The sequence below is a fragment of the Anser brachyrhynchus genome, assembly GCF_964034855.1.
Source record: "Anser brachyrhynchus genome assembly, chromosome: 2".
NCBI classification, from domain to species: domain Eukaryota; kingdom Metazoa; phylum Chordata; class Aves; order Anseriformes; family Anatidae; genus Anser; species Anser brachyrhynchus.
In genome coordinates this window covers 121,523,836-121,590,027 of record NC_137695.1, presented here as the reverse complement: position 1 = coordinate 121,590,027, position 66,192 = coordinate 121,523,836, and the positions used below count along the sequence as shown (strand labels likewise).

Here is a 66,192-nt window from a genome sequence, read left to right as displayed (position 1 = left end):
AGACTGCATACAGCTGATTTCAAGGAGAAAAATAAACAAATATTCTTCCCTATTAAAGTTTCTGACTTTTATTTATTATATGCCTTAATATGTTGTACTCTACCTTACTTAGTTTTACCAAACTGTTCTTAATATGTTTTATTCATAAAAGAAAGTGACAAAACTGTGTTGCTGAAACCTTCTGACTCAATCATAAATCATTACTTGTTTGCTGTTCTACAATATGTATTTTCAATAATGCAGAAGCAAACTTGAGTACCTAGGTAATAAAAGTCTCCACGTAAAAAGGGGGCAAAAGGAATCCTGAGTCTTTGTAAAGTCCCTAGCACTTCGATAACTTTTGGGGACTCCACGTGTGGGCTCTGTTGGTCCCCCCATGCTAGGCATGGCTGTGCAGGGCCCTCGTGCCACCAAGGGACAGCTTGGGTTTGCACGGTCCAAGCGAAGGACGTGGGGAACGATGTGCTCTGTCCTTTGCCTCTTCAATACATTGGAGGCTGATTTATAGCAACATCTACTTTGTTTCACTAGAATGGCTTTAAGTATACTGGGCAGGAAACATTGGTGCAACCGTTGAGTGCATCCCGTTTATTCCCCAGTGGGATTCTGAGAAGCGTAAAGCATATAGTATGGGATTGGTTAATAAGCAGGCGCCAAACATTTGTTGGTGCTTTAATTATTCCCTTTCTTGAGCAAAAAGGAATTAACATTCTGCTCTTACTGTGTTTTGTGCCTTGACTTGATACCCTACTAAAAGAAAATGAAACAAAATAGTTTTGTCAAGATAGGGGTCCGAGTTACAAAGTGCTGGTCCAAGGCCCCACGACAAATCAAACACAGTTTGTGGTTATAAACACCAGCCTCTTGCCAGTTAGAAGAGGGAGCAGAAGCTGTAAGTCATAAATGTTTCTGTGAACAAGATTATTGCCCAATAACTTTTTTTTTTGTTACAGTAAAAATCTCCCTTTCTGATATTTTAAAGTATTGCCATATTTATTGAACTGATCTCCCTTTTGATTATAAGTAATGAAAACTACATATTTTTAGTATTTCCCCATGCTCATGCAGCCCAGAGCAAGGTGCTGTAAGCAGAGCGGTGTCTTCCAGCTGGTCAGAGGGAAGTTCATGAAGCTGTTAAAGACTAATGGGACTTCTATTGTCTTCACCCTTTTTTATGTGTCCTCTGTTCTGGGGACACTGGATTTTGGTTGGTTCAGTCAAACCGCAGGCAGACATCTCAAGAATGAAGGAGTTTACAAGCATCAAATATATTTTTGCTTTCCTGATAAGAGGGAGTCCAGTCCATGAGGAATTTCTTGCCATAGTGTGACCCTGCCATGGTGCCATCCCAGTGGATGGCGCATCACAGGGTGTGGTTTGTCCTATTGCTGTGGCACTGGTTAAGAAGAATGAAAACATCAAAATTGGCCATTGACTTCAGCACAGTAGCTGATATATTTCCTTCTGTTTCGTGACACCTTGTCCCATTTTTTCTTCTCTTTGAGTGCATTCACTGGAATAAAACAATCTTAATAATGTTTTTTATTTTTTTTTAAGTTATGACAAAAAAAACTTTCTTTTTCTGTTATTATATTGTAGATTTAGGGTGTATTTAACTCGAAGTTTACTTTTGCTAATGATACAGGATATTCAAAATGCAGCTAGTCCAGAGTTTGAACCTTTTTTTTTTTTTTCTGAATCACTGTCCCACATCCTACAGATTGCTGCCGTTCATAACAAATTGCATATTATAAACAGCTATCCTCTTAGGCCTCGTGTGGCTTTATAGGAAAGCATCTATTCCCTCCGTGTATTCTCTCAACCTTCTTGCCAGATGGCAAACTTGACATTTTGAAGGGTTTCCTTTTTTTTAAACTTCAAAGAATTTTGCACCATTGGCCGTGCAAGAAGGTTTGCTGACTTTATATAATCTGTATTTCTAATATTAAGTCTTTTCCATTATACGTGCCAGTCAAAGGAAGAATGACGGAAACTGTGTCCACCTGAGTTAAGTCCGGTCATAAAAAGGCACTAAATGCAAATCTGCTTGAAACACTGTGTTTTCAAAGAAAACAAAATGTCATTTAATTTTTACACAGGTTCGTACTACTTTTGTGTTACTTTTTTCTGCCCAGTCTCATTTCACCAGAATGGGCTATGGAGTGCATTTGACTGCACAAGGAATGCAGGGCTACCTTCGGACATCATACAAGTTTTTGTTTCTTGAAGGAAAAAACAGAAAACAATCTCTGAGGACACAGTTAATCAGATATAAACCAGCTCTGCCTTCAAGGGAGTCATGTTCAGTAATTACCAGCACAATTTCTAGCAATGAAAAGACTTCACAGGCCAGACTGTTGGCCTCCTGTATTTTACCCACAGCAGCATCTGAGTGTCACAGTATGGATATAACAGTTCCTACCTCTACAGCCCCGTCCTCTAGAAACCCTGTTGATACTTTGCTTTCCTCTTTGTTTTCTCTCTCTTCACAAAGTCCCCAGAAGAACTAGAGCAACCCCATTTCCCTTCTCAAAAATTGTAGCTGTAGCATGGCAGGGAAATCAGGAAATGGAGAAGGTGCTCATTTCTGTATCTTTTAATCACAAGATTGTAAGTAATGCTTTATACAACAGCAGTTAATATACTCACCTTTATTGTCTTTCAAAGCTTGAAGAAACTTGTTTTTTTTTTTTCCAGAAACTGCCATGTGAGCCCAAGACTCGTTGACTCGTAGGTGTATAAGCTGCTTGTGTAAGTGAGGTGCACGGTAGGTTTCCTACTTGGAAATTAAAAAAAAAATATATTAAAAGGTATGAGTCCAAGTAAAATGACAAATTCTGAAAATTTTACTATGAAACAAAACAGAGGTATTTATGAGATTAATGCAGTTCTCATAGCATACCATAATTCTGCTGGGAAATTATAAGAAATCTCAATTCTATAAAGTTGTAAACAACAGAAACTGCAATTGTTATACAGCGAAACAAATTCTTCACATATAAATTTATTTCCAACATAATATACAGTATATCTGGTTTGTAAGTAAACAAAAGTGATGCATGTGCATACTATGAGTCATATATGCAGCTAGATTAAAAAATAATAAATGGAATATGCAAATAATTTGTAAAATGTTCACTAACAAGGTTTTTTTTTCATTTATAGTGTGACTATATTATATAGATCATCATTAAACATTCACTGTTCAATAATGTGAAGAAAGAAAAATCAGCAGATCAAAATGAAACCATACTTGCATGCTTCATTGAAAGCTCCTGTTTCAATAAACTAGCTCTGAGAGTTAATGAATATACTTTCTTCTTATCTGAAACATTAATCTGATACTTGTTTTAGAAGTATTTGGGGGGAAATAACTCCATAATAATAAAGCTGTTGCTAGGAGGCCTGGAGAAACCTAAACCAATTTGGCTTGAAGAAATAGATAATCAGTATCTTAGCGCTTTCTTTCTAATGTGCTCCTCATGCTTTTCAACGACAGCAGAAAATCAGTGAGTTGGGAATAAATCTACATTCTGATTGTTTACAGAGCATAATGAGGGCCTCAAGCAAAGAAATGCACCATTTGCTTTGTACCTGTGGCTGAACTGCAACACATCCCATTAAATACACGCTGAATACCACGCAGGATGTGGAGCAAAAAGCCATAATTTTAGATGAACACCTCCTTGTCCTACAGCAGGTATTATTGTTTGGAGGAAAGTTTAAAACTGTCCACCTTGCAAAGGGTTTCTCGTCATTTCATATTGTATCGCAGTGTCCTCAGATTTCAGTTCATTGCTCGTCTTCTTCATACTTCTGTGTGACTCATTCTGGTCTGGATCTAGTTGGTGCCTTTATTTCTCTCGGCTCCTGCATTCCCCAAGTCCTACTTCTCTACCTTCTTCTCCACTCTCGGCCTCCCTCTGGAGGGGAAGTACTGCAGCTTTGATAGCATCCCTCCGTCAAAAATGCGATCACTTTGCTCGTTCAATAGCTACATGTTCTTAGAAGCACTCGTTCTGGGGGCTTTGGTGGCTCCCTTGGCATCTCCGGATTCACACCCCACATTGCTGTGACCTGGTGCATTCTCCTTCTCCTTCTCCTTCACCTTGGTGCTTCTGACCCTCCAATCCAAAACCATTTTTCTCCCTCTGAGCATAATCTCTCTACAACTGTTTCTCCACACCTTTCTCTTGGATGTCCTATTGCTTCCCAAAATAGAGCAGGTCTACAATGGAGCTTCTCATATTTCCTCCTAAAATGACTTCCCTCCCCCATTTCTCTATCACCAGTTTTCTCCGCAACATCGAAGCTCAGTGTTAGCTTTGATCGTTCTCACTTTATTCTGCTTCTCACATTGCAACTTTCACTAAGTCATTTTACTTATCCTGGAATGTTTAAAATAAAAAAAAAAAAACAAAAACTTTTTTGTAGGTATGTGATAAAAAAAAAAATCTAATACTGATCATCTCATAACTGGTATTAACCACTTCCTATTGCTCTTCCTAACTGTCCTGTTCTCTTTCTTTAGCCGATATACTGTACACCTTCTCAAATAAACTATGCCTGACACTTGGGTTCACTCACCAGAGTCCCTATATATCTTCCTTATAAAGTTCACACTTCCTTATCCTCATTTTTAAGACTCTTTTCAGCTTCTTCCTGACAATATCTCAGCTGTAGTTTCTCTCTACTCCCCTCATCTCTCTCCAGATATTGCTAAGATTTCAGTTTGTCCCTCTTTTTCCTGTGAATCTTCGTCCCTCTCCAAACAAATTTATTTTTCCTTCCTTTTTTTATTGTCTTTCTCTTTTCACCTTGAGCCTCTAAAATATAAACATTTACCTTACATTGGACTCAACTATTAAGAGAAAAACAAACAAACAAACATAAGAATGGTCAAATTTATGTCTGTGGCTGGTATTTACAGTGCAAAAAGAGGAGGAGGGAGTTATTCATCAAATTTCAAAACACGAAGGAAAGACATTGCTCTTTGCCTATTGTTGTACAAGCATTGTAGAAAGCATTTCTGTCAGCAATATAACTTATGCTAAATTCACTACAGTAGGGCTCTGTCACTGAGACTTCCATTTCTCTGATGCAACAGTAATTTTCTTAAAATCTTGATTCAGTAAAGTACTTAAACAGATGTTTTTGGTCAGACTTGTGAGTGACCTCACAGATAATACCCAAATTGTATACTTCATATACTTGCAGTTAAGCACATAACTATTTTTTCTACTGAATTTAAGTTACCTTAGTGGTTTATTACATTCACTGTGCATTCAGGATATAAAAGAAATCATGTAAAGAAACATATATTTTGCAAGATGCTGGATTTAATAGGATTTTTCATTTTTTAAAAACATTTTTAACTGAGATATTTACTTTCTTTTCCAAACTAAGACATTAGTCTGCTGTTTTTTATGGAAACTCTCAGACAAAATAGTTTGTTAAAAAAATAAAAATAAAAAAGCAGTGATATCTCCTTATACTAACACCTGAAGATGAAAGTGATCGCAATTTCAATTCTTCCGCACAGAAAGAATGCTGTACCATAATGACACGTTTTAAAATAATTTCTGTTAGTGAATACTGGCTTCTTCGGAAGTAATGATAAAGATAAATGGGTATGTAAATGTAAAAATATTATTTATTGAAGGAAGAAAAAAAAAGGTTCTGTGTTCTTTCTCAGGTACTACTCCAAGTTATTGTAGCATTAATAACGGTGGAAATACTGCAGACTCTAATTGTTTTGTGTCTGGAGCCTAACCAAAAAAAGGCTAAACGCATATAGAAAAGGAGCTAAAAAAGACATAATATTTATCTGGTACTAAAAATTGATATATCCTTAAAATATCATGCAGCACAGGAGGAGTACTTGGAAAACTGAGTAGAATTTATATACACATAATAAATTTTCAGCTTACAAAGGAGAGAAACTTTTCTTTGTAGATAAAAGCAACTCCTTTTCACTCTTCTAAACACTTACAAGTAAGGATTTCCAATATTAATGAATAAAGCTTTGCAGCATGGCTGTGATGTGAAATACCTACCACTTGCTCAGGGAAGGGAAGTTTCATGACTTGATCACACAGTAACTGTTCATCAGGCTCACAAAGGAGCCACGAATACTGCTAAAACAGCTTGGCGCAGACTCTTGGATTTTGACCAGATTTTTCCTCCCAGAAATTCCCCTTTTTGGATCTGTGCCTCCAACAAATGCCACCTTTACATATCTTAACTGCTCCTTCCAGATAGCATTTTTCAGAAGCTGCTGCGTTAAAATCTCAGAAACTCCATGTCTTTCAAAATATGTATGCCACCGAGAGGACAGCTCTCAAGGTTGCTTCTGCTTCCCAGAATATTTTCTATTGATCTGCATTAAAAATAGATTCCCGTGAGACGTCTGTCTGGGTGAATACCTTTTAGACTATTGCTAGCAGCTCCTGAGGATTTAAGCTGTTTTATAGAACAGCACATGTATAAACGTAGGTCTTTTTCCTCCAAGTAACCCATAGCTGCATTTAAATATTAGATAACATATGGGCTGGGGGGAAAGCTGGGGATTTTCTCACGCAGTGCACTGTTGAATAGGAGCACAAAAAACTGAGCTCTGCAATGCCCTGAGCATGCTGGCCAGGGTTCAGCACAGTTCCACACAGCTGAGATGGTCCCTTTGATCTGTGGGATCAGAGGTTCAGCCTCATCCCCACCAGACTGTTGTTAGGCTTTTAGCGGGGAATTTTAGATTTAAGTTCTCATTTTTACTCATCCCGGTCTGCTCTTGCTGTCAGGTCAGGAGCAGTTTTGGGCACCAGTGGGGTCTAGTGTGAAGGAATTGTGTTGACTCTCCACCCATACAGGGAATGGTGCTGGTGTGAGTCTTTGCCCTGTGCAGGAGGAGATGCTGTGGGGCAATGCTTTGAGATCAAACTCCTCTGAGTGGGCTCCCTGGCCAAATCCCATCTGCCTAGAGATGCCGTTATCCCAAAAGAGCTATGAAACAATTTGCCACCTTGCTGTGGTGACGGACGCATCACTATGTGCTGCTTGATGTTTCTGTAGTTTAGTTGGGACGAAACACTTCTGTGGTGTCCCTTTATTCAGACTTTGGAGATGATGACATTTCCAGATAGGAGCTGTGTGGAATTCCAAAGATCTTATCTCTTTGTATTAAACAAGAAAAAATCTGCTTTGAGTTTGATTTCCATTACAAGGGTTAAAATCTGTGGACCTCATTTTCTAAGCTGGGACACCATTTCCATTCCATACGCATGCAAGTGACACTCGTGCCTGCACATCTCACTTAATTGAGGACTGAGTCATTCCCTCCTACATTCAAACCCGTGTTCCCAACAGCTGCCTCACACTGTCTTCTGTAGCTCTTCTTTTTATTTACTGAAATTTTCTTGCATATACTATATATTTCTTCCTAAATCACAGTCACAGTCCTCCAAAATTCTGACATTCTCAGTTGCTACTGGTAGGGCATTCAAGGCTGTTCTTCCTGTTGCCAGTTCTGCTGCTGTTGCTCTCACAAAAATATTTCTGAGACTTTTGAGAGGTTTGATTCCTTTAGGCAAAGATACCAGCATTAGCCTGGTTCCCATGGCTACCAACTCCTCAGTCACTCTTCAATACTGCTTCTCTCATCCAAAAAAAATAATTAAAAAAAAAAATAAATCCTTATCTATGGACACTGCAAGTTGAATTTCAGCTTCCTCTTCTTATTCACATTGGCAATAAGAAACCCTGAAGAGAAAAGTAAAAGAAATACAGGAGTGTGAAGCCCCACTTTGACGGTTCTGTGAAAGGTCACTGCTGTCACAAGCACATCATAAAATCCCAAGCATAAATCTGTCCAGGTCCATCACAATTCATTGTTTGGTTTACTTGATTAAGTTTGGCTAAATTTTTGGCACTATCGAGTCAAATAAATTGAAAGAATATTTTGAAGCAAAATGAGTGAATTTTGTTACCTGCTTTCACAATGAAGAACAAGAAACACCAAAATTATTAACTTTTCATTTCCAATCAGGACATCTTTAAAAAATTAAAGGAATAGAATATTCAGATAGCTGTGAGCATCATTCACAGAGTAAAGCAAAAAATTACATTTTTGTTCCTTCTTCAGGCAAGGGAAAGCCCAATTTCTTGATTGAACAAGAATTTTTTGCCTTAATACAGCATGTCTTTAAGGACCACATAAAACCTAATTTTGTTGGCTTTCACTCTTTCTTCACACACTCCATTGTATACTTCAGTGGAATGGTTAAAGCACTCTCCTGAAGTGCTCTTATAGCAGGAAAAAACACCCAGTTCAGTTTTTCCAGGTTCCAAAAGAGTGTCCCAAGCCACAAGCCGGTCAATGAGGTTTTCTTCACCTCTCACTCATAAACCTAGCCATATAGAGTTATTTCCACTAGACACACTGACAAAATCCACATAGATGCATGACTGGCTTTGAGATGAACAAGATTGCATTCCTTTAATTAACTAAACTGGTTTTAAAGTTTTAGCCTTTTGGTAGTTGACCAAACCAGAACATAGAATCTCAGATGAGAGCTTATTGATGTTATACAGTCATACATTAGTATATCATAAAACACTTGATAGCCCAAAATACTTGACATGTGTATAATTTAAACAGTCTAGAGTGTCAGGGAGCCTCATGCTGATTTACCACTGTATACATCTCCTGAACTGCACAAAACTGCAGAAAACAGAACATTTTCTGGTGACATATTATCAGCGGCAGCTGGTCAAAAGATGGGGAGAAACTGTCATCTAGAAAAAGATAATAATAATAAAAAAGGCTTATTTTCTTCTTTTTAACTATAAAGTTAAAATAGTAGCACTATATATAATGTTTAATGCTTTGGATTTTTTTTTTTCTCGGAACTGATGCAAAATATTTGTATAACTGAGGAAAAGCAGCCAGATTTAGAACACTAAAAATTGATTAGCTGACAGAAAAGTTATTTAAATTCAATGATAATGGCAGAACTTTTTAAAAACATTATTCTTTTGGGACAAATATGAGATGAAATTTCACTCTTGAACAGGATTTCTACATGACTTTCTAGCATGCCCTTTGTTAAGACCCTGGATTAAATCAATCCTCAAAGCATTTTTCCTGCAATAACACAGCCTTCTGCAGCTCTGCTACACCAAGCGTCTGCTGTCATGGTAGTTTAGCTCTCTGATCCCTCTGAAGTATTGCTGTCCTAATAACAGTAATGGTAGGGCTATCTAGTGTCTCGATTTCCCTACATATGCCCTGTTGGATCTCTGGAAGAGCCGTATGGTGGAATTTGAGGAGTGTACATTTGCCCAGGATTTAAGGATAGCAAAAAACAAGCTGGAATAGTTTCTTCATCACAGGTTTCATGCTTCGTTTGGATCAACTTTTCAGCATGTGTGAGATGAGTCTGATGTTTCTGGAAGGCATCAAAACTCCTGCATATGTACGGTACAAGTGGTCTCTTTGTGCACAGTGGATGTGACACAATCAGGGTTACTGTGGACCATCTGTGCAGCACACGCAGTGAATCTGACGCTTTCTGTCATCATCAAACATAATACTCATGCACTACTCAGCAGAGGCTTAAATAATGGTCAAAGCCACTAAAACAAATAACCAACCCACAGCCATCCACACTTTTTCCACAATGGGCTTCTCTTTAGGAATCTCTTCTTCCCAAAGCTGAGAGGAAAGGTAGGTTTCATTTCACCAAAGTACAAATTCTTCTGACAAGGAATATGCACTTCTGGACAATTCACCCCCTTCTCAGCAATCCATTAAAATAGGCCAGATGAACTGCCATCATCTAAGAGTGCCTATTTCTCTCTATTCATAACAGAGACAGCCTAAAATGAAAACCTCAGCAGTAAATGTATGCCTGTTAAAGGCCATTACAACTGGGTGATGAGCATTGTACTAAGCACCCTCCAAAAAGCTGTCAGCTAAATCTAGGTTGTTCTAAAATGCTTTCTGCTTGTCCAGAGCTATGTGCCATCGCATTCATCCTCCCTTCAATCCGCTCACCATTCACAGAAGGGCCTTTGGGTGAGTCAGAGGTCAAAAATGAGAGCTAACTTCACTTCTGTAGTATTGAATGTCTGCCTCTTGGACGTCCTTGGGAACTTTCTGGGACAGGGCAACCTTGGATATATGTACAGACTGCGGGACGAGAGGCTGGAGAGCTGCCCTGCAAAAAAGGGACTGCGGAGGTTCTGTTTGATGGCAAGTTGAACATGAGCCAGCAGTGTGCCCTGGCAGCCAAAAGGGCCAACCATACCCCGGGGTGCATCAGGCACAGCACTGCCAGCCTGTCGAGGGAAGGGATTGTCCTGCTCTGCTCTGCGCTGGTGTGGCCTCACCTTGAGTACTGTGTGCAGTTCTGGGCACCGCAGTATAAAAAGGACATAAAACTTTTAGAGTGTCCAAAAGAGGGCTACAAAGATCATGAAGGGCCTAGAGGGCAAGATGTATGAGGAGCAGCTGGGGCCCCTTGTTTTGTTCAGCCCCGAGCAGAGCAGGCTGAGGGGAGGCCTCATGGCGGCCTGCAGCTCCCTCACAGGGGAGCGGAGGGGCAGGCGCTGAGCTCTGCTCTCTGGGGACAGCGACAGGACCCGAGGGAACGGCATGGAGCTGGGACAGGGGAGGGTCAGGCTGGGGGTTAGGGAAAGGTTCTGCACCCAGGGGGTGGTCGGGCACTGGGACAGGCTCCTCAGGGAAGTGGTCACAGCACTGAGCTGCTGGAGTTCAAGGAGCATTTGGACAACGCTCTCAGATACATGGTCTGATTTTGGGGTGGTCCTGCATGGAGCCAGGAGTTGGACTCAGTGGTCCTTGTGGGTCTCTTCCTACTTGGGATATTCTGTGATTCTATGAAATTTCTCTCATAAACCAAGCATGCATTAATACTCAACTAAAAACTTAATTGCTCTCTCGAAATGAACATGTACATATTTCCAGTCATTAACATCCCCTTTGATACCAATTGCAGTAAACGTTTCAAATATGACAGCTTTTCTTAGAATTTTCATTACTATAACATGCAACTCAAAGGAAAACTGCATATAATTTGAAGCATATTAATGAACTCCAGTTTATGCCAGTTTATCCAAGAAGGTAACTTCATTGAGTGCATTTGAAAAACAGTGCCTAATTCTTAGGGGATTAGACCTTTCACAATGTTCTGGGTGCTGCAAGTTAAATTTTGTTAGTGATGGTGAAAAGACCTGCTCCCTGCTGTAGTTGTGAAATTACACCAAATCCTCTTATGCTGCAAGTGTGTAACTGAAGTTTGTTAGGACTATTATGTGCAGCCTAATCTCTGCTCAACACAACAAGAAATTTTCAGTATTCTTTGTGGCACAAGAAGTACTAAGAAATAATTCAGCAGAACTGCTCACTACATTTTTAAGCATGTTGTGTTATCAAATGTATGTTTAACATAGTCTTTTAAATCTGGTAACAACTTACCTTCCTTTTAATTGCTCCCTCAAGAATCATTGTTCTCTCATATGATCTGTTAATAAAAATAATATACCAATAAAGGAATGAATATGTATAATATAATGTTTATTTATAAGATACTCTCTCTTCAGTAAGCTGTTCTGACATACTCCCCTCCCTGAAGACCTCATGAATTTGTAATTAATGAGGCCTGATTTTAAGAATTTCTTCTGCACTGATAATTTTTCCACATCTCATGAACTTAACTATGAGGAAGCTGTGCCTTATACTTAAATAGGAAGAAAAAAAAAAAGAAAAAAAAAAGAAAAAAGAAAAAAAGGGAAAAAAAAAAGAAAAAAGAAAAAAAGAAAAAAAGAAAAAAAAGAAAAAGAAAAAAAAAAGCAAAAAAAAAAGCCCAAGAAGCTGTTTCACTCCAAGGGGAGTGAAATCTCTCCTTTCAATATTTTTAGGGTCACTGACAAGCAGGGTATCAAGGCTGTCCCCCTGCCAAGCAGAATGTCTGTGCATGAGGAGCAAAGAGCACCATCCCAGAGGGATGGGGGCAGTGTCTCTGGATGCCCCAGGAGGCAATTTGCCTTTTCCAGCAGCTCTTCTCTTCCCTTGGGGGTGAGTAGTCCTTGCTCATTCATGAAATCCTATTCAGCCTCTGACTGTCATGTTGCTCTGGCTGGTGTGGACACTTTCCCAGTCTGAAGGCCTTGGGTGGAAGTTGCATGGCTCAGAAACACTTGTTTGTTGCTCTGATATTATTCTAGTCCTGATCTATTCCCTTGTATAACATCAACATTACAGATAAATATTCAGAAACCATTTATCATGCCTGAACCTTTAATCTTCCGTGACCAATTGAGCTATATTATTGAGTTTAATGGTAGCTTTGATGAACCCATTTTTTTCCCCAATTTTTACTTTATAAAGCTGGCATGGATGACACTTATCAATATCAACTCCATATTTTGTACATTTACTGTGTCACATGTTAATTCAAGATCAGCACCCTACCTTGGTATTTTGCTGTAGAAGAGGACTGACAAAAAAGCACTGAGCCTCCCTAGTGCCTGGTTTGCAAATACCAGAACTCATGGACCTTATCTGGTATAGTGTACCCCTCTCTCTTTCTCCACTGTAGTGGAGTAAGTAGATAGTACATGCACATTTATGCTTTGACTAACTTCCTTATCCTTAGTGTGAGTTTAGGAGGAAGTAGAAATTGTCAAGAGATTAGTAGATGGCACATAACACCTTCAGAATATGCTCACACTGCTTGCCACCACATCTGTACAACTATAGCATTGCTCTGCAGGCATTCACATATTTTTTCTCCTTTTCTCTGTCCACTATGCCTCCATTCTGATGGTTACCGGCATATTGTTTTATTTATTCAGTGAAAAACATATTTCAAAAATGAAAGCTTCTGTGAGAGCACTTGTGCTCAAAGTTTCCCTAACTCCGAATGAGAGGTGATGGATATCATTAAGGGGCAGGGGAAAGGTATTTGAATCTCTGATGTTTTGAAAATCAGGATCATTGTTACTTTTAATTAGAACAGAAGTGTTATAAAAATGCTTGTTGAAGAAGCTCTCTTGGTTTCTACTTTTTTGCTCTGATGTTGCCTTCTGCTGTACAAAATTGTATTATATACACTGAAAGACATAAATGGTGCATAAACTAATATAGTAATGCCGAAACAGTTGTGTTTGCCTGAGACATCCAATCACATATGCCCTTCTTGATTTACTGACACAGTTACAGGAAGGTGATGTGCTGATGTTTGACCTCCATTTCATAGGAGAGAGGGAACTGCTGACAGATGTTGAACGTACAGGCTTGCAAGTCTGCAACGCTTCCCTGTCCTTTGCCAATAATAGCTTTGATTAGCTCATTTTCAGAACGTGCTTCAGTACCCATTAGTTTTGCCTGTTCTTGACAAAACATAGCACTAGGCAATGATTTTTATTTTTTTTTTAATATTCAGTTTTCTGTTGTCGTCCTTTTTTTTTTTTTTGCACAGTTACGTGTATAACAGAATAAGCAAAACAAACACATTACTCTTCATCAAAATATGATACATTTCTTATTAAACAATGTTACTTTAACTATGTTCTGCATTTCTAATCATCTTTGACACCGAGGCTCCCTCTTTTTTTTTCTATGATAGCAATAATTTGGATTCATTTTTGTCCTAGTAATGAATGAAAGTGGTGTGTAAATTCTATTCCCAGACTAGCCAGATTAACAACTGTAAAACCCTTCAATCCTCTAGTTGGCAAGTGATTTATTGACATGACATTCAAATGTGTTTTGCTTCAGCATTAATGACAGGAGTTCCAGAACTTCTGTCACTGAGGTGATAAATGGATCCTTATACATACAGCCTTGAAAAACTGGGACTGGTGCCATTTTTTCCCTTCACTTTATTGAAAAACACATCCCTTTACATTTATAGGAAGTAGCAACTTCTTTTTCTTTCTGTGATTATAATACATCACCATTTTGTTTATGCATGGTTAATCACTTTATTTGACTTGTTGTTATTGGGAGGGTATAGGTTAGCATGCAGGAAAGTACACTGAAAACAGCTGTTGCAGGACTGATTTTTGACCTTGAAAAGGATAACTGGAATGAATAAACCAGCCTAATCAAATGCAATAGTAGTAAAACTGCTATAGTCATGAAACACATTGGCAATGCATTTTCTACTGTGTCTGTTTTAAGTATATCTATACAAGCTTATAAAAAGGATTCCCAAGGACACACTGTCCTAAACTGATGTAAAACCATTGAAACTACAGCAGTTGCTAAAATATTTATGCAAATGAAAAATAGCAGATTTAATCATAATGATATAAAAGCTCTCTAATATTTTCAAAACTATATTCAAGATGTGACAAACAGTGAGTTTCAATCAAAGAGAAAAGTGAAATCTGCTTTTTTTTTCTTTTTTTTTTTTTAAACCAAAATCTTTTACTCAGAAAAGTCAGACTTGTCTGTGGAAAAAGACTGATTTTAATACATTTCTTCTTTTGGGATTGGGTTTTCATAGAATCATAGAATGGCTCAGGTTGGAATGGACCCTAAAGATCATCTAACTCCTACTCCCCTGCCATAGGCAGGGATGCCACCCACTAGAAGAGTTTGGTCAAAGCCCCATCCAGCCTGGCCTTGGACACCTTCAGGGATGGGGCATCCACAGCTTCTCTGGGCAACCTGTGCCAGTGCCTCACTGCCCTTACAATGAAGAATTTCCTCCTAATGTCTAATCTAAATCTGTCCACTTTTAATTTAAGACCATTCTGCCTTGTCCTATCATTATCTACCCTAGTAAAGGGTCCTTCTCTATCCTTTTTTATAAGACCTCTTTAAGTATTGAAAGGCTGCAATGAGGTCTCCCTGGAGCCTTCTCTTCTCCAGGCTGAACATCCCCAGCTCTCTCAGCCTTTCTTCAGAGGAGAGGTGCTCCAGCACTCTGAGCATCTTTTAGCCCTCTCTGGGTTCGCTCCAAATCCCAGACCTGGATGCAGCACTCCAGGTGGGGCCTCACAAGGGCAGAGCAGAGGGGCACAATCACCTCCCTCACCCTGCTGGCCTCTCCTCTGTTGATGCAGCCCAGGATGCAGTTGGCCTTCTGGGCTGCAAGCACACACTGCTGGCTCGTGTCGAGCTTTTCATCCACCAGATCCCCCAAGTCCTTCTCTGCAGGGCTGCTTCTCAGTGAGTTCTTCTCCCAGTCTGTGCTCATGTCTGGGATTGCCCCAACCCAGGTGTAGCACCTTGCACTTGCACTTGAACATCATGCGGTTCATATGGGCCCAGTTTTGTAAAAATATTCTGTATTCATTGAAGTGAACTCTGTTTTCAAACAACAACAAAAAATCAAACAGTTCATGCTGCAGTTGCTTTTATTTAGGCAAATTTATTGAAATTGAAGGAAAGAAAAAAGAATTATACAATGATCAAACAAAAATGAACCACTTCTATGCTCAAATATTTCAGTGAACCCCGTTCTTTCTTATTATTAATGGTTACCACGTTGACAAAATTTTCTGTGTTGACTGTTTGACCTGGCTTGGGAATGAACACTAAATTTAAAAAACTCAGCAGTTTCCCAGAACAAGAAAACTATTATCTGTTCTTCTGTCTTAATAAAATATTGTAGTAAACCCAATCGGCTAGCATGGGTCATATGGTATTTTGAAAAGGTTCCATGTTCAGATGTTCCAGATAGGCTTATATCCTTTTCTGGCATTGCTTACACCAAGTGTTTCACAACTCAGTCACAGCACTGCTCTTGATGCATGCTGAAAGGACCCTCGTGCCAGCTTGCAAAGGCAGGAGAAGGCAGGTGAAAGAATCAGTGTTGGCTGCCCCAAAATCACCGCTTACAGCAAGGGCCATGCCAGCCTCCTTAAGACACTGTTTTAAGGTGCCCAGACTGAACAGTTGTTACTCAGATTAAAATTAAGGTTGCTTTGCTAAAGAAAGCAGGCATAAACTCAGTGTGATTCAGTCACTTGCTCTGATCTGAAGCTCGGTAGAAAGCACTGCCTGGACCAGCAACAACTGCTGCATCAGCAACGCAGACAATCCATTACAAGCCCAAACAGCCCAGTGGTTAAAAAGCCAGTGCCAATATTTTTTGAATATCTCTGGAGTTTATCACAATTCTAATGTGAAAAATTGGGATGAAATTCCTGGAACAACCAACTTTCCTTCCTCCAGTGAATCTGCAGCTATTCTGCACAGCTCTTCTCCAGCATATTCATGCATCTGGAAGAGGGATGGGGGAAAGTAGAAAGTGCCCTTGTATGGAAAAAGCTTGAAAGCAACAAAAAGTGAACTTAACTTTGATGTATCCCAAAAAGGTTTAATAAGTGTTTGTCTGTTGGGTGAAATATATTGATGCTTTATTTATTTATTTATTTGTTTGTTTGTTTGTTTGTTTGTTTGTTTGTTTATTCATCCTTCATAATAATAATAACATAATTTTGTTAGTGATTTTTGTATCTTTAGCTTGGACAAACTTAATCAAAATCATTTCTGTTATATTTCTGAATGCCTATTTGTTCAGGAGGATCAGGGTAGTTGCTCATGCAATTAGGTTTCCATGTAAAACTGTCTGCTATGATTCCCGAGAGCTTTATTATATGTGAAAGATTAAATGTAGTTTTCCCAAGTCTATGCAGGTTTTCCAAGTCTTATAGGAAACACTCCTACTGTTCAATAGTGCAGAATGCAGTTTAAGTGTAAGGTCAGCATTAGGCAAGAGGGAAATACGAGCTGTTTTATACTTGAACACAAACCACAGGCTTTCGAAAATACTGGTAAAGTTTCAGTACTGTGAGAAAAATTATGATACATTTTTACGGCTCTGAAAAGCCTGATAAAGACTGGAATATAGTCATAGATATTTAAACAAAGTTTCTATTACACTGCCTCCTGACATTTTGTCAAATCAGATGGGTTCAGGCAACGTAATATTATCAACTTCAGTCCCATGTTAAAACCCTTGAAAGGATCTGAATGTATCTGTAGGAGCGCATGGATTTGTTTTGCTAATTTTGCTATTTTTTTGCTAACTTGTCAATACCTACAGTGTAAACTGAAGACACAATGATGCTGCAAAGTAGCATATTTTGATAACAAGTAGCACCTTACCTTACTTGCAGCCTGTTTTGCTCATCACTGGCTGCCTTTCTCAGAGGTGACTGTGAAGGGCTGGTGGCTTTGTGTTGTCCTCATCAAAGCTGCTGCTTTGCAGTCTCTTGTAGCCTCCTGTGCCCTGTTTTCAGGGAGAAGAGCAGGTGGAGAAGCCATCACGAAAACAGTGGTTAAGATTAGGATATGATACACCAGCTTGTTTAGTATTTGTTAATACATTGTTAATGCAATGTTTATTATATATACATATACTTGGAAAGTGATCACTGGGAAAAAGATGAGGCAAGTGACTTGGGGGAACCAAAGGGCTGAGGAGGAATTCTGACCTCAGTTATTCAGATGAATGATGGCAAGTGAATTACAGTGTTAAGCAACGTAAAATCATGGCTGTTGAAAAGCATGAACTACCCAGACATTAGAGCATTCTCAATTAACCTTATCAGCCCAGCAAAGAGGCCAGGTTCTCACTGCAGCTCCATTAAGGCTCTGCTGACTGCAGTCAATAAAAGACAGGATATGCCACAGAGATAAGAATGGGGTGATAAAGGCTGCAGATGTTATAATGCCGTAACCAAGTGTGCAGCCCTGTCTCTAATACAATCAATGGTACTAGGGAGAGGAACAGAAAGTTCAGAAAAGAGTGTTGGAACCAGCAGCCTGTGAGGTGGAATTCACAGCAGCAGAAAGACAAAGAAATCAGGAATTTAAAAAGATTTTCAAATGATTATAAGGACTGACAACCTAAAAACCTGACTGAAATACCTAGAAAAAATTCATGCATAGGCTAATCTTTATTGGATCAGGAGGAGGTATAATGATGAGGGACACCCACCCCACCTGCACTTGCTGAGAATTTCTTAAATCTTACATTGAAACTGCTGCTGCTGGATAGTGGTTGATAGTACTGCACAGCATCTCTAGCATAACAATTCCCACATTTCTATATCAGCTGAAAATTAAAGAGGAAGGAATGGGATAGAGTCAGTAATGCAGCTGTTCATAGCTTTACCACCTAAACCTCTCCAAAATTATTTTTAAGAGCTCCCTTAAATTTCAGTGGAAAGTTACTGTGCACATGCTTTCTTTGTGCCTGTTCAGCCATAAATCAAAAAAGAGTCTTTCTGTCAAAAGACCAGCATGAGACCAACCTCTGAACGCTAACCTCAGAAAAGTGGTCTTGTGCTGCTACAAAATTAGACACTTCTGTGTCTCTGTTCTGAATAAACTGTTAACCCTCACCATTTTCCCAGCACTAATAGAAATAATTATTGCTATTTACCATTGTTGCTCAATCTTTTGAAAGTATGCGGTTAGGTGGTGTCCTACCTTGAGAAGCTTTTGCACAGATTGCATATGCACAATTAAAATTAAAGTGGCACAAATACATTGTAGTTAATAAGCCATAAAGATCTACTTGAAATAGGACTTTTAAGATGTGATTTGAACACAATGATAGAAAGCACCTGATGTGTGAAAAGTCCTAGATTCCAGAAATAAAAAAGAAAAAGTAATGATAAAAATAATGATAACGCACTGGAAAGGGAAGCACTGATGTATTTGCTCTCTATATGTACTTTAAAAGCTAAATTGTCTAATTATACATCCAGTGGAATCAAAACCCAAACTTTATCTATTTCTAATTAATTGCTTTTTCACGGTCCAACGAGACTTTTGACACCGTGTATTTGGTGCAAGATTTGGAAAGTGCTGACATTCACAAAGTTATCTATTGTCTAAACCAGCCTGGGTTTGAACCCATGCTCCGGGATCTGAAGAAGAGCTGTGTTTGGCTGAGTGCCCTCTGATAGGGAACTGCTGCTGCTGAGCAGAGCTGTCAGCTCCTTCGTTTTAAAATGCCAGGGGGAGCCTGGCTCGATTTTGAAATTAGACACCTTGCTGTCTAATTCAAGAGCACGTTTGGAGCTATAAGTCCAGAGGTAGCATCACTTGCATCAAAAAATTAATCCAAACCCAGGTAGAATTAAAGAAACATCTCTCTGTGTTTCCTCTGAGCTAGCTGAGTTTTCTCGCTGCTCAGTGAGCTGCTGGTCCTGAATCCCACTGGTGGCACCCAGCACTCCTCATGCCCTGCAGGGAGAGCCACAAAGTCTTACTGAATAGTGAATAAGACTTCGTAAATAAGACTTTGTGGCAGCAGACTCCTATTTGGGAGGCAGGGGACACAGGGCTTTGCAACACCCTCTTGGAGGCACAGCTATACTGCCCCTTCCAACAGAGCTGGGGAAAACCTGAGCAGAGCCTGGCACTCGAGAACCCTCTTAATAAACAATAACAGAAGCAGAGCAGAAAAATCAACATAGCATCGCATGCATTTTTTTTACCAAACTGGGATATGAAGATCATATGGTCCATAAACAGACTGATGGTGCAGAACAAAATGTGAAGATCATGTGGTCTGGCATTCAGGGCGATGCACGTCAGAAAACAAAACAAAACAAAACAACTCTCTGAGTTCTGCATAAAGACCAGAACTTCTGTTTGGATAGAGGAGAATAGATCCAGTCTTGATTTAAGGACTTAATGTCTCCACACTCAGGGGCAAACTGTTCCAGTGAGTAATTATCCACCCTTGCTGCTAGGAATGTGCTATTTCTGGTTTGATTTTGTTTAGCTTCTGCTTCTATTTCATCTGCTTTCCTTCTTCCTTTTTTTCCCCCCTTTCTTCTGTTTTCTTCTCTCTTTGAGAAATTTAAGAGCCAGCCACAGTCACTAATCTTTTTCGCTATGTTGGCACTATTAGACTGTGACTGAATTACTGCTTAGCCGAATTAAGGCTGAGCACCTCAGATTTTGGTATCTAAGTCAGACTTCCCAAAGCACAGATTATTCTTGTTGCTCTTTCTAAAGCTCATTCTATTCTGTAGGGGCGTTTTATTAATCTATTAACCCAAGGATCCCACTTATTGGGATGAAGAGTTTCTTTTTACCTTATGTTGAGTTTGGTGGATTGGGGCCACCTCTTACAGGGAGGGAAGGGGTGGAAGTTTGTTCAGAGAGAAATTTGGCAGACAGCTGCTGCTTCTTCTAGAAAGGGGCTGGGGACAGCATCCTGTTGGCATGGCAAGGCAATTTATTGCCTGTGGGGTCTGGGAGCTGACAAAACTGTGCTGTGGGATCTGCTGCCTGTGAAAGCCTGGGGAAGGAGACTGGGACACCAGGGCACGTTTTGGCCGTGTGAGCTCTACGGATGAGGTGTATGTGGTGCTGGACCCTGGGAGTGCCTCTAGCTGGCCCAGGCCACCAGGCTCTCCTGGAGGACCAGGCTGTACCTGGAAGGGAGCCTCCTCCTCAGAAACATTTCATATTAATGATCCTACGTTATCCCTTACTTGCTCTCTCATTTCCCCAGTTCCGTTCTGCCCAAATACGCCCATGCAAGGCATGGTTGTCATTCCTCTGACTGCTGCAGCTATCCTCTCCTTGGACCTGCAAGCCAAACTCGCTGCACAGCTGCTGGAGAAAGCCAGCTTCCCACTGGACAAATGTCTCTGAACTTTGTCAACTCTATTGCACTGTGAATTTCAGTGTTGCAAAACTCCTATCTGACGTGCAGTGATAAGGTATGTGAATGCCTCATGTTTTTTAAGAAAAAAAGGGATAAAGTTATAAGTACTTACCAGTTACTACCTTTAACTGCTCTCTGTCTTTTATGAATAGAGTCCTTTATGCACATTACCTCTGTTTTCTTAAACAAAATAATTCAAATTTTTTCAACAGATATTTTCTTCACGTGTATTTCAACCTACTGCTTATCTAAAAGAGAATTAAAGAAATGAGATGTGCTGTCACTTATCCTCAGGTATGAGGGTAATGGGTTACCTAAGTCACCTGTTATTACTTCTATTCCAGGATTGGATGAATCACATTTTTATAAACATAAGAAAATATATCCAAGAGATTTCCAGATAGCCTTTGGGGTCATTAGGACTAAGTAGCTGGTCGCATTAGTAGTTTCACTGTGTTATCTGCATCTTTAGGCTTTGAATCATCTCTCAGTTTGGCTGTATGTGCCTAAGCCAATTTTGAAAAAGGAAATTAGGTTCCTAATTTTGAAAGCTGAATGACATCAGAGTGAATTAGGCTCTAAAATCTGGCTTGGCTCTGTTCTTTATTTATGCCATGACTGCAAGGCAATCAAAGGCAGCCTTGCCTCTGCAAGAAGTTGCAACTTCTTTTACACTGGAGAAGTTCTCCTAAATATGCAATATATCCAGCCATGAAATTTAGTAATGTATTTATGTGCTGTTATAACTAATATAGGCATTCTTAATTAAGAAGTCACAATGTCTTATTAGGTCCCTTCTCACAAAGTGGCATGCAGCTCTGTTAAAAGGAAATCGTCAGGCAAAGCTCTAGTGAGTGCTTTAGAAATACTGTAATGGCTGCACTGCAATTAATGAAGTGTTAGAGATAATCCATTGCCATCTGTCTTTATTTTGCTAAGCCACTCAAGTAGAGACCATATTCGAGGGAAGAAAAGAAAATCCAGGGCTAGAAGAATACTGAAAATGAGTATTCAGCAACATTTGTTCCCCTTCTGACCAGCTGTTCAGCGCGATCGTGTTCGTACCACCTTTTATTCGCCATTCACGGTCGTTCTCACAAACAGGGTTACTCCTCAGACAAATACCTAATTGTGAAGAAACAAGTTCCTATTCTCCTATTCACCGTGCTTTTGCCTCCCAGGCAGGGGCCCAAATCGGACCGTATGACTTCCCTGGTGGACGGTGCGCTCGCAGCGACCTGTGAGCAGATCGGAGGTGAGGCTTGCACAAAGGGCTCTGGTGCAGGAGTCCCTGGGACTTGCTGTGCCTGATCCTCGAGTGAAAGAGAGAATAATGGCAGAAGGGACTGAGACTGGCAGGCAGACGGCTCACTAAACCAGCCAGCTGTAGGGTTTCCTCAGCTCGCAGAGGGGCTGCAGCCTGTGAGCGTGTAAAGGCTGGTCTGAAGGTGGGAAGCTGTTCCCGTTGTCTTGTTTTTTACCAGTGAAATGCAATGAGGGCAGCAAGACATATCTGTACATATATCCGTACTGCATGGGGTTATAGATGGAGTTCCCCTGTATCTGGGCATCTCAGAAGTCTTAGTTACTTTTTTTTCTTCCTTTTTTTTTTTTTTTTTTCCCAGTTCTGCTTTCTATCCTTCACAGAGAGGGGAATCACCTCTGTGTTCTACTTACCCAGCTTGTGTTCATCAAATGCAGGTATAATTCAATCATAAGTATACTCAAACCACTCTGATGTGATCCAGGACCTTTTTTTTTTTTTTTTTTCAAAAGATTCCTTAGTCTTTAGTTTCTGGGAAACTGACCTACAGAGTCCTACTAATCCAAACAGAAGATACAGGCTAATATTCGATAAGTCTGCAGCTGTTTTCAAAACAATGATTTTTATGACAAAGATGCCAGAAACTGTGGTAAAAGCAGAGAATGGGTGGTGAGCATCTAAAAAAGTGTGGAAAACACTGACCTTTATGAGTATTTACTCCACTCTGTACAATTGTCTAAATGTAACACTGACAGTTTTATTACCTAGTGTATTGTAATAAACCAAAATTCAATATTCTTGTTTCACTACAACTATTATTTTGGAGCATCTTGAAACATGATGCTCTTCATGTCCAGAAACATAAAATACAGCAATTCAAGATACACCACACTGTTTGCCAAATAGATTTTGACAAAGGTGCTTCATCAATATTTTACTGAGAATGAAAAATGAACGTCCCCATTTTATATATTCTCTCAGGAGCCTACCAACCTCTCACTATGCTCCAAGGGAAAACTCAGTGCTTCTGAAATGATAAAGTCTTTCATGCAACCTTTCAAGGCGGCTTCAATGCCACATGTCCATAATTTTTAATTTATTTTTTTTAACAGGAACTTTTCCACGAACTCATATCTGGCATATTTTTGAGTAGTAATCATAGCAAAGCAGCACCTTGGCTGCATACGTATTCATTCCTGCAGAGATTTGCATTTTGATTTTACCTGTATGCGTAATGAATTTTGACAGCTCGGCCTGTCAGTAAAAATAAAGGCTGTTTTCAAAGAATAGGTCTGCTGATGCACTACCCAGCTGAACATGCTACAAAAGTCTAACAGTTTCATTAGGGAGAGGAAGGTTTTGAATCTGTTTATCCCCATTTCTTAACTCTGGTTTATTATAATGTTTTGTAGGGTGAAGTAATTCCACGTGCTGAACAAACTCTGAGGAATGAAGTCCACCCTTAACTTGTTGATGGTAAAATGTTCCCACCTTTACAATTCATAAGCTTTTTCTCCATGGTTAGTTCCTTCAGGGGAAATACGTGCATGTGGCAGAGGGGCAGACACATTACCTGTTACAGGCTGTTCCAGAAATGTAATGAAAATGCTCTGAATGGCTCCCTGGAGGCTTCTATCTCCTTTCACTGACAAGTTTGAGGAGAGAAGACATCTAATTTTTTCTTAGAATTGCAGGTATCTAAAGGAGACGGGGTGGAAAACATCCTTGGAAACTGCGAAATGTGCCATTCATTGGAAACCTGGCAAACATGCCTGCCTACAGAGGCAACACCATGGCAGCTGAAGTCCTCCTTTGGAGAGGGTGCCAATGGAGACAGATAACCACTCTTTCTTAGCTGTCACTCAGCCCTTGGCTATCAAGTCATCTACCATGGGCGTCAGCTAACGCCGGTTGTAATATTTGGGTCTCTGTGATGGAAGGAAGTAGTTGGACTGAAACCGTTCCTTTCTGAAGACCAGAAATATCTTTTGACTGGCCTCAATCAAATGTCTGTGAGCGATGTGGATTCTAACGATACCTCTATTATTTGCATAGAAAAAGTGCTATGTGCCTTAAACCTCTGGAAAGAGTGAACAAAGCCATGGCTCGTCACTGGTCAAAAGCAGATTTTGGTGCATCATTCTGGAATGGAGCTCTGCCCGCATCCTCTTTATGTGTAGTATTTCTCTTTAAACGTTTTTTCAGAGTCAGCATGTTGGTCACTCCAGCATGGAAAAGAATCCTCATTTGTAAAGTGTAAGTGATATAAAAGCTGCAAGCACACATAAAACATCTTAGATCATGGAGATTTTCTCAGAAGTGACTGCTAATCAGGGAGATGAGCTGACAGACAGGGAGATAGTTAATGTGGTAGTAAGGCCATGACATAAATCTTTTAGAGGAAAGGGAATAGTTGGTTACCCAAAATGAAAGAGAATGTCAGATATTCAGCAAGTTGGATAAAAGCCTAGTTTGCAGTGAACTTGCACATACAGAATATCTACTCACGGAGGACAGTACGAGTAAATCAGAGCATCTGTTTTCCCAGCCTTCGTGTTCAGTAGTGTTCTGGTCTATCTTAACTGGTTTGAAGAGGTCAGCAGTTCATTGCATCTGAGCGCATGTTTGTCTCCTTAAATGATCTTTAGGATCATGTTTACTTGTTTATTTCAGATATGTTTATTTCTGTGTACCCAGTGAAAACTGGCTGCTGTGCATTTTGATTCTGTAAGATGCAGAGTACTGCACATCCCTCTATCTGAGGGCACAGTTAAGCCCTTAGAACAGCTGAATTGTGTCTTTGTACAACAGGGGATTTGATAATTGGGCAGATGAAGCATGAAGGAATGAAGCTAGAGAGCTGGTGGCACAAATTCCAGTCTGAATCCAACGAATCACATCATAAGATTTTTTTTTTTCTTTAAAACTTCCTACAGCAGGACTGTAATGGAGATAAAGAAAATGTTATTCAATGCTATGGTATCATTCAAGCGTCATTCTTTTAGCAGCATGCTGTACTGCTCGTAAGCAGGCTCAGGGCAGCAGCCAGAGGAGTCTTTAGGCTATCTGCCTTTATAATTGTTTCTGCTGAGCAAAAAACTACAGCCACGCAGTGTCTGCATGACATGTAGCAGGGGTATGTCAAAAACACAGCCTGTTATGCTTGGGGTGCAGTTAGAGATAATCATTGGTTGGCTTATAGTTTTAATCAGCAATGATTAAATGTGTCTCTGCCAGATATGTAGAAAAAACAGCTGTAACATTCATGTCGGTGCTGCATCCAGATTCCATAGTCAGTCATACATGGGAAAAGAGTAGGGAAGTATTTTGAGACAGCGCCAGCACATGGATATTAGGTTATTACTTGAACTGACTACATCAGCAAATGCACAGAAGTATCACTTACCAGACAAGTTTCTTTTGGTAAGTCTCTGATAGTGGATTTCAGTTCACATAAATGGAGTTTCTAGAGCTTCCTAAGGAAAGAAATATTAGGAACAGACATCCCATTTATCATCCTTAGGCCAGTGGGGACACTGAATATTTTAACTAAGTTTTGACAAATTGTGTGCAAGTCGGTGATCTAGGAATGAAGTTCTGGAAACCATTGGCTATACATTTGTAAAAACAAGTAGGAAATTTAATATGTTAGAAGCCAGATGGAAGGAGTATGCCAGCGTCATGCAGAGAGAAACTTACACCAGAGACAGGGAATAAACTGCAGTTATAATTACGGAAAGAAATTTTGGCTGCACTGAAGGATGTTTTGCCATTGATTTTGGAGAGAGTAGGGTTTCATCCAGACTATGTAGGAGTGAACAATGTTAACGGTATGTTAGGATCATATCTCTAAGACAGATGCAGGTATAAACTAAAGGACAGATGCCCCAGAGAGAGCAATAACAGTTAGGAGCCATAAAGTTTCCCTGAAAAATGAAGTTTGTACATGTTTTGGTAAAGGCATTTTTATGCTCCACAGTGTAATTTGTGAAAATATGTTTCCAAGAAGTGTTTTGCTTCTTCATTGTTTTAGATTTGGTGGGTTCAAGCTGGTTTACATAAAAGGAAGGAAGAGTCCAATACTTAGATAAGTACTTGTTTGCTGTAGGAAAAAAGGATTCAGCAATTGACTTATGCTGAATGTAATTGCACCAAGTGCCGATCCCTGCAAAGAAGTTTCACATCAGCATAAAAGCTGACAGCACTGTGTATGTTGATGCTAGCTTTGTGCAGGGCTGTTATATATCACTGACTCTGTAGAAGACCAGCCAGGCTGCCCCTTCTTTCCAAACATGCCAGCAAGTCCTGAGGACTGTTAGCTGAGTGTTCCCACAACAGACCTCTAAAAAAGAAATTATTTTCCTGGTCTGAGGTATCTGTAGTGCAGTACAAAATGCTTTTCGCAATGCTTCTGTTTTAAAACCTGTAGTAAGCGTTCTCATTTTACTTTTTGTGCAGAGTTATGTCGCATGATGTAAAGCAGCAAGAGGAACTGTGTGGACACAGACCACAGAGGAACTATGTGTGACATTATGAAGTTAACAAACATAAACTGAACTTTGTTTTTAACCATATGAAAAGCACTAAGGGTACATCCTGCTCACTCCAGACCACTGAATGAGTAGCTGGTCCCTGAGCTCCACAGAGGTGCAAGGATAATGACCGTGATACCAGTGCTTGAGTGGCCATCTTCGTCCAGGGCAGCACCTCATGAAGAGTACATTATCTTAAAAGGACTTAATCCATTGCTCTTTTGTCTTCCTGGTGGCTCTATGGGCATGTGCTGTTACACTGCTTTGCATGTGAAGGTGTCCTTACATCCCTTCGGTAATACAGGTACATATCATCCTGAAATGACAACTATCAGCACGGGCTTTACAGTTAAAGGGCAGAGGAATGATAAGTGTTTTGAGAAGCAGGTTGACTCACTGAAGAGCCCTGGAAGAACTTCCCTCTGTAGAGAAGACTTTCGCATTCACTGATTCTGAGCAGATGAAATGACTATCACATAGCATTAATGTAGCCAGACATTTCCCCTACATTAGCTCCCTTAGGTTTATGCAGGACCAAGAGAGCAACCAGAAGAGCTCATGGGGCTCACAGGTCTCAGCAGGACTCCATTAAGCCAGTGAGGTGCCAGTGCAAGACCTCTTAGACCAAAGGGTTCAGACCTTTGTCTCCATCTGCAGTCCTCATGAGTCTCGTGAATGCAGTATCAGCTCCTGTATAGGATCAGGACTTGAAAACGGCCCTCTTCTAAGTGCTGGCATCTCTTGAGACACTTTTTGCAAGTTTGCAAAGCTTTTAGCTTCCCATTTCCATGCTGGAAAATGAAAAGGGGAAAAAAATATTTTACATGATATTATGGGGTTTTCAATACATAAATTCAAGGAACATGGAAAATAAGTGCATGATGAAAGAACAGATGTGGCTCTGCCAGAACCTCAGCCAAGATTCAGTGCAGCTGTGGCTCAACGATGGGAAAAAGGTCAGGCAGTCTCTCTATATCAGCCCTATCAGTCTGGCTGTTCAGAATATCAATTCTGTCCACTGGTGTCAGATTAGACAGTGAGGAGGAGAGGAAAATCAGCTTGCTCCCTGGAATGCACGAAGAGGAATAGTTTTGCTGCCCAGCCTCACATTTTTGAACCATGATTCTGCTGATATCAGCAGCAGAGTGCTGATTCATCTTCTGTTTTGCTGCTGCCTTGGTCCTATGAAAAGATAAAAAAGTCACTACTGTGATAGGCTAAAATAAAAATGAGCTTTAAAGAAACTACCATTTTTGCACTAGGGAATGAAGATCCCTTAAAAGACACAATAAACCGACACACTGATGATATGTTCATGTTACAGGGGATGGTGATGATTTTAACCATTGACTGGGAGTGCTGTGGTTCCATACACTGGAGTGGGACCTGTTCACACAGGAAAGCCCAGAAAGGCGGGCTTTGTAGGCTTTGACTTCCATCCAAATTTTCAGGTGATATGTGACTCTATTAAAATCAGTGGCGACATTGAGACTGAGCACAGCAGAGTCACAGCTCGAATCTGAATATGGACATGCCACACTTCAGTTGCTGGAGAAGTTTGGAAATGGTTTGAATGAAATTTAAATGAATGTCCCGTAGCTGGTGACATCCTCCCTACAAAGACCTGACTCAGAGCAACGCTGATGTGGAAGTCACAGCCGCTCTGCGCTGGTAATTCCCATGTTTGGATCAGGAAAATGATTGCAAATGAGATTCTTGTCCACCCACCATGTGCAATGACCATAAACAGCTTCTGTTTCTCTGTCATGTGAGTTTCAATTGGTTTCATACAAATAATCCAACACACACACTCAGACACACAAATACCTGCAAGCTTTCTGTTACAGTGCCAGACCTCAGTAGAAGGAGGTTGTTAGGCCAGTTACTCAAAGATTTTGGCCCAATTTTTATCTCTTTCCTGACAGAATAATTCCACAGACTTCAAGAGATATGGTTCTCGCTTATCCAAGCAAGGTACCGCATAGGCCTGAAAAGTCCACAGAAGTTAAGCAGGCAATTTTATTTCCAGATGCTTTTCTGACTTCGATGAAAACCTAAGGTTTTAGTCTTATATGTCTAAATATAACTGTAAAGATTTGCTTGCCTTCACAAATGAATAATGTTCTGGGTTAATACCTGTGGGTTTCAATAGCTATTTCTGCATATAAATATATATTTTTGTTTTATCTTTATTTTTTTTGTTTCAACAGATAGGATCATACAATAAATATAACTGACTGCATTTATTAAAGGTTACAAAAGGGTTGAGTCCATATCCTGTTTTTAAGGCAATTTTTCTTTTTAGCGGTGTATTGGGTTTACATGGCAAAGTTTTGGTATAGCAAAGGGACTGAAGGGGTGGTCTCTGTGAGGAAAGGAGTATGTCTAGTTCCTAATCCCCCTGCCCTTGCTCCAGCTTCACCCCAGCCCCGTCACTGCCTGCTGTGCTGGTGCTTGAATCACCCCAGGGTGATCACGTGCAGCTCACTAAGCCAGCAAAACCCTTTTTTTTTTTTTTTTTTCCCCTCCAGTTTAATGAGTTGAATCAGGTCCCTGGGAGGTCAGAGTGAGGTGAGAATGGAGAGGAGGAAGAGGAGGAGGAAGCAGGAAGGCTGTCTCCTTCAGCAATACCAAACTCTCCAACTAGGCTCAGCCCAAGTCAGCTAATCGCTTTTTGACTAGGTTCACACAAAACTGAGATAAACCTGAGATGAAACTGTTTAACACACTCAACACCTACTTACCACCTTCATATGTCAGAGAAGAACAGATTATGCATGCACATTTTCCAATCACTTCACATGTATTTCAATACTAATATACATGTCCATATCTTGGTTTTTGTACCATTCAACAAGAAACAAATTCTCAGTCCCTATCAGGTGTGTGATTTTTCTGGGTCAGTGCCCTATTCAGTGGGGTCCATTCAGCGGGAACTAGTTCATTTCTTTGGGAGTTAATCCTGAAAAGCTCTGGGGCAGCCTAAGACAAAGAAGGATTGATCAAAAAACAGACACAGCAGTCATTTATTTGGTGATGTGGTCTGAATAAGAGACGAACTGTAATGGGTTATTTAAACAAGCCTGCTTTATTGTCTTTGTGCTAACAAGATTCTATGACATTACAGAAGGAGATCATCAAAAGGTCCAGTAAAGTTCCCTGCCCTTTAGTGTAAAATTTCACCAATTTCCTCCAGGCAAAAATCTGCTGACTAGCAGCATCTGTCCTGTGCTGCACAGGCACTTTTACTACAAGTGAGATTGTGCTTCCTTCCACATTTAACAAAGGCAAATGCAGGAAGAATTGCTTGCTGGGTATATACGTGTGTGCTTATATATAACACCGTGTACACATAAATATATTGGGATATGTGTGTATGTGTTTGTGTTCATATATATAATATATATACCTGTATATACATGCATATATGAGCAGGAATGCATATCAGAATTAAACTAGACATAAAAGAAAATTACTTAGAATAGGCCAAAGCTGTGAGGAAGGAAGGAAGCTTGTACGTTTCTGCTACTGTAATCTCTCTTTGGGTCAACTATATTGTCAGCAGGAAAAACATTGCTTTGTTAGCCTGCGTCTACAAGAAAAAAATACATTCTGCTTAGTGCCATCTGTCCCACTTCTGTGACTTAGGCGAGTAGGGTGGTTAACACCAGGAAGTTTTAGCAGGACTGTCATTGTATCTAAGTAAGTGAAAATGTTCGGCATTTGATATGTGGAATGAGCAGAGATAGTGCAGAGAAAACCAACCGAAATGAGCGATCAGAAAACATGACCTGTGAGCATTAAAGGACTTGGACTTGTTTATCCTAGAAGAGAAAGATTAAGGAGAAGACAAAATAATAGCTTTAAAATAAAAATGAAAAAATGACTTAACTGTCTCCATAACCCCTGTGAATCAGACAGATAAGGGAAACTTAGGTTATAGATTACAAAAAAATTCTTCTGGGAGCAAGTACCTATGTTCTGACATATCCAGGGAGGGAGTGGATTGCCAGCACCGAGCTCTTCAAGAATAAAGCAGAAGACAAACTATCAGGAAGGGCCTGGATTTATCCTTTTGTGCAGAGGGATAGAACTCTTAAGGCTCCTGTCAGGATCATTTTCAGACTTTATGGTAATTTTCAAACTACTTTATCCATTCCAATGCTTCTTGACTAGAAAACTGAATCACCATGTTGCAAGTACTATTAGAATACACTAGGGAAAGAAGCTGATGCATCTGCTACAGAGGTCTGATTCTCCAGACAAGAAGAAAACAGTTCAGGAGTGAATCTTCAGTTTATGCTTTACGATCGCTAAAGACACTAAAGTTGCTTTTGTATGCATGCAATGGAGACAAATGCTCCTTTATTTCCCAAAACACACAGAAATGCATTTAAAAAAATATTCTGGGTTAAGCTTAAGCTTGTCAAATCCAGGAAACTGAGAGTTAAACTTCTCATTCTTTCCCACAAATGAAAGCTGTTGTGCTTGGTCCTTGATGCATAGCTTGAATTTTTGCAAACTTCAGGTAATTTAGAGGATTTAGGAAGGTGTGCTATAAATATTACATAACACTAACATTCTGTGATATGAAGAATGAATACTGGTGACTTTGTCAGTGGCAGGAGGTGAATTTTGAAACATGGCAAAGGGGCATGCAGAAGAAGATGTACAAATTGATATAGAATCAGCTCAAGCATACTAAAATATGCTAATTTTTTATCTTCAGCCAGGCCTTCTCTCTGCCGACCCCCATTTCGAAAAGACCAAACTATGTTGCAAAACCAGAAAGCCAAGTACTGCAAAATGCTTCTTGGACCATCTTGGATGTGTTAACTCGAAGACTGCTGATGACTTCAGTAGATTTGAATCTTATGAATGCGTGATTGCAGTGCCTGGGGATAATGTAACCAGCAACGTGATTTATGTTCATACTTTTGGACCAGAGGGAGGTACCATAGGGTAGAATATGTGTCTTTGAATAACAATGCATTATTTTATCACTGCATTTCAACATGTTTTGAACAACTCGGATAATGCAGAGTAGGGGAGGAGGCTTAGAAACACAAATGACAAATCTCATCAACTGTTTTCCCCCAGTATTCCCACAGATTTCTTCTGAAGTTGGTCTATTATCCCTGGAGCTTTCCAGTCAGAGACTTTGCAGAAAAAAATCATTAGAAATAAAATCAGGTACAGAAGAATATGAACATCTTAGACAGAAAAGGAACAAGGGAGAAAGCAAGTTTTAAAGAGCAAGACCACTAGCAGCAGGAAAGGTAGAAGGCATTAGATGTGCTCTCCACGCGTACAGCAGTTTGAACTACATTTCTTGGGTGTGTGACCCAGGTTTTAGGTGTAATGAAGATGGTTGTTAACTATCTACAGAGATAGATAACCATCACTGGAGGTACGAGTCAGGTGCTGAGTGTGACCCTTGTGCATACAAGGGTCCCACAAGTGATAATCCAGGCCCAGGATGCATTCAGGGAAGTCAGCCAGGAACGGCAGGAAAAGAGATCAAAAGCAGTACTGGAAACGAGGCAACCACACAGGTACAAAGTCCATCCAGGACACTGGGCTGGAGGCAAGACTAGGCCTGAGCTGAAATGGGGCTCCTGGACCAGTGGATGTGGGTTGGGTGTAGATGTCAGGTGAGGCCATTAATGCCTCCTGGTACACTTGCGTCCTGACAGAAACATAAGCATGCTTAGGCTGTGTGGTCATTACATGGCACTGTGAAATGGTGACCAATATTTGGAGAGTTTTATGCAACACTGTTCTGCACAGCCAGAGGGATTTATAGCCTAGTCTCAAGGAGTCTAAACAAAACAATGATTGGCTTGTTGGGGATAACATGATCTCCAGGTGGGCTGTGTTAGTTCTTTGATTGTCTGTCTTTTCAAAATGCTCCCTTTCGTAAGGAGGACTCTTTCAACAGTCATATTAGGTGATGTCACTTATTAGATGCTCATCCTCCTTCTAGAACTCAAGTCTTGCCCAATTACCAAAACAGACAGTTAGTATCAGCAGAAACCCATTAGTGTGCAATGTAAAAAGAGAGAGCATGGGGTGCTGGAAAGGTTAATATGTAAGTAAGAAGCAGTCCCTGCTGCTTCTAATTGCATGCCCCAGTTCTGACCTCAGAGAATGGCAAAGAAAGGAAAATATCATTAGAAAACTACAGGTAGTGAATTTTGAGTTGCAGCTGGACTAAACATATTCAGACTGTTTTCTTAGTCCTTTCCATTTGTTTGAACCAAGCTGTGCTCCTGTGAACATTTTTGAACGTTAAATGTCAAGCCAAAGCCAAAATTATTAATTGATATGCAGTATCCCTTAACTTGACAGAGCAAAATTAGGTTTGGATTGGCTACTTAACACTGTGGATCAAGCTAAAACATGCATTGCTTTGTTGGCTAATCACAGAAGTCAAAAGTTAGAACACACTCTTGCACAGAGAGTCAAGAGAGGGCTATGCACCACCTAAGCTTTCTACCTAAAGTCCTCTCCTTGGGCTTATGGTGCCAGCTGACCCCATGCAGACACCAACCTTTTGCCTCGCAAAATTCAGATATCAGTGAAAAGTCACAAGACATTCCAAGATTGATGGTCACAAGAATCACAAAAGAACCCCCCAAAATGAGTAAGTTGGTAGATAAGCTTTTTCAATGCTAAAACACCAATGGGGTGGGTTGAATGATGACTGTGACCAGTGCTGAGAATCCAGCAGTCTACTGAGCGCGTCACTGGTACACGGGCTCAGAAGCTGGACACTTTAAAGACTTCTATATGTTATAGTACTGGCTGATTTAAATCTTTCATCTCATGTGAACTGTGGCTAACAGCACAAAATTAGGAAATCGGATGTCATCTGCATCCCATAGGAAAGGCTTAGCAGGGCTGTAGCTCCTAGCTCTGCAATCTCGTCAGGTCTCTGGTACTGTGGCAGAAACTTTCTACTGCCACATTGCAGAATCTAACTGTGGTCATCACAGTCTTGAGGAGAAGTGAGGACAGCTGTGGGGGAGTTGCTGAGGAGCAAACACGCCCAGAGATTCCCTTTTGCTATATGTCTCCAAAGGGCCAAATGGGCGCAGCGTATCACCTGGTCACTATATCTTCAAGTCCACGTTTTTCTCTACACAAGTCAACATCAGGAACTACACAGCCCAGTCGTGGCATGGAAATGATATTGCATGAATAGCAGACCTCTTTTTATTCAAAAGGGTAGATCTGTAGGGATGAAAGTTTCTTTTCATACAGAGGACGGAATGTTGCCATTCTGGCTTTCTCCATATGGAGGCATATTTCTGATTCATCTAAAAATGTCTAGTGCATATTTCATATGAATTGTGCCTCAAATAAATTGTAAGAAAAAAACCCACCCTCTATAGAAAAAACATAAACTGTCAGCAGATATTTTCTCTGACAGTAAGACACTATGTGGCACGCACTTGCCTATCCATAGTAGACTGAAGATATAAGGAGAAGACATTTGGAGTGGTTTCAGAAGCATGCCTTACAAAAAAAAAAAAAAAAAAGGTGTCTGTGAGATCACAGGGATCTTGTTTATTTACACTGAAGGAGATGGAAGCAACACTTCTATCTAAGGAGGCAAGAAATGTGTTTCGCACCAGTGGCAAAAAGCTGTCACCTTCCCAAATAGCTGAGAGCACCTAGAAATGTTGCAGGACAACAGCTTGTTCACACCTCTTGGGTTGGAGCTCCATGCTAGTGGCAGAGTGCTTGCTGGAAAATTCAGCTGTTCCCGCGGTCTGTTTTCATGCTGGTTTTCATTACTGCTTATTCCTTGAATTTTGGGCAATCTCCATGGGCATCAGATCATGTGCTTGCCTAGCACTAACCAACAGTGTATGCAAACAGGGTGTTGACTTGTGTATTGGGTTTATGTGGCAAGGTTTTAGTAGCAGGGGGGCTGCAGGGATGGCCTCTGTGAGCAGAGCCCAGCAGCTGCCCCATGTTAGATAAGGGCCAGTTTCAGCCGGCTCCAAAGGCCACTGACCAGAGCCAAGACAATGTTGTTTGCACCTGTGTGAGACCATATTAAAGAAAAGGGAAAGAAAAACCTGCTGCACAGCAGCAGCTGGGAGAGTGAGGAGTGAGAACCAGCCCTGCAGACCCCCAGGTCAGCGCAGAAGGAGGGCAGGAGGTGCTCCAGGCACGCAGCAGCAGTTCCCCTGCGGCCTGTGGAGAGGCCCCTGGTGGAGCAGGCTGTCCCCCTGCAGCCCACGGGTCCCACACGGAGCAGATCTCCACGCTGCAGCCCGTGGAGGAGCCTCCGGTGGAGCAGGTGGATGTGGCCTGGAGGAGGCTGCGGCCCATGGAGAGCCCCCGCAGGAGCAGGCCCCCGCAGGAGCTGCAGCCCGTGGAGAGGAGCCCACGCAGGAGCAGGGGGTCTGGGGGGAGCTGCCACCCGTGGGGGACCCGTGCTGGGGCAGTTTGCTCCTGGGGGATGGACCCCGTGGTACGGAGCCGTGTGGGAGCAGTTCTTGAAGAGCTGCTGCCTGTGGGCAGCCCCCGCAGGCTCAGTTCGGGAAGGACGGCATCCCGTGGGAGGGACCCCATGGGGAGCAGGGGCAGAGTGACCATGAAGGAGCGGCGGAGGAAAGCTGGTAGATTGCAAGCTGGGTCCTGGACTCTACAGCCACCGGCATTAGGCTTCAAGCTTTCAAACCCCTGATCACCTGGCTGGGATTACTCACAGTGTTCACAGTATGTCATGTTTTGCTTTCTGTGGGTTGTGTCTCCTGCTCTTCTGATAGTGGCTGAAGAAGCTACTGACAGCAGTAAGATGCCAGTCTAGTCCAATGAAAAGGGGCTGGCAGAAGGGACAGGGAGAACTGATGGTGATTTCCAGTGTCCTAAGCCATTCTTCTCTTTCTTCCTTAACATTTAGAAGAATTCAGTTGGGAGGGTCCTAAACTCTTCAAGGCTAACTAAAAGTTAAAGCAGCATTTAGGGCATTATACAAATGTCTCTTAAACACTGACATACATGGGGCATCAACCATGTCTCTAGGAAGTCTGTTCCACTGTTTGTTCACCCTCATGGTAAAGAAATTTTTCCTTATGTCCTATTTGAACCTCCCCTGGTGCAGCTTTGTGCCATTCCCACACATCCTGCCTTCAGTTCCCAGGGAGCAGAGGCCATCACCTCCCTCTCCAATTCCCCTCACCTGGAAGCTGCAGGGAGCAGTGAAGTTGCTTCTTGGCCTCCTTTTCTCCAGACTAGACAACCCAAGAGTCCTCAGCCCTTTTTCATTGGACACGCGTACATCTTGTAGCTAAGGGTGACAGTCTTACATTATCTTCATTGTTATTTCAGGGTGTGCTGGGCTGAGGTCACCTTCTCCCCAGCAATTTCCTCCTCCCGCCTCTCTGTAATGGCTCTGATTACAGCACCTATTGCTGTTACCACCATCAGATATCCTGGGGAAGAATTTCAAGCCCTAGAAGCCCTGGGGCAAGCACGATTACCTTATAATAAGAAAAGAGTAAGTGGTGCAGTCCAGTGAATAAAAGCACTGACAGAGACTCCAACTCAAGGCTTAAATTTGAAGCTCACTTGGATGACCTGAAGCAAGTCTCTGGCCTCATTTTTTTCACCTCATGTGATGAGACAGTAAACTTAATAATCTCTTACAGTGTGTTTGCCCAGACTCTACCAGTGGATCGCTTTTGCTCTTCAGGGAGGCATCTAAGTACTATTGTAGCACCATAACAAATCATTTTATAAAGCCAAAAAAGACCACAGCAATCATCAGGTTTGGTATCTTGCCATATACAGTAATAAAGAAAACCAAAAGTACTTGAAGAAGGTGAAAATGTAAGTTTAATTGGCCCCTGTTCATACTTCTGCCTTTGAACTGTGTGATATGAGAGTCTAGTTCTTCATATACAGTGAAAGAATGCTTCAGGCAGTTTGAATGAAAAAAAAAAAAAAAGATTTACTGTACCACACTTTAAACTTCACCTCAGAATTTGACTCTGGGCAGCCACTAGTAGCTACAGCTGGAAAATTTCACAGCATGGCTGTCTTGACATGTAGTTATTCCTTAACATTTGAAAGTTGGATGAATCAAAACATTTGAAAATATTAATGTGCCTGTTTGCTATGGATCCCTCTCTCTTGTGGCCTGAAGGCAAGATAAGAACAAATAAGTACATATGTTAATATTCCTCTTTTGAATTTAATTTTACCAAAGTCCATTAAAGAGGTTAACCATTTCCATGAAGGTCTGAAATGGAAAACAGGGCAGAAATCAAAATGACAGTGAGATTTTAGAAAATTCCTCTTTAAGTTTCTATTTTTTAACTTGTTTTTCATAGCTGTTTTTGCAGTTCTTTGTAAGCCTTATGATACCTTGCTGACCTCTCCATCAATGGATAATTAGAAGGCCATCAAGTTCTCAGTGGCAATGATATCCAGATGTCCTTTTAAACACATGGTTGCTGGGTAACAGGACCTTGCACTGCATTCCTTCTTTGAAATATTTGTCCTATTTTTCATGTATTCCTGCCAGTAAGTATGTCAGCATTCAGCTAATGTGCTGGAGGGCAAAATGCTAGCTGGAGATTTTTGATATCATGTGCTACTTCCCAAAAGGAAAATAATCAGAACAACCAAAGAGCTCTGACGCATTGTGCTGCAAAGGGCTGCATCAACTTGACTTCCACTTTCATACCAGATTTCTCTGGCTGAATTGGTCTTGGAATAGGAATGCATGAGGATTTGCCTTCTTGTTACTGTTTAGTAGTTCTTACTCTTGAAAAACACTGGAATTTAAAGCACAACTGAGGATACAAGAATTTGGCCTGACAGATCTGAATGAACTTTTGGATTGTAACAACAGATTTTTAAAAGTTCCACTTTCTTGTGACAGTGACCAATGTATTTGGGGAAAAATAAAAATAAAAAGTGAAGTCAAATGACGTGTAGTTTAGCAAGGATTCTGCAGGGCTGTGTTTAAACTTTCTTAGTCATGCTCCAAAAGCCCTTGAGAAACCCAAAGTCCTTGCAGCCTGCCTTGGTGTTCTTTTGCCTGTGTACCTTATGATAACCTCTATTTGTATGACTTTTAAGGAGCCATTGTTCCACTTACTTAAAAAACAAACGAACAATAACAAACAAACAAAAATAAAGAACAACAAAAAAAGCAAAGAGCACAGAGAAAAACAAGAAAACCCAGAGAGTGAAAGTCATTTTGGGACAAATTCTGAACTTGTATAAATAATAGGGAGTTTTTTTAAAAAGGTAGAGCTTTGTCATGATATGTTAGACGTACAAGGATTAAGTAGGTGACTGTACATCTGACTACCAGTGAAGAAAAGAAAGAATCAGTATCTGTTCCAGTAATTCCCCCAGGACTTTTCAAAGATGTTTTCCTCTCCAGGATTGTTTTTCTGTTTTTGGCCCTCCTTAGCTAGTGAACTAGTGAGAACAAAATAAACAGTGCAAAAGGCTGAACAAAATCAAAGTGCATAAAGACTGAATAGTGAATCTGTTAAAGTATCCAGAAGAGGAGTGCATAGGGTAGGTATTCCTGTGTCAAAATTATGTGTGATCACATTGTTAAAGACTGTGTCAACATGGAAACCATAAAGGAGCAAACTGGCAGCTTATTTCTGGAGTTTTTTTTTTTTTCTCTTTTTTTCCCCGTTTTAGAGGAGCACAGCTTTGTAACTTTGATGCTAACAGTCTATTCGATTTAAATAATAATATGCAAATAAACATCATATAAGAGAGAGAGCAGATGTATTTGCATATAAAGTATATATAGTATACTCATTGTCATCTAATATATATGAACTAAATTCTCCTCTCAGATACAATGGTATAAATCCAGATTAAAGCTATTGGCTTTGGCAGAATTAATCTAGATTCACCATAAGAAATGGAGGGAGGGAGATTTTTTTCTAAAAAATAGCTTTTTATGAAAACTACCTCTTAGTGTGTGATGTCTCATCTAGATCTTGTGTGAAGGAATAAATTGAGCCATTCCTCCCCAAAGCCTTTAAAAGACATGTTGCTTGTTTGTTTGTAACCAAATAATTCAGCAGGAAACCAGCAGACAATGGGAAAGCCTACTGCAAGAGGAAAAAAAAAAAAGTTTGACAGCGCTAATGAATAGCTTTGGGCAATATATCTTATTGATGACTGCTTCCTTGCTCCTCTCACAAAGACTCCTTCCCATAGCCCTCAGGGTCAGCTGCTGTAGATGTGAGTATAACGCAGCACTTGAAAGAATGCTTTCTTCCTCCATATCTAAGGTATTTTTATGCTCTCCCTCTCCATGGAACTGGTCTCAGATAGCATTTAAGATGCTTCAAGTGCTGCAAACACAGCTCAGGCTTTTCGCTGACATTGCAGGGAGGGCTGCTCCGGCATATGGGAACGATTTGAGATCCAGATGTTAGCAGGACCAGAGGAACCAGTGGGCAGCTCTCGCCTGGTTCCAGCTGATAACTGTTTTTAGGTGGGCAGCTGCATGGCTTATTCATAGCAGATAACAGTCTTGACAGCTGCTCCGTAGATCCAGGATGAGGAAAATGATGTATGAACAGGGTATGATGAGGTGAAGAGGGGAGCTGAGACCAACCTCTGCTCAGCATCTCTCAGTCACCGGGAGAAAGGTTGTACAGTTTATGCCTGAAAATGCAAAGTTTATGAGAACGTACAAAGGACATGAGATTGCTAAATGAACTCTGGATGTGCTTATTTAATTATCTCATGAACATGAACTAAAAGACTATGTTTAGAAAACAGTATTTAGGAAGAGAGTTTTGGGTGTGTGGGCAAATGATGTAATTAATTCCATATGTAGTTTTCCCAGTGAAAACTTCAGTATTTGCGAATTCCCCTTCAGTTTTCCTGTGTAGATTTAGTGAGGAAAAGACTGGATGAGGGAGAAACTATCTTTACAACCATCAAGTCTGTGCTGATTTCACCACCTGCTGCACTAATCTCTAAGAATAGGTGGGTATACATACCTGGGTGCACAAGACCCAGCTCAAATACTTTCTCAGCTTTAAGGGAAGTAATCCCTGCATTATTGGTGTTTTGCTAAGCGATTACTCACTGTCACCTTTCTGTCCTTGATGCTGCTTAATGAACGTGTGAATGGGTCCTAGCTTTGTACCCTGCAAAACCAGAAGAGCTAGAGGCAAGGATGCAGTGTAAAATTAGATGATGGCAGGTTACTGGTGCAGTGCTTTTGTTGATAGATCTTTTCCAAAATGTAGTGGTAATCTTGTGCAAACTAGAGAATTTCGTCTAATTAAAAAAGCCAGTCCTTATTTTATTTTTATTTTTTTTACTGTAAGCAACCAAGACAGAGGTTGTCTAAAGTACCCATAATGTTCACTGTTTATATATTCAGGTTTTGCTAAGAATTAAAAAATGTCTCTTTTAACCTGAAGAAATGCTGATTGTTTCGCAAGTTTTGGATCCAGTCTTTATTTGTTCACTATGAGAAATGTCCCTTCTAAGAAAGAGAGTTTCGGTTCTATTGTTCTTGGATTTACTTTGCCAAGTAACTGGACAAAAGATTCTAAAATCACCAGGACATGTTAGCCAAAATCTCCTCTCTAGTAACTCTTTTGTTGGCAATGGTGTCCAAATTTTTTTCCTTGTTTCTCTTGATCTTGCCCAGACTTGCTGTTTTTCTCTCTCACTTTTAGTTCTTGTTCCTCACTTCAGCTCTGTTATTTGAGAGTTATTCTCCCCGTATTTTCCCTGCTCCGTAAGCATCTTCATGCTTCTTGGGTTGCCAACAGCAAAGAGGTCATAGCAGCTCAGCAGAGCCTCAGGAGAGCAGAACAAAGATGTTACAACTGCAAGGATGCAGCATGCAACAAACTTTGGCCAGCTTCACCGTGTCAGGCATGTGAGCAGGAATGAAAGGAAGACCAGTTATTTCCCACAGACCACCCAGGGTTGAATTTGCACCTGAGTGAGTACACAGTTATTGTAATAGTAAAAAGTTTTGGACTTGTATAATTTCCATTTTTTGTTTTCTTTGTTTTCTTTTTTTCTTTTTCTGTTTTATCCCCTTATAGATTCTTCTTCCAATTACTGCTTTAGAAGATTTTCTCATGTTGTACCTCTCAAGCCAGTGGGAAACATAATAATAAACACATCTGTTGGTTTTACTTCATTGTGTTTACTTAAGCAATGTGACTTCAGATGATCCAGTCCTATGGGGTGACTTTAATGGGTACTTGTCTCTGCAGAACACTTACTGATTTCATTTTCTGTCCTTCCTGTGGAAAACCTGGGACTACTTCCATAAGAAATGAAGTATGAACTATGTCCCAAATTATGTTGTGTAACAGAAGAACTTCTCGAGGACAACACCTCCTACTCTGCACCAGGCAGAATGAGGCCCTTTTCTGGATGGGTCTTTTAAGTTTTACCATAAAGACTAGGAAAGATCTGCAGAAATATAGGCATAGCCATATGAAAAGTCTCAAAGGGAGCCAGGCAACAGCAACTCCACAACTCTCAGTGGCTCTGTCTCCCTATGAGACAGTTGTGGATGTTGGAAAAAACAAACAAACAACAACAACAACAGAAAAACCCTGGAAGTGCATCCTGTCCTGCACATGCGTAATGTCAAAAGGCTCACAAGATCCAAACGGAGTTCCTGTGTTCTCCCTAACCCCTTTCATTGGCTCACCTGGTTCTAGTTCCCCAAGATATATCTCTGGATGTGTGCCAAAACCTCAGGAGAAGGAAATCAAGTGCCATTTCCCACCTTCTCCTTATTAGGAGGCATGGGAAGGACTTGCACATAGAGGATCTCTTCAAGGGGGAGAACGAAAGCCACGATCACAGCCAGCAAAACCAAAGGAGAGCTGTGTTTTTCCATTTTCCATGGAATAAACACCATTGAATTTTTTTTTTCTGCAGAGAAAATGAGATCAAATATTTCTTCTTTGTAAAATTAATAGAAAAGAAAGTACTTTCAAAGACAGAGTGAACTATAAAATTAAGAAACCTTTATGCAATTACAGTATCCCTTCAGTGCATGCTGTTCTTTTGCAATGTGCTTGCTCCTATTTGACCCAGAAAGGCTAAGAGATACATAATTCAGTGGGTGTTCCCTGTGGTGTTCTAGATGCAAACACAACTAGGAACTGTGGCAATGAAAGAGGCTGTAGGCTTCAACAGATGTTACGAAATTCATATAAGTTGACAGGGGTACAAGTAACCCAGATTTGATCTGGCCTGCATACAAATTCAGCCTCTTAGGAGATAAGATATCTAAATTTGTTCCGATAATAATCACTTTAAAAACAACAGTTAATGACCATGTTCCTAACTTCCTTGAAAAAAAAATCATGAAATCAGATGGTAGCTCAGAGAGTTTAAAACATGAAGTATGTACAGAAATCATGATGAAACAGCAAGGAAAACATGGCAAATTCAGGGTTCTAATTGCGTGGTATGAAGATTTTACTGGGGATACTGACAGAAGTGTGTCCAAGTTCTGGTTTCCCCTGTACAAGAGTGACATGGAGCTGCTGGATAGAGTCCAATGAAGGGCCACAAAGATGATGAAAGGACTGGAGCACCTCTCCTATGAGGAGAGGTGGAGAAGCTGGGACTGCTCAGCCTGGAGAAAAAGAGGCTTGGGGGGGGATCTCATCAATGTGTATAAACACCCGAAAGCAGGGTGCAAAGAGGACAGAGCCAGGCTCTGATCAGTGGTGCCCAGCGCTAGGACAAGAGGCCATGGGCACAAACTGGCACGTGGGAGGCTCCCTCTGAACACCAGGAAGCACTTCTGTGCTCTGCGGGTGGTGGAGCGCTGGCACAGGTTGCCCAGAGAGGTTGTGGAGTCTCCTCCGTGCAGATCTTCAACAGCTGCCTGGGCATGGTCCTGGGCATGGTCCTGGGCAGCCTGCTCTGGGTGGCCCTGCTGGAGCAGGGGTTGGAGCAGATGACCTCCAGAGGTCCCTTCCCCCACAACCGTTCTGTGATGCTGCGAAGGGAATTACAGCCCTACAGCTCACTGGAGCTGAATCAGGGATGAAGTGGTGGTTCAGTGAATGAATGGAATGGTATGAAAAGTATAGTGCTCATTTTCCAGTGACATCAAACACATTTTACAGCCTCTTCTTCATTGAAATTGGAATTGTTTAGTAAAGACAACTGTGATCTGTAGATCTGTAGAGGTTTTTTTTATTTTTTTTAGTTTTTTGTTTTTATTTTTGTTTTGTTTTTTACCAAAGCTGGGGACTAATATAGCAGGTGAGGATGATGTTACTTTTGGAAGGAAAACAGTCCTTTTTACAAACGGCCTATTTTCCACCCTGGAAAATTAGATTTTATCTTGCTAGTAATGTCTACTATTGTTGCCTTTATAGTGAGAGATTCGGAATGGAAATGCTGAAGCTGGAAACTCAACATTTTGCAGCACATCCTGAAAACAGAGTCCCAGCTATTAGGCAACTGCTCCCAGCTCTGCCTTACTCACATCATGCCACACGCACGGCTCTTCCACCACTGTTCCTGCTCTCAAAGGTGTCCTTCGCATAGGCATTGGTTTCACTGCATTAACTTAGTATTGCAATCTGCAGATGATAAAAGTCTGTGCGGGGAGATGGAAAGCACAGAGATAAGGGAAAATGCTGGGATTTCCTCCACAAATTTTGGTTCTTTTACAAAGGGCAGGCTGTAAAGTTGGTGCAGAGGCCATGCAAATGCTCTGTAAGCTGCCTGAAGGAAGTGATGGTCCAGTGTTTTCTACAACTCCCTGGGAGAAAAAGAAAAAAAAAGGAAAAAAAAAAAAGGAAAAAAGAAAAAAAAGGGGGGGTTTCAAACATTCAAACAGCATATAAACAGTCCTAAGTTTTCCACCTCTTATTTTTGTAGACTTGCTTTATTGGACAGAAAAGCACTTCAAAGGTTTCCTCAGTTTCCAAGTGCTATATTCCTGTAGCAGTAATAAGACAATTATTCCAAACCCAGGATGGGGCGGGGGCTTGGATAAAGGTGAGGGATTTGTTCTCTGCAGGAAAAGGAAGGATCCAAACTTTTGCTCACTCTGATCCCCTAACTCCACTATGTGGGTGCCAGGATCTCTCTTTAGCAGTAGCTGCATCATGGGGTTCACAAAGCATGAATACTCTGAAAAATTGTTTGCTGAATACCAAGTAATCACAGGAAGAAGGAAGGGTAAATTGTGATTTTAAGTAGGAGATTTCCTAGTTCTTTAAAAGTCAATTTTTTATTTTTTGTCCAGCAGTCTGCTGGATTTTTTCTTTATTTATATTGGAAGCAGCAGAAGTGTGATTCCCTACACCATGAGGCTGCAATTCCAGAATACTCTGGAATGAAACCCTATGGCCAAGAACAGAGTGTACTGTGTGAAGAACTGAGGATGTTGGTTGTTCTAACAGACCAAAAAATTGTAATTGAGTCCCAGTCAGGTTGGTGAATGGCTTAGGTAATATTTTAAAAGTATGGTTTGAGCAGAAACCTACAGGATTTCGGTTGGAGTGAACTGAAGATTTATACAGTAGAAAACAAATCATTTGTCTTGTACCAAAGATAAATGACAAAAAGGAACAACGTCAAACTCTTGACGCTTTGGGCAATATTTTACCCTTAACTTACTGTCCAAGGTTCTTCCTTCTGCATCTCCAAAAGCACCAATGGGCACATTAGAAAGTGCACACTATGGATTTTTATTTCGCATAAACCTCTTTTCCACTTAATCACAAACAAAGGCTTTACAAGGATAATGCCCCACAAGAGAAAAAGGCATCCTCTTCTCAGCACCTGGAAGCTGAATGTAGGCAAGGAAAAGGAAGCGAAAAGGAAACTGAGGGGATATAATACCCAGTGGTGTGCAGCCTGAGGGTTCAGGTTAGCCCCTTATGTTTTGAACAGAAGCTGCTTTGAATTTAATGAACTAAAATGAGATAAATAATCCAAAACAGATGCTAAAAAGAACTAAAAAAGCCCTAATTTAATAATGGACAGATAACAGATTGCATTGTCAAATTGATTAAATAAAATGTTTTTTACTTGCTTTTTGTCTGTTTGGTTTCCACCTGAACTACCACCACATTTGTCACAGAAACACTGATAGCAGAAGTTAGTCTTGTTTGACGTATTGTTTTGGAATATGGGAGACTTCGAATCAGTTCCTGGCTCTGACCTGCATTTCCATAAACAGTGCATGCCTGAGTTCTCCTGAGGATACACAGAAGCGATAGCACCAAAAACACTGCCTTTGCCTGTCCTGACCTTACAGCATGGTGTTCATCAATGTGCGGTGTCTCATACACTGCAGTCTTGCAAATAATAATAATAATAATAATAATAATAATAATAATAATAATAATAGTAATAATATAGACAATATTTATATCAGGCCTATAATGTTAATGAGTAAAATCTCTATCTTCTATTGTGACTGAATCATTGTAAAACTACGGGGCACAATTTTTGCCCCAAATCACGTCTTTGGTTCACCAAGGCTATCTTTCAGTGGAACATAATGTAGGGTCCATTCAGTCTGGAGTGAGTGTTTGCTGCAAATCCTCTAAGCCCCCATTGTGACATTTGCCCTGCAGGCACAGACTGTGGACATCAGAGACAGTGCAGGCCTGTAATGGCATTTGTGAGAATAATAGAATACCCATCAGAATGTAATTTTCCTCACTCCAGGGTCCAGAGCTGGGAAAAGGTTAGTCCTACAGGCCTAAGGGAAACTGGGGAGCACAATGGAGTTCACACTGCCGCATGATTGTTATAATTCCTTGAGTTGATAATCACTGCCATTGTTGATAACCATCTCAGTTTCTGAGGAAATATAATAAAGTGAGCTCAAGGCTTGGCACTGAAGAAGTTATTTATTTTCACAGAGATAATATGCAGCTTTATCTGTTTTTTATTTATTTATTTATTTTTCTGTTACAAATGCTAAATTAAACATGGTAAAGGCAGAATCTTGAACCCTCAGGCATCTATGACAAAATGCAAATTTCCTGCTGCTTAGCTACAGCACCACGAAGCTCTTTGTTGGGAGCTCTTCACTCTGTAGAGAAAACAGAATATTTGATCCTCTTTCCATTGATGTCAATAGGGCTTTAACTTCATAGGCAACAGAGGCAGGCCCATAATAACCTTGTTTGATCAAGTTTTTCCGAGTAAACTGTAGCACAGTGTGATGGGATTTCTCTGCCCCTGGAATACCCCTAGACATTCAGTGATGTAAAGGAGCCATCCCCAAGCCCAACGCAGTTGTTATGGACAGAACTGCAAGGCTGGTCAATGAGATGCAATCCAAATAGCTTTAACTCTTGGAATAGTAGAATAGATTGCTTTTACAGCCCAAGCACCTCATAATCAGTGCTGCTTGTCTCTTTGTTCCATCTAGATATCTTTTTTTTTTTTTTTTTTTTTTATCCTCAGGAGAAGACAGAGGATAAAAGGAATGAGTTTGGCAATGAAACCGCTGCTGTTAGAGCAGTTTCCTTCTCAGGAAATTCACTAACCCCAACCTTAACCCTAATCTTAACCCTAACACTAAACCTAACCCTAAACCTAACCAAATCTAGATCTAGATATTCAGGTCTTGTCCTTCCTTGTGCTCAAGCTGCACAACAGGATATGGAGCCTATGGGATTTGTATTTTTCCAAAGACTATTCAAAATCTCTGTGTTTAAATCATTTGTCTTGCTTATAGAGGTGTATGAATCCCAGGCATCTTTTTTTGATTGATTACTCATGTACTGAAATGTTTGGAACTGGAGCATTTTGCTTCAATCTAGGTTTAAAAAATACCTTTGGGCAATATTCCAAGCAAAGCCTTCAAAAATATAGAAAAAACATAATATCTTGAGTTTTAAAACATTTTAGCTATCAGCATTTGCTAAGTCTATGTCCACATGCAGAAAGTATAGCTGTAGTGAGAGAGGCTGTTTGCTTGTTTGGAATGGCTGTGGTTTGTACATTAGCTCTGGGCATCTCTATTTCCTGAAGGTATTGATCTGGTAGATTTGAATTCATCTACTTAGCATGGTTGGTGAAATTCAAAATCTATATTTTTGCTCAAAGGTTTTGCTCCATTTTTGGGTTGTTTTACAACACTTGTTCTGTTATTTAAAAGCTCATCAACATCATATAGCAATAAACGTCTTCAGCAAATACAGATCTTCTGTGTTTCGTAGTTGCTGAGTTGTGACAGATGTTTATGCAAAGCAAATACTGAGAACATAAAGAAGACATATTACAAACAAGAAGTTATTTGTGCCACAGAGTGTATCTATTTTATTCTAACATGCTAGAGATGATACAGATGCACTAAGCCAGAATGTACTCAGTCAGCAAAGATGATCAAAAATTCTGTTTTCCGTTCCACTATAGCTCCGATGGTTTACAACCGTGCTTCTATGGTCACTAAAGAACATTCCTTTTTTCAATGTACGTTGAACGTCCATGATTCCATAGGCTTTCCAGTAATAACATCAACTAAAGGGTCTTTTTATTTCTTAATACCTTGATGAAAATACATTTTGCGTAAACATTTGTTTGGATTAGTCTTGCTGCAGAAATCAACAAGCCATATTTTTCTTTTGGCTTCACCTTTGCAAATCCCCACTTAAATTGTACACAGATGTACTTGGCAAATATTCTTGGAAAAAGTTATTAATAATTTATTCCCCATATTTAGAAGTTACTTTCCAGGTGCGTGTATCCAGGATGAGCATTATTTCTCTATCACAAGAACCAGCATAAAACATATTCACAGTGAAAAGCAAGAAACTTTACACAAAGCCTACATGTGAGCATTTACCATGTAAACTCTTATAGCAGGACCTGTGTTGTCAGAGTTGCCTGGGCTAGAGACAAGCCCCACAGAGAGGGCTCAGTTTGTTTGTCATCTTTGGGTACTGCGGTAACATTTGTACAGAGAATTGATTTTTTTTAAAATATGTGCTGTTTTCTTTAATTCCTGCCAGCTCTGGCTGAGTAGGTTGCAAGAAGGCAGATTTTATCCTTCTGTTCCCTGTCAAAAGGATGGATATTCCCAATCGATTGTAGTTGCATGACTGTATTAAGAGCAATAAGATTTCACAGGTATCACTGATAAAATCAGTGACTGGATTCTTCAGTATTTGTGATGTTAATGTTCTTTCTCCCTGATGTTTTCACAGCTTCGAAATAACTCTTTTATTTCTATAAAAGACAGTTATTTTTCCGCAGAGGACTGGATTCTTGTTTCCCTCCTCACAAAGAACTCCTGTGAATTCATTGCTGACATCAGTGAGAAGTAAGCGTAAATATGGAGCAGAGGTCCAAGCCATTCCTGAATCTAGAAGGGATCAGCAGCCTTCCCGGTCCATGGGAACTCCACAAAACTCTGCAGCTTTGCAGGCTGTTTGGCACGTGTCCCCAGACATTGAGGTAAAAACATTCAGCACCGTTAAGGCTGCTCTGGCAGATGATGAGCAGCGTCCCATGATAAATCACCCTTCGTTCCTGGCCATCCAAGGGGGATGCCTGTGGAGACTGCCGGTGAGGCTGCCAGTGATTGTTGCTGCTTTTCATTTTGTGGACCATCTGTCCCTTGAAGCTTGGATTAGCACCACCTAACCCATGTCAAGTGGATGAAGAGCTGGTAAGCACTGCAAGACACCCACAGCCATGAGCTAGAAGCAGAACAGACAATGTGTGGGTGGGACACAGGTTTAGAAGTGCAGAATCATGCCTTTACCCAGACCCTTAGTCCCTCAGCTTCTTGCAGCAAAGCGAACAAGTCACCTGCAGTTGCCTTTCATTTCCTACCCCTGTAGCAAATCCTCCTTGCTGATTTTCATATCAAGTGCTGGAATGATGATCCCAGCCTTTCAGAGCAGGCTTTGCACCTCCTTTTGCAACGGCCTTGTCAGAAAATCTGGTTCTCCAAAACTTTATTTGGGGAAAAATGGTACAGTGCCTTTTAAAATTTTAGCCCGTGTTAATGATATTTGGTTTCTGAGGAAGGGAAAGGGGAACGCCACTTACAGAGCTGAGCTGGCCTTTTCCTGTGACCTCCAGTGGCCAATGACAACAGGTCCACAGTAAGTCTTGTCAATCAAATCCCAGCTTATTCGGTCATATATTCAAGAGGCCCCCAAATTGGTCTAGAAATTTAGTATCTGAAGGGATATTCAAAGCTCAACACTGTTGGAAATATTAAAGTTATAAAACTGGAAAGCATCATAAAAAAGTAAAATATTTGGTTTATGGTAAATGAAGATTGTTTCTGGCAATATCTGCAGCTTTTTATTCCTCTTTTGAGAATGGCAAGGTCTAAAAAAATAACAAGGGAAGAAGATGTTAAACTAGAAAGATTCCCAAGACTGTGTGTGGTGGTTAGACCTCCCTGGGTCCCTTAGATTGTGTTGATTTCAATGCCTGCAACTTCAATCAGCAGTTTGTTTACATTTCTGATCACTCCTGGGTCTCCTGCCGTAGTTCCCCTCACCCTCATGACATTTTAATGCAGTCATTAGGGCTCACAGAAACTCCAGCAACCTCTCACTGCTAGGGGTACGTCCCCGTAGTATGGAAACATACCCACTACTCTACATAGTCACGGGGCTCTTCTTATCAGTATCTACTAACTCTTGGCTAGGCATGGATTGAAGAGCTTCAGTAGTGTGGCTATTTGATCATAAAATCTGGGTTTTGGCCTATTTAGTCTACTAAAACCAGAAGGCTTGAAGTGAATCTTTCCTTACTTTTTTCATGCTTTTGCATTTTAAAGAGGCATCCATTGGCATCTTTCTTAAAAGGAGCCAGACGAATAAGGAGGGGAATGCTAGTGATGTCAGCAGAGGAGCCACCAACAATCAGGGAAAATGATCTTGCAAAGAGATTCTCTCCTCTCTACTACCACTAGCTGTGAGGAAGAAAGCAGAGTTATCAGGAAACGACGTGCTAGATTGTTTCTGCTTCTAGATCAATAAGTGAGTGCTCTGCAGTCTCCCTGGAAGATATTCTTTCCTCCATGGTGTCTTGTAGGCTGACTCTTAACACCTTCAAGTCAAAGTGAGACTACTTTCTAGCAGCAGCCACTTAATCATGAGTAACAATAGCTGAGTCATTGTGGCTGCTTTTCAATCAGTTTTTAAAATACAAAGCACAGCTGCTGAGTTCTTCACCCAGAATGCAAATTTAAGGTCCTTTATTAACATGGAGTAGGAACTAGAAAAAACAGAGTTACCTGAAATTCTTCCTTTGAAATGGAAAAGATTTCTGTGTTACAGCCAGTTCTCCATTGTTCAAGGTGGGGAAAGGTTATTATTCAACATCCTGAACATAGAATTAAATGCCGCAAAACATGAAATTGGAAGACACTCCTGGTGTCATGAGTTTCAGCCTTAAACTGTTCACAGAGATAGTGTTTCCTAATGACATTGGCTGTTTATTACCTCCAGAACTCCAGAAATACAGTGGGGGAGGAGGGGGAGAAGAGAGAGAGAGCAAGAAAGAAGAGAGAGAGAAAAACAGGCAGGAAGAAAGAAAGAAAGAAAGGAAGGAAGGCAGGCAGAAATAAATAAATAAATAAATAAAGAAAGAAAGAAAGAAAGAAAGAAAGAAAGAAAGAAAGAAAGAAAGAAAGAAAGTATTTATTCATTCAAATATGCAGGTGGTCAGGATTTGCTGTGGTTGCATATGTGGCAACAACATTTTGGGAACCTCCTGGCTGTTGAATTTTGTTTCTTTGTTTAAGGTTTGAATAAATAACTCAGAGAAGTTTTCTTTGCTATCTTAACTCTTGTTAATTCAAAACTTCCAGGAGAGTTAGTCTGACAGTCCTGTATGTTTATTTAATTAAAAAAAAAAAAAAAAAAAAAAGCTGAGAAGCTGTCTTTTTAAGATTGTGAAGAGATTTGTATTTTTCACTGGTGAAGTTGCTCAACAACAAATGAACACAGCTTAGGCTCCACAAGCAGAATTTAAATCTCCCTGGGGAGTACGAATATTTGGCACTTCATTTGGTCAAGATATCTATTTCTGGTTCCTCTGAAGGAACATTCAGAGCAGCAAAGTCATGCATCTACCCTGACTCACTCTGTGAACCCCTTCTTTCTCCTACAGGGGAAGGCTATCAATAGGGTATAGTCATTAGTTTTCATGTTCAAGTCAAGTGCCCAACCTGATGGCAGTGTGACGATTCCCTTTTTCTTACTTATTCAATTCCCATTAATTATTTTTCTAACCCTGTGTAAAAGCTCTCTAATTTGTTAGTCACTTTTTCTCTCAAATGATGGGAGACATGGGTGGCCTATTCAAACTCATTCTGTTGCTCCTTTAATGTTGACTTTCCCGTAATTTCAGGGGAAAAGTAAGTCTGCACATATTGGAGGAGCTGTGCCATCTCTGCATCAAGCAGTGATGTCTGTGTAAGGCTGCAGAATAATTTACCCAATAAATTAATGCAAAGGATATTGTCTTCATTTCTAAGCAACGTAGAAGAACAAAAAGTGACCAGTAAACACTTAATTAGTGAAAGAGAGGTGCTTCCACAGACTGAAGAAACCCCAAGATTTAAAATCGAAAGAGAAAAAAAGTAGGGAGTAAATTACAGTCAGAATGGTCTAAGTCTTATGTCAGCATTAAAATTCACTGTGGGGTGGACTCAAATTAATCCCAGGCAGGCTAGGATGCTTCATAATCGTCTTGTAAAATGGAGTACTCTGAATCTGGACAGATTCCATACATTGTTGCAACCCCAGAAATCTGAATAATAGAAGATGCACAATGTTTAATTGCAGCTGGCAGCTAAACAAAACACTGCAATACTGTCATATTTAAATTGGTTTGATTTTAAATGATTACACGGTAAAAGATTTCCTGCTGTTTATCTGTTTTATTGTGCAAAAATAAAGAAAAATAATGGCTCCCATGACCATGGAGCATAGATTACTATTTTTCCTTCTATTTACAGCACAGGCCATAGGAGGGAAATTATGCAAGAATAGCAGCTCATCAGTTTTCAAGCCAGTGGTTTCAATCACAAATGCAGTGTGACAGCAGAAATTTTCTTCTGTCAAAAAGTAACAAAGTAACTCAAAAGAAAGGACATGGGGCCTGCAAACAAATTGGTGAATCTGGTAAAAAAGACAGACGTGGGAGTCAGTGGTCAGGAAGCCTGTCTGAGACATTACCGGCTTTGACATACACATACAAAATAGGAGTGCTTGCTCACTGCCACGTTTTTGGTTTTAATTTCTTGACAATCTGGAAGTTCAGGCAGTACAAATGCATTCATCTCTAATGGTCTGCAAACATCCAGTTCCTTTTCTTGTTGGAGGGCTACAGTATATATACCTGCATACCTGGCAGTGCCAGCTTGAATTGCTATTACAGGTGATAGAGACTTCTAGAGACACTGGAGCACATCTACCCACCAGCGTGCCAGAAGCAAAGGGCACCTTCTGGTCTATACTGATCAGCTGGGATTAAGGCGACAGCACCTGTGTGGCAGCAGTACTGCCTGGGAATACCACTCTGGAATTCAATCTTATATCTCAAAGTGCTCCTCAAAGGCTTCTTCATGTATTATCATGAAGTTCTGGTATATTTGTGATTCCCTCAGTTACCTTCTTATTTGTAAATAATACATAGCTCACGGTGGGTGTAAGTAATAACCTGGGAATCTAAAAAATCGCTTTCTAAAATGTTTTTAAAATATTGGTTTCTATGCAGAAGACCTGTTAGCTTCAATGCTTCTTTTTTGTTTGTTTGTTTGTTTGTGTTTGTTTTGGTTAGCATCTGAAGCAGCTATACACAGGTAGAAAATCCTTATTCTTGCCAATTACGAGGCAATTAATTGTCACTGGGTCAAGTGAACTCATGCTGCAGACAGCCGTGAAAAAAGGGGAAATCTCTTCACTATAATTAGTTTATTTTTAGCAAGTGATAGCATTAAAATGCCTCTTTGCTGAAGACAATTAATGTTCTGAGTTCACCTCCAGCAACATACAGCCAAAATGGCACACTGAAATGTAATTCTCAACAAGAAGGTCAGAAAGCTTGTATATATCTTTGTCAGGGAGCAACTAGATTTCTGTCCAGGTAAATATTAGCACTTCTAGAATTTGATACCTGCTTCCTGAGTGATTTGCACTTCAAAGCATTTGCACAGCACAGTATCACACTGGCAAAAACAAACAACTGATCACTTTCATGGCTTCTTTAGTCACAGAAATTATAAAGAAGCATCAAAGAGTTTCTTCTCGTTTCCAATAGACTAAATACCCATTGCCAAATATTTGAAAGATAGGGTTATTGACAAAGATCTGAGGGTAAAGACCTTCTACCTCCTTTCTACCTTCCTAGCCTATGGCTACTCGTAGCTACTTCCTAGCACTATGGCTACTCATGTCCTAGTGCAAAGGACAGAGGCTGCTTTTTGCTTGTCTCCATGCGGAGAGAAAATAAGCTTCCTCTCTCCTCTTCCATCATTCTTAGCTCCATGGGGGTAGCTGTTGGGCCTTATCAGTAGATGGCAAAGCGTATTGTGTTGTTCAGAAGGATGCTTGTTTCCCAGTGGGAGCATATGTAACTGGCTGTAACTGGACATATGTTTCACTTCGCTTGCAATCAGCAGCAAGGGAAGAGACATTTAATAAGTTTTTAAAGTGTTTAGTGAGTGCTCCCCTGCTAGAGGAAGAAGTAATCAAAGATGCAAGAGTTTTCTCCTTATCTTTTGGGTCTGGGGTATAGCTGGGTAAGCACGCACACTGCCTTTCTCTGCTCCTTGCCCGCCTGGTACAGGACAACATGCAAAAGACTTATTTTGCAGTGTTACAATTTAATGTTCCAGCTGGCCTTTCAATAAGTGGAGGAAGAAGGAGGAAGAAGGTAAACATCAAACCTTTCCCATGTCTGTGACAAAATTAGAAGCACTCTGTAATGGGTTATGAATGCTGTGTGTTGGCCTAGTTCTTACCCTGCTCAGTGTATGAATGTATTGGGTTAGTTTACCTGGAAATGTGAAGAGAAAAAAAAAAAAAAAAAGAATGAAAAAAAGAAATCAAACAAGCAGAAAGGGAAGAATGGGCTAAGATAAGCCACCTCTCAGCAAAAACATAACAGTTGTTAAGAGACAATGCCAGGACAGGAAAATGCCTGGGGATTCAAAGATTAAAAAAAAAAAAAAGCCTGGCAGACTTGAAAAGGAAGACTTTCTCAAAACAAATGTTCTTTGGTTTTAAGAAAGATTCTCAGTTATTGAATACCCCTTGTCTCTGACTTCCAAAGGAAGAACTGCCAGGGCAAATACTGTCCGATGTTCTGTGTAAACACCATCGATAAACAGGACACTGAAGCAGAAGGACTAGAGGAACTCTGGGGGAATTTCATTTTGGCTTCAAAAGTAAGCACCAAGTCTCAGAAAGAGAGTCTAGTAATAAACCAGAGACGACACAACTGGACAAAAAATGGCCAAAAAAAGAAGTCTGGATTTGATGGTAAACCAGCCATTCACTACTCTTCGAAGGAAGGCTCAGCCCTCTGTTGTAGTTGATAATTTGCAATGGGATGGCTTTTTACTTCAAGAATTACAGCTTGAAAGACTGGTGTATATAGAGATAAAATAATAAATGTAGTTTAGTATCATAAAAATAAATCTGTCTTCCATTTAATATCTTCATTGTCTTGCGACACAATTTATTCACTTGCTTTCAACTAGTACACTGTAAGGAAAAAGTACATAGCTCTTGCAACAAATTGAAAACATCACCTAACTAAGACACAAATAATAACAAGCCAATTGCCTTTCTTTCACAAAAGGAGACGTCCCACAAGGACTAATCATCACACCCTTCATCTCCCACTGAAGCAACACCAAAGTCTCTGTTCAGTCCAACCCTCTCCCTCCCCTCCATTATCTGCTGATTTGGGTTTACAGTGGGCAGTCATAAGAGCCTGAAATAATCTGAGATCCCTCTTTTGCTGCCATCTTCTCCTTGTGCTTGAAGTGAAGTCATAGCGCTACGTTTGTGACATCCCATTCATTTCCATGGAAACAGATTGCCAGTTCACAGGCACGGGCTTATGGCTTTACTGCTACATAAAAAGAAGGAACCAATATCTGAGAAAAGGAAAAAAAAAAAAAAAGAAAGAAAACAACAACAACAACAAAAACTTCTCACTGGAAACAGCAGCAATACACATAGTTTTTTATAGAAATAGACATATTATCACATTTCTTACAGTATGAGAATTTTCCTTTAGATTCCAATTGTCATGCCTGAAATGAAATGCATGGCTGCATACAGTCTTTGTAATTAGTGATGCATTATTCATAGCAATCTATATCCACTCTGAGAGACGTTATTTCAAGGCTCTATTCTACCTTACTTCCTCTTACTTCTCCATTTTCATTCTTTTTCCTTTGTCTTTGTAAGACTTTCACAAGGAATTCAAGTCACAAATTAAGCATCCTTCGCCACCTTCCATCTTAATTTAGCCCCTGTCATTCATCTTAGCTCTCAGAATCCTCTCCAGCATTATTCATCCTTCATCTCTTTCAAGGACCCTTTACAGGTGTCTGTTTTAATCTTGTATTTTATCTCTTTTATGCTAGTTTACCAAAAAATACTGAAAACACTGAGATAGGCAGAAGGAGGTAGAAGCCCATCATCCCAGCTGAACGTGTGCCCTATTCTGCCCATTCATTATGGCCCACATCCTTCAGTGGCAGGGATTACCACCAGCACTTTCTTTGGATTTCTCTTTTCATCTTTCCAGGACCTGGCCGTATTGCTGTAAATTAGGGCTGCCTCCAGGCTGTTCTGATTCACACACAAGCTGCTATTAGCCCATGTTGAATCTGGCTGCAGCACAGGGTCGCTCCAATTGTTCATCCATATCTTTCCATCATTGCCGCAAGACACTGAATGGGGGACAAATGTGAGGTCATTCACCCTGGTATATACCTACAGAGGACCTACTGCATTGGTAATTCTGTGCAAATATCTCAAAAATATCTCTAAAATATCCCCTCTTCCCAAGTGACTGTGAACCAAACAGCTTGTTGTGGGCTACACCGTTCTCTCCCTTTATTCTCTTTGACTATAAGAAGTCCTTCTCCCAATTTCCTTGCCACAACCATTCACACTGCTGATGAGAACAGAAGTTCAGCATAACAGGACCTGTTGCTATTTAAAATGAGGCCCTAAGTGGCCTACCCTCACTGGCAGACTGTAGGCAGGACCTTTCTGTCTGAGATATGACAGAGTGTGGAGAAGCAAGGGACAAGAAGGTATTGATATAACGAGGCTTTGATCCACGGAAACCTGCCCAGTGGGATGGTGGTGCAGGACAACACAGAATCCAGCAGGTGTGTGTATTCTGGTGGAAGGCAGGGGAAAGGGGATGTTTATAAAACAGGAGAAGCTGCATAGCTCTTACTGTGTCCAGGAGCCAAACACAAACCTGCCCCTGAATCATTCACCAGGATGTAAAGCTGTGGTGATATTCTCTGATCTTAAGTTTAAGACAAGAATGATATCTTGCTATTGTGCTATCTATCTTCTAGATGACAAGCTGAAAATAGCTCAATGACACAGCAGGTAACTGGAAGAACAAAGAGTCACAAGTTGTGAATTATCCACACTTCTACCCTTGTTTGAATAGGTATTCTAATGCACTCACTACCAAAGATATGTAGATCTGCTGGGAGGAACAATGCACTGAAATATTAGCATCCATATTTTTTGAAAACAACCTTAAAGAGAATATGAAGCAATGTATACCAAAATTAAACAATATATGCACAGAAAATATTACAGTCAAAATACAAAGAGGGACTTTTCTGATTGTATGATTGTTTATCAATATGCTGTTTTCTGCTGTGTAGCAGAGTGGCCCTTGGTCCCAGGGAAGGCAGTAAGACTACTTGTCCATGTAAGGATTGCAGGCCTGTGGTGTACTTAGAATCATAAAATCACAGAATGGTTTGGGTTGGAAGGGACCTTAAAGATCCCCTAGTTCCAACCCCCCGCCATGGGCAGGGACACCTCCCACTAGATCAGTTTGGTCAAGGCCTCATCCAATCTGGCCTTGAATGGAGCCCTTTGCTCCAGGGACAGGGCATCCACAGCTTCTCTGGGCAACCTGTGCCAGTGCCTCACCACCCTCTGAGTGAAGAATTTCTTCCTTAGATGTAATCTAAATCTACCCTTTAGCCATACCACCTTGTCCTTTCACTACACTGATTGACAAAGAGTCCCTCCCCAGCTTTCCTGTAGGCCCCCTTTAGGTGCTGGAAGGCTGTTATAAGGTCTCCTCAGGGACTTCTCTTCTCCAGGCTGAGCAACCCCAACTCCCTCAGCCTGTCTTCATAGCAGAGGTTCTCCAGCTCTCTGACCATCCTTGTGGCCCTCCTCTGAACTTGTTCTGATAGGTCCATGTCCTTCCTGTGCTGGGGACCCCAGAGCTGAACTCCGGGTGGGATCTCACAAGAGCAGAGTATAGGGAGAGAATCACCTCCCTCATTCTGCTGGCCATGCTTCTTTTGATGCAGCCCAGGATAAGGATGGCTTTCTGGGCTGCAAGTGCACATAGCCATCTCATGTTGAGTTTTTCACCAACACTTACACCCAAGTCCTCCTCAGGACTGCTCTCAATCCATTCTCTACCCAGCCTGTATTTGTGCTTGGGATTGCCCCAACCCAGGTGCAGGATATTGCACTTGGCCTTGTTGAATTTCATGAGGTTCACACAGGACTACCTCTCAAGCTTGTCCAACAGCTTGGTGTCATCGGCAAACTTGCTGAGGGTGCACTCGATCCCAGTGTCCATGTCACCAACAAAGATGTTAAGCAGCACTGGTCCCAACACCAATCCCTGAGGAACACCACTTGTCACTGGTCTCTACCTGGACATTGAGCTGTTGACTGCAACTCTTTGAGTGTGACCATCCAGCCAATTTCCTTACCCACTGAGTGGTCCATCCATCAAATACATGTCTCTCCAATATAGAGACAAGGATATAATGTGGGACAGTGTCAAATGCTTTGCACCAGTCCAGGTAGATGATGTCAGTTGCTCTTCCCTTACCCACCAATGCTGTAACCCCGTCACAGAAGGCCACCAGATTTGTCAGGCACGATCTGCCCTTAGTGAAGCCATGTCAGCTGTCCCCAGCCACCTCTTTATTTTTTTGTGTGCCTTAGCAGAGTTTCCAGGAAGATCTGCTCCATGATCTTGCCAGGCACAGAATTGAGACTGACTGGTCTGTAGTTCCCGGGCTCCTCCTTCTAGCTATTTATGTAGTTGGAAATAATTGTTTATTACAGTAACTCAGTAATTCATGTATGTAACACGAAAGGCTTATTTTCATTTTGCTGCCCGTTGTTGAAGTTTCTCATGACAGCTTTGTATGTTATTTGCTTTTATCAGAAGTTTCTGTCTGCTGGTTTGTTGTGGTTTAACCCAGTAGGTAGCTAAGAACCACACAGCTCTTTGCTCACTTCCTTCCTACTCCCCTCTCCCCTCAGTGGAATGGGGGAGAGGAAAAAAAAAAAAAAAAAAAGGTAAAAAACTAATGGGTTGAGATAAAGACCATTTAATAGGACAGGAAAATGAATGCAATAATGATAATTATAACAATGATTTAAAAATATACAAAGCAAGAGATGCACAATGCAATTACTCACCACCCACTGACTGATGCCCAACCAGACCCCACGGAGTGGCAGCCTCCTCCCTTATCCACTCCCTGGGCCAATTCCCCCCCATTTTATTGTTCAGCAAGATGCCCTATGGTATGGGACATCCCTTTGGCCAGCCTGTGGTAGCTGCCCAGGCTGTCCCCTCCCAGCTCCTGGTGCACCCCCAGCCTCCTCACTGGCAGGGCAGCACGAGGAGCTGGAAAGGCCTTGGCTCCGTGCGAGCACTGCTCTGCCACAGGTAAAACATCAGCAGGTTATTAACACTGTTTTCATCAAAAATAGAGAACACAGCATCATACCAGCTAATAGGAAGAAAATTAACTGTATCTCAGCTGAAAACAGGCCATGTTTTCACAAATGGACTAGTATGTCTGGCTTTGGGTTATGGTACAGTCCTTTGTTCATGGTACAGACCCTGCATGTCCATGCCATGTCCTGACTGCCCATGGTTTCTTTTCCTGAATCCAGCTGCCATCTGGCAGTGTGGTGGCATACAGGATGGTTCTCCTTGTCCCAGAGACACCCATGGGAAAGACACTCGATTTCATGATGGAGCTATGAGCAACCAGCTCTCCTTTAGGCAGTCTCAGGACCCAGCCAGGGTGTTTTTAAGCATTATACCACAGAGCAGCCCTGCCCAAAGGGCTTCTTAGCATGCTTGAAAGTTTGCATTCAGCAGGCCCAAGTTAGATGAATGTGGTATTGCTTACACTATGCCTAGCAGCACATAGCAAGCATATTATGCCACTGTTCAGATCACCAGTGAAAGTAGCTTGTCACAAGTAACTACCTACATTAAGTCATTTCTGGGAAAAAATCCAGAACTGTTAATGCTGTTAAGCAATTGCTATTACTTGACTGAATTTGCCTTGGGCAAACATTAACAGTGACACTGCATTATGCATTGGCAGGGATATAAAGACATGAAATTTGAAAATAAATAACTGTCTAGGCTAATTCTTCTTCTTAACAGCAGTCTTCAATAGCGTCAGAAAGAAGTATAGACCTGAGTACAGACCTATGAGCAAACTTGCACTCAGCTCACCTGTGTGAAGGAATTAGGCATTGTTATGTTCTTTTCAAAACCAGGAGAAGTAAAGCACAGAGATCAAGACCGATGTTCTCAAACTACATTAACACAGCTCAGGTATTTGCATGAGAAAGGACTGAACTGTTTTATTCTCCAGATCTTCACTGCAAAACCTATAAATCTTTCCCAGAAACAGGTTCCTGAGAACCCCCTGTCACTCAAAACATCTTGGATGTCCATCATTAGGTATGGCAGTTATCTGCTGTCACCCAAAGCACCCTGTAAATATGCTGCTATAAGCATGAGAGACTGATTTGCTGCCTTGTCTGCACCACTGATGTCAGTGATCTTCCACGTCACCCTTAACCTACATTTTGGGTTTGGGTCCCCACAGTTGACTCCCTTGAATGAAAATATCTATATAAATGACCCACTTTAGGAAAGTGTTGAACATCTGCAGTTCTTACGGAGTTCACCTCAGGACTGCCTGAACAATCCCCTAGCGCTTCTGCTTTTTGGTTGGTGTTGTCCCTGTTGAGCAACATTAGGACAAAAGAGACACATGATAAATGTGACTGAAACTACACAAAAGGGTAGATGGGCCATGTGACCAGGCACAGCAGTGGAGCCCTGGTAGAAGGAAGCCCTGCTGAAACAGGGATCTCTAGATAAACAGCAAAGTCTGCTTTCTGCAACCTTCAGCAGTTTTATTCTCCAAGTCACATTGTCAATTCAAACTGTGGGAAATAAATATAACTGGCAAAATTTGGGGCCAAGACTTCTCCCCCTATGGGAAGCATTACATTTAATAGAGTATTTTTTCATCCACATAAACACCTAGTGTACCAATAACAAAGACCCTTATGTGGTAGGAATTAAGCAGTTCTGGCTCCAGTCTCTGCCACTCTGTTGCTGTGGAGCTAATCCTAGCACAGGAGAAAAGATCCTGCCTTTTTGCTCTATCCCCTGGACAACCATACTATATAAACAAACTGCTACCTCATTCCCATTGAAGGAAAGTGGTCCTTACCAGTGATGCCAGAAGGGCTCAATTGAGCCCGTGCCAAAAGAACAAATGGTGTCAGCACATTTCTTAAGAATCCAGATGACAACATCACAACAAAGCATTAGCCTTGATATGGAAACACAAAAACTTCATTATAATTGTCTGACAGAAATGTGCACAGAGGCGGATTTGGTTTCTAGGTCATGATGGGCACAATACAATATGTTCATAGCACAGTCTGTGTTTTTCTCCTTTCCTGTCCACTGCCAATGGCTTTCATTTCCTTTGACTTAAGGGTCTGTCTTTCTAATTTCTGATTCTTTCGTTCTTTCCACACTGATTTCTTTTCCTCTTGTGTAGTTACCTCCAGCTTTCCTAGTTCTTTGGTCTCTTCCATCCTCATCTCCCTTTCCTTCCACTTGTATAAATTCATTTGCTACATCAGCACAATCTTCCTGCTTCCTTTCATATCTAATGTGACACTTATCTTAGTCCTCCTTCCTTTTTGCCATCTTTGATTTGTTTCTCAGAAACACTGTTCTTTGTTTCATGAGTGGTCCCAACACCTTTGAGACATAAAGTAAAATATAACACGATCTTCCTCATCTCATTTTCATTCCCTCTCACAACGAATTCTTCTCCCCCATCCCAAGTTTCCTGCTTTTTTCTCCTCACACAACAGCAAGCCATGGAACTCTGTTCAATGCCATGTCACAGTCTCCTTAAGGTTTTATTTTATTTTATTTTATTTTATTTTATTTTATTTTATTTTATTTTATTTTATTTTATTTTATTTTATTTTATTTTATTTTATTTTATTTTATTTTATTTTATTTTATTTTATTTTATTATTTTATTTTATTTTATTTTATTTTATTTTATTTTATTTTATTTTTTTTACCCATCATATTTTCACTTTCTTATTGCTTATCTCCCTCTTAATGCCAGGTTTATTGCCTTTTCTGTATTAAAAGCACTTTTGACTTCCCCTTGCTCCTCCAATGACTGCTTTATCTTCTTTCTCCCTTTTATGTCGAAGTGGGCTGAATAATGTCAGGTCACATATTTCAGTTCCATCCTCAACTCTTGAAGGCGTTCTTCTCCTTGCATTCATCTGCAGCCACACTTAATGAAGTCTTTAACAATGCCTTCCAATTCAAAATTTAGAGAATTCTAAACCTAAAACTGGAGTATTTCAATGTGTCAGTTCTCTCTTTCAAAGGCAACCTTAGTCTGAAATTGTACCTCCTCCCACCACTTGTGACACTGGTGTCCCCTAGTCCTCTTCTATTTCTTCAGCATATCTGTCAGAAGCATGTCCTTGTCTTTCCTTAGTTCTCGGTGGGAATCCCAAATGTATTTGCCCTTGCTTCCATTCTCTTTCATCTTTATATCTTACCTCTGGTTAATCTCATCAACAAAGCACAAACTTAATTATCCTCTCAATACAGATGACCTACACATCTCTTTCTTTTATTCGGACCAACACCTCTCCTTTAAAATCTTAGTTGAATATCATGGTAGCACCTAATTCCCATTAGCTGCAATTGTGTTAACTTTATTTGTGAGTTCTGCTCTGCATCAAACATTAACTCTGTTCCCTGAAGGCTCATCATGGGCTATTTCTTCCCTATTTTTCTCTCAGTCAGTGCAGTATCTGTTAGCTCCCACTTCCAGTTGGTTCCTGGTATCACTATGCAGCATTCGTTATTGGTTGCACATACTGTAATTCAATTTTATTGGGAATTAAAAATCTAAGTATTTTTAGAGCCAGATTTAAACTTGCATAGACTCATAAATTTACTTTCTAGCTGAGCTGCAAGGTCTCTTGCTTTTCATAATAACTATCTATTTGTGCGAAGATAGATATTGAAAACGTACATCCCCTATCATTTGAGACACTGTCTTTTATCCAACTGTCCAACAAAAATACTTATCGTCATATCTCAGTCAGTTCAATGTCATATCCAGCTGGAACAGATGGCCACTTCCCTAGTGGAGAAGTCTTCCTGTGACTGACCTTACCTTGCTGCCATCTCTGTCTCCTTCTTCTTCAGATCTCTCTTCTTAAGTACTCTCAGCCTACTGTCATCCTACATCCTTCCGATCAGCAGAAGCATTCTGACCATTGGCCCTTTCGTCATCTGCCTGCTCAATTCTGAAACAAAAGTTTCTATGCTGTTTGCTAGGCAGCCCCTTGCACTCGATGGATGAAACCTCTAAGTATACGAAAGGAAATCCTTCAGTTTCCTCTGAAAGTTATCTTAAAACTTTTCTTTGACACGTAGCCTTGCAAAAATCTGTAAACAGTGTTGCCGATATGGTAGGGCTACCGGCATGGAGAGATTGATTGTGTCATTGTTTCCTTCTTTGTCAATCTATTGTGTCTTGACCTATGCTTTCACTGAGCATTTTTTGGGTCAGGACTTATCGGTCCTGCCCTGATGTGGTGACTACTAAGGGTTACAAAAAAAAAAAAAATCATAAACAGCCAACACTGTCACATGTAGGACCTGTAATAATAGCACATTTCCCTGAGATAGACTGTCAGCTCTTGCTAGTATTCGCTCTTGCTAGTATTCTTTTTATATGGGAAAAGAAAGGAACAGGATTTATAGCAACTTTATTTTCAGTGTTTGGTAAAGGAAAAAAAATGTCTAAGTGATTTTACTGTTTTTCTCAGCAGGTTTCCCAAGGCAGCAATCCCTGATGTGCAAACACTGCTGACGAGAAGCTGGGGGTGCGTTCCACCATTCTGCATCCTGACACGCTCAGAGGTGAGGAAGGCAGGTCTCTGCTTATTTACAGTGCAAGAAGAGGTCATAATTTAATCCCCAAAACCAGTGAGTTTCACTTCTAGAATAATGAATAGATATTTACAGAGAGAAATGTTGTTTGTAGAAATGAGAAAGCTGGCTCTTAGCAGCAACGCGGGTGTTTTTCCACAAGGGCAGCCAAGTGTAACAGAGTCACCCAGAAATCTTTAGCCTCAGTGCTTTTCATCACACTCTGTTGGTGGTCTCCTGACATTCATTTATTGGGCTCTGTTCCAATAACTAAAATGACAAATGGCATTTTTTTTAAGTGTGTGTACTGCTATGATCTGGTAGTATGCACAGCTGATTCCACCAAGAATAAGCTGCAGAATAGAAAAGATGGACCTGAATCTGTATTACATTTTTCAGATAACAAGATATATTATTCCTGTGATTTATTTGAAGCATATGAAATAGCTGCCTTTTTTTTTTTTCCAGTTAAACTCATTGAAAAGACAATAGTCCACCCACTTGAGTTCCAAACTTTATTTTTTTTTCCCCACAGGAGGACAAATTTAGAAGGTACACACTTCATCTCTCTCCTGTATAAACTCATGAATTAGTACCACATAAGTACTACATCAAGCAAACAGCTGCAGCACATGATTCTCTGAGCTGGTAATGATTCAACACTGGTAGGGAAAGGACAGAGCTATGATACCACTTCTGACACACACTGTTGAGCATCTTACTCTACTGGTAAGAAGTGTTTGGATTTCTCAAATTAAAGAAAAAAAAGTTGTGTGAGAGAAAGGCTGTACACATACTCATATATGTGATTAGATCAGTGAGTGAGACTGCTTCAGTTGTTTTGCATTCAGGCCCAGTTATTGGCAGCTTTAGCAGACTGGAGTTCCATCTCAGTGCACACACACACTCAGATAATTGGTCTGCAGAGAGAAGGACTACAATGATAAACTGATATTTCATCCTATTTGTTATTCAAATCACACTTCTCAGTGCACCTTTGACATTACCTTCCATCATAACAGATTTATAAATAATTCTGGTTTGTAAACTATGTTTGATAACATCTAGGATAGTTTCTAATTGGGTTAAGGAATGAGTGTTCATTTTAGATTCTCTTTGACAATTTCTGTATCAAATACTTTCAGTCTGGGTTATAGAATAGAACGGAACAGAACAGAACAGAACAGAACAGAATAGTTCAGCAGGAAGGGACCTACAAAGATCATGTAGTCCAACTGCCTGACCTCTTCAGGACTAACCAAAAGTTAAAGCATATTTTTGAGGGCATTGTCCAAATGTCTCTTAAATGCTGATGGGCACAGGGCATCAACCCCTCACTCGGAAACCTGTCCCTGTGTTTGACCACCCTCACGGTAAAGACATTTTTCCTCATGCCCAGTCTGAACCTCCTGTGGCGCAGCTCTGTGCCATTCCCATACACCCTGTCTTCAGTTCCCAGGGAGCACAGGCTCAGACCTCCTTCTGCTTCCCCTCCTCTTAAAGCTGCAGGGAGCAGTGAGGTCGGCCTTTGGACTCCTTTTCTCCAGACCAGACAACCCAAGAGTCCTCAGCCTCTCCTCGTAGGACACGCCTTCCAGCCCTTGTACCAGCTTTGTTGCCCTCCTCTGTATGCGGTCAGGTATCTTAACAATTTGTACACAGTACTCAAGCTGAGGCCACACCGACTCTAAATATGGCAGGATAATCACCTCTTTTGACTGGAAGGCCATGCTGTACTTATTGCATCCCAAATTGCAGTTTGCCTCTTGACTGCCAAAGCACGCTGCTGGCTTGCGCTGAGCCAGCTGTTGACCAGCATCCCCAGGTCCCCTCCTGCTGAGCTGATCTCCAGCCACTTGTCTCCTATTTGGTACTGGTGTCCGGTATTACTCCACCCCAAGTGTAGAGTCTGGCATTTTCCTTTGTTGAACTTCATGCCTTTGCTAATCACCCAGCGCGTGCTCCAATCTATCTCATTCATTTGAGTTCATGTTAAGAAAGACAATAAAGTTAAGTAGCAGCTGGTCATTAGAAGCTTATATATTTCATATTCAGTACACATGTGTCTCTTAATCCCAAATAAATTGTATTAATCACAATTTAATTATGTTTCTGCCCTATTAAATTAGAATTAGAGGCTGGAGCTCTCAATGAAACCAGTCTGAGTTTTGCCATCTGCAGATCAGGCTTTGTATTTCCTACTGGGTATTTTTATAATATTTAAATTTTAAAAGTAATAATTACCTATGGATATTAAAACACCTCTGACAGTTGGCACTTATCCACTATTAATGGCTAACCAGGGGTCCCCTTCAATTGTGTGTATAATTCAGTCATCATTTGGAAATTAATTATCAAAATATACATATATATTTTTTGTAGAGTGAAAATGGAGTTAGTTTCTGATATGGAAAAGTGCTAAAGACTCACATCTTCCATTAAAAGCCTGAGATTTGCAAACATTTAGCAGTTCCCAGAAGCTGTCTCTTAACAACAACCAAATGCTGAAGGTTAAAGCAACAGAAGTGGGTACATATTCTCCATGTATTGAAGGGCTGACCCCGACATCAGACAAAATTCCCATTCATTTAACTGGCATTTTCCTCGAGTGAAATCTGAAGGCCTGGATCATACCCATGTGTACATATAACTACATGGGCCTCTATTGGCCATGAGACATTTTCTTGTGCAGTATATTGGTTTTAGCTGTCTTGAGATATTTAAGATATCCATGTAGAAGGGGAAGATATCACAAAGGACTTCTCAGAGACCTGTATTTTTCTGGAGCATCAGCTAGACAAGAGACTGCACACCTTGGTTCATACTGGTTGACATTAAACACTAGTTCAGATAATGGAATCCAATCCACATTTTCCATCATATATTCAAATGTCTTTTGAGTGTGTAAAAAATATAAAATAGGTAGATCTTAGCTATCTTCCTTGGGTAATGTACTTTGAAAACAAGAGAAATTGTTCTGCACAAAATTCATAAGCTCTGCTGTCAGTTTTGAGCAGTCTTGGACAACTTTGTCCAAAATTTATTCCAGCTTCAGTCTGGAAACTCCAAAAAAAAAAAAAAAGCTATGTGAAATATGCTGTAGAATTTCAGTAATTCCTGGTATGACATGAACCTCACAGGTCAGAATAAGAGTTCTCTTCTCTATACATCATTTTTTATTACCACT

General features: G+C 40.6%; 2 long non-coding RNA genes across 7 annotated transcripts in view; both read left to right on the top strand.

Annotated features, from left to right (window-relative positions):
- Positions 1-19,003: 19,003 nt before the first annotated feature.
- Positions 19,004-28,741, top strand: LOC308189630. Of its 6 annotated transcripts, none has more exons than XR_013946485.1 (8): positions 19,004-19,718; positions 20,517-20,727; positions 20,885-20,966; positions 21,854-21,927; positions 22,298-22,373; positions 23,349-23,412; positions 23,631-24,192; positions 26,395-28,741. It is a non-coding gene; the product is annotated as an uncharacterized lncRNA (long non-coding RNA). The 6 variants fall into 6 exon arrangements; XR_013946486.1 differs by having other exon boundaries at positions 23,623-24,192; XR_013946487.1 differs by having other exon boundaries at positions 23,349-24,192; positions 26,395-26,772; positions 27,793-28,741.
- A 33,659-nt stretch (positions 28,742-62,400) lies between these two features.
- The window catches only part of LOC308189632, a 4,930-nt gene continuing 1,138 nt past the window's right edge, over positions 62,401-66,192 (top strand). Inside the window, exons 1-2 of the long non-coding RNA XR_013946490.1 lie at positions 62,401-62,996; positions 63,541-63,734. This is a non-coding gene — a long non-coding RNA (uncharacterized lncRNA). The remainder of the gene's footprint in view (positions 62,997-63,540; positions 63,735-66,192) is intronic.